Below are 60,948 nucleotides of genomic sequence, written 5' to 3' on the forward strand. Positions count from 1 at the left end.
GTGTGTGTGTGTGTGTGTGTGTGTGTGTGAGCATCATTTAAAGTGCACTACACCTCAATTTCCAGACCGTGTACCTTTTTTGTCAGCGACGAACAATTATTTTATGGTGATTGTTCCAAAGGTTTTGACCCCGTCGGATTTCGGTTCACACTTGATTTGAATGGGATCTGTATTCAGGTGAGAAAGGACACACACTTCACACACATATACACACACAAGCAGTCAAACACACAGCAGATGGTAAGTGCGATTCAGCGCTGAGCCCGGTTTCTGAAAAATAGCACAGAGGTTTGAATACATTCTTTGTGCACCCGAGACCTCAATAGCCTCGATACAATTGTGTAACGGACCTCCTTTCACTGAGATGGAGAGGCTGAACGAGGGAGGGTGGGAGGGAGAGGAGAGAGGAGAGAGAGATGTGGCACGGATGAGAAAACTGGAGAATAAGGGTGGGAGAGCGAGTTCGAGACGAATGAAAGGAAAAGTTTGGAAAAATTGGAAAAATGACAAAAAAAAGGGAAAGGACGGGATCAAAACTGAGGAAAAGAGAATAGAAGGTAGAGAAATTGGAGGGTCGTTTTTTGAACGAAAAGGAGTGACTGTTGGATGAAAGAAGCATGTTAAATACCTTATTCTTTCAACATAAACTTGGGTTCACATAAAAAAACTTTACTCTGGTCAGATTTTTGGCAACTCAACTACTTGGTATTGTTTGGGAAAATACTGTGGTTTTGGTTAAAATAAGTACTTTTTAGGGACCTTTTGTCGATAACACAAGTTAAGTATGTTAAGTAACTTAACTTAAATTAATTTGACTCAACGTTGACTTCTGGAGGCCAAGGGGCAGAGCAGGGGTCAGGTGGAGGAATAATATCTCCACGCTGGCTGGAGATATGGATGAAGAACAGCATCAAGTGAAAGCTGGTGGCAAGCTGCTGAAAACTGTTTGTATTCTGGACCATCAAAGTCAAAATCAACTTTAATTTCAATTGTTCTGTGTGTTTGTACAGACAGAGAGATTGAAATAACGTTTCCAACATGACCATGTTGTACAACTTGGCTCTATGTTAGACAAGCAGTACACCTCGGACTTGGAAGTGAGGAGAAGATTGGCCATTGCTACAGCTCATCTTGCGAAACTAATTAAGATATGCTGTAGCAAAAAAATTCCCCATGCCATACAAATAAAACTGATGCACTCTCTGATAACATCCATTGCTAAGATGCGAAATCTGGACAAGCGACCAAGACAAGAGACTAGATCCCTTTGAAATGTGTTGCTACCGGAGGATCCTCTGGGTTTTACGGAAAATGGACAGTAGAAACAACTCTGAAAATAGGGGAAACATGTACTGGTAGCAAAAGTTACAGTGGTTGGACACATGAGAACAAATGGGTAGCTAGCAATCACCAACATGCACGGTGCAGTCGAGGGAAGAAAAGGTGCAGGAAGGCCAGGGGGAGAATGGCTGATGGACATAAAGAGGTGGCCGGGGAAAGCAGTGGTGGAGTGCATGAGACTGGCAGGAGATCAGGATGTTTGGAGACAGAATGCTGTGGAAACAAAGATAGTTGATTAAGCAAGGGGAAAGGTAAGTATTGGACTCCTTTGTGGAACTGCTACCTTTAAACAAATCTGTGAGTGTTCAGGGAAACGTTAAGGCATTATGTGTTGCCAGGGCAAAGTACAGTGTTTGTTTCTCTTGATCAATCAAAAACAGACAGTACAATGTGACGTGTTGCCCCTTTAAGCAGCAGACAGTTTGTCTTGGCGCGTTGAACCGCACCCATCTGCTGCCCCGCCGAGGGTAGAACAAAACACTAAGAACATTATATAACATCAGTGCACCAGCACATTCTGAGAGTTGGCTCTAATGCAGGCTGCGCTGCAACAAACGCTCTTCAAACCCGCATTTTGAAGTAATACGTCTTTTTTTGCGTGATTTGTATGCAGATTCAAGAAGTTTCACTGATCAACAAACTCATAAAGGTCCATCATCATCATGAATATTCAAACAAAATGTCATGGCTATCTACATAATTGTTTTTACAACACAATTTAGATGAATACTCCGTTCTGATTGGTCAATTTGGGCATTCAGGGGTTGGCAGGCCACTGCCATTGAAAGGCTCTGATCAAGTGAACAGAAAGGACACAGACAGGAAGTAAACACTAAAGTGAACAGCAGAAGAAGACAGACAGGAAGTAAACACTAAAGTGAACAGCAGATACATTTATATGTTATATTCTATAATTCACTGCATTCTATTTCGCTGTAAATGACTGCTTTATTTTATTGCTATCTAACTATATTTTATTACAGTGTCCTTAAAGATTTTTTGTTTTATATTAGATTTTTGTTTTATATGGAGAGTTTTTGTTTTATATTTTATGTATGCACCATGACATGAAGTCAAATTCCTCGTATGTGTGAACCTACCTGGCAATAAACCCGTTTCTGATTCTGATTCAGAAGAAGACAGACAGAAGGGCTGCAGTCGAATAGTCAAAAAATCAGCCCCTATCGTCTATTCCTATCGTCTATTCCTTGACGTCTGTGTGAAACGTCACAGGGTTAAGGAATAGTGGATAGGAGAATTCAAAAGGATTTAGGAGAAGAGACTGCGGTGCTTTGAGAATCCGACTGCACTTTCACTATCCGACGTATTTATGATGCACCAGCGGACGTCATTAATGTGCGTCTGCTGTGGGAAACTACAGTTTTCTATACAGCGGAGTGAGTGGACTACATGGATGTTTAATAAGAACGGCGGACGCATATGGATACTTTGCACCGCGCTCTTATGGTGTTGTTTTATGCTTTATGAACTTGGACAACAGAGAAACATGAATTCTTCATGAACGAGGTTACAATTGAAATAAAAAAGGAAAGTGAAACTTATGCTCGTCACCCTCCGGTCCACATTAATACAAATGATCCCAATACGTATGATTGTATGAAAAGATCTTAAAATAAATACAAATGTATTTATTATAAACGTTAGTCCTTAACCTGTTAAGCCCGAGAGACCCCGGTACCGGGGCACTGCCGCAACATCTTGCAGGAAACAGTGTCTGAGGGCATGTTCATTTAATAAAACTATGAATGTTTTATATCCATGTAACGGGAAGAAACTCATCTAACTGATCATTTTTTTTTTTTTTTTTTAAGAAAACCCACAATGCTAACACTGAGCCTCTGAATTAGCAACGAGCGAAAAATGCTAACACCTTACTGCACCGAAAATCACTCACAAAACCTTATTATTTATCTTTTCACCACATCCAACACATCGATTCACATCGTGAGGTGACACAGAGTCTATTGACACCGACATTACCACTGAATTATACGTATTTGCGACGTTATAAGCAAAAACGGACATCAAAACAGGTGACGCTAGGTAGCTAAAAATGCTAACATTTTTACCTTGGCTCTGTAGTCTCTCCAAAGTGGTCTTCAATGGCATTAAAACGATAAAAACGCTGCTGAAGTTAATCCATAGGTTAATCTAATGTGTCTGTGTCCCTTTGAAATGATTTCTGATAATCCATAAGCATTAAAACTGCTTTTCCGTTTCCAGATGTCAAAGCTAGAGATAGGTTCACTCTGATTGAAAATTACATGCGCGAAGCCCCCACCTTTTCTCTTCACAACGTGTGTGTGTGGGGGACTCCCCCTTCGATTCTATTGGCTCTAACGGTCAGAAAGAGGTGTCAACCATCAAAATCGAGCAAGGGGGGCCAGAGATATGGAAAATCCACCCAAATGACCCCAGAAGTGGTTTCTTTTTGCTAAATCTCTCTAAAAAGGTAAAATGTCACTTGTTTTGCATCAATCTTGATACAGGGTACTTATATGTTGTACTTTGGATTCCTAAAGCTTTTAGTCTACTAACCCATCATCCAAGGGTGGTTTTCACTTTAAGTAAAAAAGAATCTTTGGACGGGCACTATAATTTACAGTTTTTTACTATGTAAAATCAGAATTTTCTTTAAAATAAAAAACATCTATATTGATTCTGACTTTTCTACATCCAACTCACAGGTTTATCATTACTTTGAGAACATTTTTAATTAATTTAACCCTTTTAGAAGGGAAGATAGGATTGGATGTAGAAAAGTCAGAATCAATATAGATGTTTTTTATTTTAAAGAAAATTCAGATTGAACATAGTAAAAAACTGTAAATTATAGTGTCCGTCCAAACATTATTTTTTACTTATAGTGAAAACTACCCTTGGATGATGGTAAGGTAGACTAAAAGCTTTAGGAATCCAAAGTACAACATATAATAAGTACCCTGTATCAAGATTGATGCAAAACAAGTGACATTTGACCTTTTTAGAGAGGTTTAGCAAAACAAACTCCACCTCTGAGGTGATTTGGGTGGAAATGGGGGTTTTACCGTTTCTCTGGAACCCATTGGTCGATTTTGGTGATTGACATTTCTTTCTGACCGTTAGAGCCAATAGATAGATAGATAGATAGATCGTACTTTATTGATCCCAAATTGGGAAATTGTTCTTGTTACAGCAGCATAAAAGGCATTTTACAATAAAACAAAATATACAAGAATAGAAATAAAATAAAATAAAATATAAAATATAAAATATACATGTCGAAATAGAAAATATACATGCAGATATTATATATATATATACAAATATATATATATTCAAAATATATGGAATTATGGAGTATTAAATATGAAACAGATTATGTATGAGTAAAATGTACAACGTGGTTTTATTTCTAGAGAAACTATGGAGCAGAGAGTTCTCTTCCAGCCAGAGGTGATTTATTGTACAGTGTTATTGCAGTGGGCAGGAATGTTTTCCAGTATCTGTCCTTGTGACAGGGGAGCTGCAGCAGTCTGTTGGAGAAGGAGCTCCGTTGACTGTCCAGCTGCAGGTGGAGAGGATGGGTGGGGTTATCCATGATGGACAACAGCCTGTTCAGTGTCCTCCTCTCCACCACAGCTTCAAAGGGGTCCAGCTTGATGCCGATGACTGACCCAGCTTTCCTGATCAGTTTATTGATCCTGCTGGTGTCACCGGCTCTGATGCTGCCCCCCCCCCAGCAGACCGCAGCAAAGAAGAGTGCACTAGCCACAACAGACTGATAGAAGATCTCCAGCATCTTACTGCATACGTTGAAGGATCTCAGCTTCCTCAGAAAATAGAGTCAGCTCATCCCCTTCTTGTACACAGCGTCAGTGTTGATCCTCCAGTTCAGCCCATTGTCTAAGTGCACTCCCAGGTACTTGTAGACCTCCACAACTGCCACATCCTCTCCCAGAATGCACAGGGGCAGAGGAGGAGATGTCCTCTTCCTCCTGAAATCAATGACCATCTCTCTGGTCTTGGCCACATTCAAAAGCAGATGATTTCTTCCAGTCCACTCAACAAAATCACCCACCAGCGCTCTGTACTCCTCCTCCCGTCCATCCCTTATACACCCTACCACTGCAGAGTCATCCGAAAACTTCTGCAGGTGGCATGACTCTGAGTTGTATAGAAAGTCAGAGGTGTATAAGGTGAACAGGAAAGGAGACAGCACAGTCCCCTGTGGGGCTCCAATACTACCAACCACCACATCAGACAGCACACTGCCCAGCCGGACGTACTGTGGTCTGTCCGTGAGGTAGCTGGTAATCCAGGAGATGGTGGACGAGTTTACCCTCATAGCCTGCAGCTTGTCACTCAGTAGCCGAGGCTGGATCGTGTTGAATGCACTGGAGAAATCAAAAAAGGTGATTCTCACAGTGCAACCCGATCCATTTAGGTATGAGTGAGCACGCTGCAGCAGGTAAATAATGGCATCGTCCACCCCCAGGTGAGGCTGGTAGGCAAATTGCAGAGGGTCAAGGAATGATCTCACCTGCGGTCTGAGATGGGCCAAGACCAGTCTCTCAAGCACCTTCATCACATGAGATGTGAGTGCTACAGGGCGATAGTCATTGAGCCCAGAAGGAGTTGTCTTTTTAGGGACCGGAACAACGCAGGATGTCTTCCACAGCACCGGGATGGTCTCCAGGTGCAGGCTCAGGTTGAAGAGATACTGGAGAACAGGAGCCAGCTGGCGGGCACAGAATCGAAGGGGAATCTCCCCACTCACACACATGATAAAAAAAAAAGGTCGGGGCTTCGTGCATGCAGTTTTGCATCAGAGCGAACCTATACTCTAGCTCTGACATCTGGAAACGGAAAAGCAGTTTTATTGCTTATGGATTACCAGAAATTATTTCAAAGGGACACAGACACATTGGATTAACCTATGGATTAACTTCAGCAGCGTTTTTATTGTTTTAATGCCATTGAAGACCACTTTTGACCAGACTACGACACAGGTAAGCCATGTTAGCGTTTTTAGCTACCTAGCATCATGTTTTGATGTCTGTTTTTGTTTATAAAGTCGCGAGTTCGTATCATTGAGTGATAATGTATGTACCCATCGATTCTGTGTCATCTCACGATGTGAAACGATGTGTTGGATGTGCAGAAAAGATAAATAATAAGGTTTTGTGAGTGAATTTTGGTGCAGTAATCTGTTAGCATTTTTCGCTCGTTGCTAATTCAGAGGCTCAGCGTTAGCATTGTGGTTTTTTTTTTTAAATAAAAATGATCAGTTAGATGAGTTTCTTCCCGTTACATGGATATCAAACATTCATAGTTTATTAAATGAACATGCCCTCAGTCACTGTTTCCTGCAAGATGTTGCGGGAGTGCCCCGGTACCGGGGTCTCTCGGGCTTAACAGGTTAACCAGTTGAGCCCCATGCCCCCGGTACCGGGGGCAAAATGCAATATCTTGCAAGAAACAGCGTCTGAGGGCTTCTTAACATTTAACAAACTATGAATGTGTCATACCCACTTAACGGGAAGAAACTCAGCTATCAGACAATATTAACCATTTTAGCTAAACGAAACACAAGGGTAATAAAAAAGGCTCTGAATTAGCCCTGAGCGAAAAAATGCTAACGCACTTAGCACAGAACTCACGGTAAAATACCCTTATTACTTATCGGATCTGCACAAACAAGATATCGATTAGCAAGCTGATATTCAACAGATTCCAGAAATATAAGTATCATCACTGAGCGATCAGAACCCGCAACAGGGGAATCAAACACAGACATCACACCTCGTAGCTTTACGGAGCAAACACGGGAGAAATGTCTTACCTTTTCCTGTTTCTGATCAAAAGTTATGTTCAATGGCATTAACACGATAAAAACGCTGCTGAAGGTTAATCCAATGGTTAATCCAATGTGTCTGTGTCACTTTGAAATGATTACTGATAATCCATCTTCATATTTATGTCAATAATGGAGTTTTCACTGCTATGATAGCTACCAGAGTGTATGACAGCTTCCGGTTTTGGGCATTCTGGCTATGCATCACTCATTCACCAATGGGTAATGTTTAGATGGATTTTAGGAACTTCCCCTCGATTATATTGGCTCTAACGGTTAAAAAGAGATGTCAATCATCAAAATCGACGAGGGGGGCCAGAGATATGGAAAATGTACCCAAATGACCCCAGAAGTGGGTTTTTTTTCTAAATCATTTCATTTAATCGTTTATTTGAACCGGGACAGTGCACATTGATGAACACTGTAAAACAAAATAATGCTTACAAGTGTAAATGAGCCGGATTTTAGCTTTGAGCTAATTTCCATCCGTAGTCCTGTCACATACAACATATAAGAACATGACATTTATATACATAGCAAAAATAAATACATGATATGCAGGAAGAGCATGAGCAGCATACAAGCATTTACCACATGGCAGTACAATGTAGCAGCTATGATATATAAAGTGCAAGATAAGATAAAAGAGCTACATAAAGTGCAAGAGGAGATACCCCTGTGATAAAGTGCATTTAGCGGTGATTACATGTCTGTTTGTTGCTCAACCATTCTTTAAGTTGTCCTTTGAAACTATTGAGAGTGGGACAATCCCGTATCTCAGTTGGGAGGCTATTCCATAATGAGCTGCCTTTAATGGAGAGGACATTTTGTCCAAAAGTTTTCCGTCTATGGTGGACTTCACAGTCTCCTCTGGTTTCTGACCTAGTGCAGCGTCCAGTGTGTTTTCTGTGGATGAATTCCCCTAAACATTTATAAAAAAAACACATACTTTTAAAAGACTTAAAATTGTCAAAACTCAAGAAATTGTGTTTTTCAAGGATGGTACAGTGGTGGTATGAATGTGGCTTTCTGTCAATCACCTTGATAGCTCTCTTGTACAGCTGTTCTATGGGTTTCAGGTTTGTGGCACAAGCAAACGACCAGTTTGTCAAACAGTATTCAATGTGGGATAGAATCATACAGTGGAGGTATGACTTTGCAGCATTGACAGTTAAGAAAGGTCTAATTTGTTTAACATTTTGCAAGTTGAATTTAATGGTATTGAATACTTTCTTAATATGTTTCTTAAAAGTAAAGTTCGAGTCCATTATGACTCCAAGATACTTGAAGTGGGGGACTAGTTCTATTTCTGCTCCGTTTAAAAACACATTGGATCCTTCGATTTTGACTGGTCGTTTACTGAACATCATGCATACAGTCTTTTTTGCATTTAACTGTAAGAAAATGTTGTTCAGCCAGTGTTGAACCTTGTCCAAAGCATTTGAGAGACAGGATGAGATAATTTCAGTGTTTTTCCCATGTACAAAGATGACCGCATCATCGGCATACATTTGCACATTCAACTCAGGACATACATTAGGCAAGTCATTAATGTACAGAGAAAACAGTAATGGTCCAAGAATGGAACCTTGGGGAACCCCAACAGGGTTCACAAGAGGCGCGTTCACACCAATACTTTTCCCACAATAGTTCATGAGAACTCAGTTCATGAGAACTCTTTTAGTTCTGATGAACTAAAGCAGATCGCGTTCACACCGAAATTAGTTCCTGGGGGTGGATTAGGCAAATGAAGCCGCTGACGTCACTTCTTCTTCTTCTGCTTTGGGTTTACTGGCAGGCCGCAAACAACTTCACGGCGAGTACAGTAGGTGGCGGTATGCACCTTAAAGTTGCAATCCGCCAAAAAACTGAGAAGAAGAAGAAGAAAAACCTCCCGCGTATACTGCCATGCCCACCTGCTGTATATGAGGCGTCTGTTTACCTTCCGACCTCAGACATGAGCTTCGTCTGAGTTATTTAAGCAAACACAAATACAGATCGTCGACCAGTCAAATGCAATAGCAATGCTGATTCGGAAGCGAAGGCGGTTAAGAAGGATTGGCAAAAGGATTGGACGACGACATGCACGCGCTATGGATTGCGAAACCTGTGTGAAATGAATAAACTGTGCCAGGTGTGTCGTATGCACAGTAAATAGGCTCAGCAGTTAACACACTTTTATTATATATCCTCCTGAGAGCAACTGCATCTGTCTGCCATGAACCCTACAGAAACCTACGTGTTAGTTTTGGCCCATAGTGGCCTCCATTTGTGTCGTGTAAAATGGGGGAAATAAAAAGTTAGCAAATCCCCATGTCCTCCTCAGAGGACATTCATAAAAACATTTAGTTTTAGGTCAAATAATTATTACACTGCTCTGAAACTCATACGCTAACTCCTAAGATGTTCCCTTACTATAATTAATTAAAATATTGAACTGACAACACTGGTAATTACAAACTTAACCATTTCTCTTTCTATAAATAAATAGTGCTTGTGTTGATGGACGCCATTTTGAAATACAATGAAATTATCTTTTTCAAAGCCACATATTTGGGGTGGGACACAATAAATAAAGCTTCGCCAGTTTATAACCGATGAAAAATGATGGTATCAGAGTAATCACTTACATGTGATGTATAGGATGCTACACAGGTCACTGTAAAGATAAAGTGTCAGAGGAGAAATAAGCAAGATACAGGATCTGTTTAATCGCCATGTAGGTTCTCTTTTATTGCACACTCAAGACAATATCAATAACGGCATCACGCTGTCCCAGGTGTGTCGTATGCATGTAAATACAAGTTAAAAAATGTAATGTAAATAGAAGTTAACATTTTCAATATAAAAGAAAGTGTCAGTAGTATCAAAACAATATATATATATAATAAGAATAATAGGTAGGCTCAGCAGCAGACACACCTTAGTGCAAAGTGAAGTGTCAGTATTAATAACAGTGGCATATATATATAATCACAATAATACAAAATTATTTCTCCCAGGTGTAGGCAATTTGGGGTGAAGTGTCTTGCCCAGGGACACAACGACATGCTGACTGCAGTGGGGTTTGAACCTGTGCTCCCCTGATCTGAACACCAACGCACCAGACCACTGCACCACACGCCTCCCAACAAGTAATTGTACAGTTTATCAATGACGACAAGTTTTTCTTAATTTTTTTATTGAAGGCCTGTTGGATTTAATCAGCTCGCTTAGCACTGCCAGAAGCCCAGTCTGAAAGGTATTTTGTTGCTCCACCTGGCGCGCCGACACCTCCACCTGGCGCGCCGCCGAGTCAGCATGGCGTGGCATCACCATGAGCAGCTGGTCGTCCGATTCCTGGGCCTTGTGTGAATGCAGCAGCCGTTCGTCCTGCATCTCCTTGGCACGCAGGTCCTCATTCTCCTTGCTGACCATGGCACGGCGGTCCTCCATCGCCATGATGGTGTCAAGGAAGCTGTCATCCCGTGCCCGCTTTCCTAAGAGGAGAAATAAGCAAGATACAAGATCAGTTTAATCGCCTAGTAGGTTGTCAACAGAGACAACATTGGACATGGTGCAGGCAGGGACAGTGTACAAAACGCAGGTGTAAAGTAGAAGATAAGATAGGATCAAATAATATCAAATAAAAAATAAATATCAAAGTGCCCTTATTTATTGTTTTGTGCTTAATGTATGCTTGAACTTTGTTTTATAGGGATTAGTGGACATCAGTTAGATGCGTAACCTTCTTTCAAGGCCAGAGTAGTTACAGTGTAAGTGGATTGACATCTAACATAACATGGCTGAGTAAAATTATAACAATCAATAAAAAAAAGGAAAAATAAATTGAATTTCAATTACATTTTTACTTAAATGTGCAAAATATTAGAACATCAGTCTTTGTGGCATGCAGGTAATCAACTATTTAAGCTTTTACCATTAACATGTAGAATGAATGTTGCAAATGACACATGAAATTATAGCAACTACAATGTATTGTTTACCTCTTAATTCAGTGTAGCCACAGAGGTAGCATTATGTCCAGCTAGCATGCTAATTGCTAACGTTATATTATCGTTTTATCCCGGAGGGGAAAGTGCACTAGTTTCCAATCCAGAGAGAAACACCTCGCCTGAAACACACGATTAGTGCCATGAGTTAGTGAAGCAAATTACAGAACATTGCACACTTATTCACAAGTCAAAACGTTTTCATAGCGGGCGCGGCTGAGAATAGCTAGCTAGCTAGATGTTGTTAGCCAGCTTGGAGCTATGATAGCCAGTTCAGCTAGCATGGCTAGCTCGATCTACTGAGCAAATAAAAGTACATCTGAGACCAGTATTGTGCAGATTAAAACAGTGCAGTGCATGTAGTTTATTTTACCTTTGTCGTCGTCCCGGCATGACTTTGCGCTGTGGACGGTTCCCAGGTCGGCTAACTTTGCTGAACAACACTCCTACATTTTGCAGTAGAAGCTTCTGGATCGCGTCCTCCGAGTAAATCGCCAGAAGCGCCGACACATCCTCATCACTCCACCGCTCCGATGATTTATTTAGTGTTGCTATAATAACTGCTTTCACAAGCATGAGTGAATTTCTGTCTGACATTTGTGATAACGGACATGTGGAGGGCATACATCACTGCAATCGCAGAAAGTGGCTTTGTCCATTTCTCTGTGAACCACAGCCGGTCATTTGTGAACCCAGACACAGGAGCCCACACCCAAAACATTGAGCGGGCTTAACATACAAGTCACAGGTCTGGAGACTGCGAGGAAACTGCATAGTGAAGACTCTGAAGAGTCATCTTGCTTTGATCGAGTGGACACATTGGCTGACAAATAAACACAAAGATGGTCCCTTAGGCAGATTGCTGCATGACATACGCCACTTTCACAAGTTCTGAAAGCAACCTCGTTTTCGTTATTAGTGTCCTTTGGATTGTTGTTTAAATAAAAATGTAAACTTGAGTGCACAGGGTTTGTTTGTTTGTTAAACTGCATAAATAATGGTAAGGTAAGCATTAGATAATGGGTAACTACTGTTTTAGTAACGGTAAGGTAATCATTAGGTAATGGGTAACTACTGTTTTAGTAACGGTAAGGTAATCATTAGGTAATGGGTAACTACTGTTTTTGATGCATTACTTTACTTGAGGGGACACACACTGCTTAACCTGTTAAGCACCAAGCCTGTTTTTCATGTTTCAGGCTCGAAAATGACATGCCCAAAACAAATGACTACAACTTAACTTCTAAAAGGGTTATATGAATAATTTATTTTATCAAAGCAAGGTTACATCAGTGAGTTGGATTTAGAAGTGTCAGAATCAATATAAATGTTTTTTATTTTAAAGAAAATTCAGATTTTACATAGTAAAAAACTGTAAATTATAGTGTCCGTCCAAAAATTATTTTTTACAGATAGTAAAAACTACCCTTGGATGATGGGTTAGTAGACTAAAAGCTTTAGGAATCCAAAGTACAACATATAATAAGTACCCTGTATCAAGATTGATGCAAAACAAGTGACATTTGACCTTTTTAGAGAGGTTTAGCCAAAACCACCCCACCTCTGAGGTGATTTGGGTGAAAATGTTTTTTTTTCCATATCTCTGGCCCCCCTTGGTCGATTTGGATGGTTGACACCTCTTTCTGACCGTTAGAGCCAATAGAATCGAAGGGGGAGTCCCCCACAGACACTCATTGTGAAGAGAAAAGGTGGGGGCTGCGCGCATGTAAATGTGGAGCAGAGTGAAGAGATCTCTCGCTCTGGCATTTCGAAACGAAAAAGCAGTTTTATTGCTTATGGATTATCAGAAATCATTTCAAAGACGACACAGATACATTGGATGAACCTATGGATTAACTGCAGCATCGTTTTTTTATCTTTTAATGCCATTGAAGACCAGTTTTGACCAAGGTAAGCCATGTTAGCGTTTCTAGCTACCTAGCTCCACATGTTATGATGTACGCTTTCGTTTATAGCGTCACTGAGTGTTGAGGTGGGCACCCCTAGATTCAGTGTCTCCAAGACACCAAAAACGAGTGGTTGGCTGTGCATCTAGGATAAGTAATAAGGGAGTTATTGTCAGTTTCAGTGCCGTTTTAGGTTAAATCTTTTAGCTCGTGGCTAATTCAGAGGCTGAGTGTTAGCATTGTGGGGTTTTTTTGGAGAAAAAAAATTAAAAAGATCAGTTAGCTGAGTTTCTTCCCGTTACATGGATATAAAACATTCATAGTTTATTAAATATTAAGATTCCTTAGACGTTGTTTCCTGCAAATGACGCGTTTATCCGCCCGGTACCGGTGCGTAACAGGTTACGGAATGGGATGGTAAGCATTAGGTAATGGGTAACTACTGTTTTTGATGCATTACTTTACTTGAGGGGACACACACTGCTTAAGGAATGGTAAGGTAAGCATTAGTTAATGGGTAACTACTGTTTTAGTAACGGTAAGGTAATCATTAGGTAATGGGTAACTACTGTTTTAGTAACGGTAAGGTAATCATTAGGTAATGGGTAACTACTGTTTTAGTAACGGTAAGATAATCATTAGGTAATGGGTAACTACTGTTTTTGATGCATTACTTTACTTGAGGGGACACACACTGCTTAAGGAATGGTAAGGTAAGCATTAGGTAATGGGTAACTACTGTTTTAGTAACGGTAAGGTAATCATTAGGTAATGGGTAACTACTGTTTTTGTTTGCGTTCCTTGAGTTTACCGTACCCAAACGGCCTAAGTAATGGTAAGGTAAATAATGATGACTTAAGCAGTAAAACGTGAGTCGGATCCACCTCCACCAGTTGATCCCAAGCCAGCCGAAGATGGCAGGTTTAAAAGTGCCCTGCTGCAGCGGACCATTGCTTCAATCAAAGTCTCCTAGGAACTCCTCATTAACTAACCATTAACGAATGATTCATTAATACAGTACCCCCCAGTCTGTTTACCAGTAACTAACCATCCATCGCAGTCACTGAGGAACTACTCATTAAAGGTGGGGTAGGTAAGTTTGAGAAACCGGCTCGAGATACACTTTTTGTTATATTCCATGGGATGCTCTTAACATCCCGATAGCAATGAATATCTTAAGTGCTTTGACAAAAAATCCATAAAAAAATGTCATCTGTGGAAGCTGTAGTACTGTATAAAGCACGACCAATCATTTTAGCCGGCCCGGCTAAAATGATTGGATGGCCTACCTGCCTGTCAGCCTTCCATCTGTGCACAAACTTATCTCGTGCCCTCATTGGTCATGTGCGTGTTCGTGTGTGTTGGAGGAGGGGCTCTATAAGGAAGTGGCAGATTTTCTCCGGTTGTGTATTTTCAAATTCTAGCGATCTCGAGCCGGTTTCTCAAACGTACCTACCCTACCTTTAAGTAACCATTAACGAATGATTCATTAATACAGCACCCCCCAGTCTGTTTACCAGTAACTAACCATCAGTTCTTCAATCGCAGTCATTGAGGAACTACTCATTAACTAACCATTAACTATCTAGTCGTTCCTCAGTAACTAAGCACATTTTGTGTACCTTATTGTAAAGTGTTACCAATTTGAGATATAAACAGATCACTGTTTTCACCAATATCTTCAGAGGACAGAATGTCCCCCCAATTAATTATTTTCACTGCCTCCATAAAATGTTGTTGCAGGTTTTTGGGGATGAAGCGTGAACCCAAGGCAGGGGTTTTAGGTGTGGCCATGAACCTTTTTCTGTGAGTTTCCTGGCAAAAAGAACAAGATTATGGTCAGAAAGACCAGTCAGGAAGTTGTAGGTTTGAACTATTCCGTCAGCTTTGTTAGTAAATACTAAATCTATCATAGTCTTGGAGGTTTTGGTTATTCTAGTCGGTTGATCCATTAGTTGTATTAAGTTGTGTTTATCCGTGATCCGTTTTAAATTCTTTCTATTTTGTTTGTCATTCCAGTTTATGTTAAAGTCTCCTAAAATAATTAGCTCTTTGTTGGAGTCACAGGAATTCAGCATGAGTTTTACCTGGTCATAGAAATCAGGTAAAACTCATTACCATTGGGTGGTCGATATAGGCAAATCATGGTGAGGGACATTTCCTCAGATAGTGTGATTTCCACACCAACACAATCAAAATCAACATTAGCTGGAACAGCAATCTCCCTACAAGTAATGGTATTCCTCACATAAAGCAACACACCCCCTCCTTTTCCCTTCAGTCTGTCCTTCCTAAACACATTATATCCTGACATAGATACAATAGAAGATGGTGACGACTGTTTTAGCCAAGATTCAGATATTCCCAAACAGTCAATATTGGGCTCAAGGAGGAGATGTTCTAACTGTTCATGTTTGTTGCAGATGCTGCGGAAATGTAAATGTCCACTGAATAGTCCCTTCGGCTTGCACCGAGGATCCCACACGGTTTTTGCTTGATTCACTGTTTGAAACATTTTTGTGTAACGGTGGAAGCGACGCCGGGACCCGGACACGGGTGGATATCTCCCGAGAGCAAGAGACACAGTAGAGCCAATAGCCCAATATTCCCCTTTTTTCGTTTGTGTCCCTTTTTTGTGTTGGAGAGTCTGCCAGGAGTGCCAGATGAATGTACTGTATATTACTTGCCGACCATGGCCGAAGTGCTTGATATTCAGCCATGTTGCTGGTGCAAATAATGATGTATCCCCCGCGTGTTGTTTTACCAAGAGGGCAAGATGAGTGGTGTAGCCAAACAGAGGCCCGAGATTCAGAGCAACCATGCATAAATAGATCGCTGCCACTGCGCCCAAAATGCCCGCCGCCATCTTGCCACGTCACGTCACGTATGCTGAAAAGCATCAACACTTGATGAGAGAGAGGGCAACATCTGAGACCAACACACTCTCACTCCCTAAGCGTCCAGGAGCGACGCTTGGTCAGGGTCCCGTGGCGTCCAGTTGTGACGCGCCGAGGCTCCTTCAGCTTCATAAACGGACGCAAAGAGCTTTCAACTGATTGCAATGTATTCCCATCGGCGGCGGTATTTGACGCTTAGGGAAGCACGGCATTCGTTTGTGTCGGAGGCTGTTAAAGGCAATGTGAGCGTCCATTCCCATTGGATAACGGAGAATTGTACACCCGGAAGTAAGTATTCCCCTTACTGTCGATTGATTTGACAGTGATATCTCCACTACTCATCAACTCAAAAATACCAGATTATCCTTGTTAATTAAACGACATTGATAGGTTTGAGTGTGTGTACAATGCTTTTGTCACGTTTTCCCCTTCAATTCTGAGAAACAAGTCGTTTTCTATGAGTTTTGGATGGCCGAAGACATGACATTACCCACAATCCTCTGTAGCAACCATAGACTGTTTAAAACAATTAAATAATACATTATTCCGAGTGTGCTTGCTTTTCTCTTTGAAAGTCATCACATAACGGCATTGTAATACACGTTTAGGCTGCATTAAATATGACATATCTGCCGTAGTTAACTCTATTTATAGAGCCCTGATGACAAGACTTCTAGACAAACAGGAACTGCCGCCAAAACTGAAAACTTGTGTGAAGAGACTTGTCTAGACCAGAGACTGCCTTTTCTCCGGCCAAACTGCCAATGGTGCTCACCTACACTATTTTGTGTATAAAAAGTATCCAGTCAATTTTTAATGGGAACTACTCCTCTAAAATATAATTTTGTGTTGTTAAATTATGATTTCCCTTTATTCGAAGTAAGAGGGTTTGTCTAAAAAATCAGATTTCTCCCCAAGAGTTTTGGAGTGTGGCATGTTGTTAGCGGATTCAGTCCCACCTGAAAAGGTGTTTGTGTGTAGCAACTTCACACATTCAAATCATCAACACGTTCTCTTTGAAACCAGTCAGGTTTCCCCCTGGATAATACACCTAAAACTTCATGTTAATAAAGTTATTCAAAAGTAAAATGCAATCTGAATTACTAACATACAGCCATACTTTGACGTTTTTCTTTATTGTTTTCTTTTTAATGCTAAACTGATCCTAAGATCTGAACGACTCAGTTCTACATGAGCAAAGATCAATCAATCAAAACTTTATTACAGACTGAGGGTCCAGATAAAAGACAAAACATTACATAGATAAAAGAAAATACATGACATATGTGACCTGCTCCATCGAAATCAGTCGCATTGATAGATTCCTAGCTTTCTAATGATATCAGGATTGTTGTTGTACTCCAAATATTAAGCAAAATATGTCACATTATATAATGACTGTCACAGAGAATCATCATTTTGAGAAAAAGGCCTTTAAAGTTTCCTCTTCTCTGGAATCCATCGATCTGATTGATTATTAGCGGAGCAAATGATCAAAATACTGCGGAGGGAAGATATTTTCGTTAGGATTACTGGTCTGGGGGAAGCTCGCGAGTGTTTGTGTGTATACGTGTGTGTGTGTTTGTGTAATTTTGCATTTGTGTGTATTGTGTTTGTTTCCCGGGGAAAACACTCACGAGAAACACCGGCTGTTGTTATGCCTGCTGTGACGTCAAGTTACTCCGTTCTCCGCTTGTAATTATGCCGTTACAAGCTTCAAAGTTGTATTTATCATCTGAATTTGCCGAAACAAGTTTAATATTCTGAAAGCTGTTACGCCCCACCCTTAAAATGGCCCTATGGGGCTAACAAAATTCCACCACTGACCCAAATAGAACACGAAAGACACCTTTAAAATCAAATCAAATCCATAGGATTTATTATAACCAACACATCAAATGTTTAACTATCCATCCTAGGATGAGAGGCAGAAACACAGCAGTCCCCAAACCAGAGGCCTCCCTCTTCTGCTGCTGCACTGGAGCTTTTAAGCACTTCTTTCTCCAGGTGCACCTCATCTGAACCTCGTTACAGCAATGCAGCACATCTGGGTAGAGGAACCAAAGGGAAAAAGAAACAGGGAATACATACAGCCGTAACAAAGCCAAGACTTTGTTTAATTGAAATCAGATGAAAACAAACTGTAACAGACCCTGCCGTGTTATCTATGATTACTATACGCCTTACATTCATAATTTCAGCCGGAGGGAGGGGAAGCTGCGCTACAGAACAGCAGAGTGGCGAGTGAGAGCTGCCTGTCATCTTCCCTTTACAAGTTTCAAACATGTATTTATCGTGTGATTTTGGAAATAAAAGTTTCATATTCTGAAAGCCAAGACTTTGTTTATTTAAAATCAAACAAAACACCCGAACCCCGAAAAACTATTTTTTTACGCAAATCCACGTTTATTTTGAAATGAGCCGTTGCGACTTCCGACTGATTTCGATAGCGCGGGTCACATATAATAAATTACATATAATAAATTACATACACAGCAGTTTAAATCAGTGTCCTACAAAGAGACAACTATACCAATGTCTCCACAGCTGCGATTGGTAGCGTGTAGTACTAAACCTTATGTTTGATAAGGCCAAGAGGATTTCATTATCAGAGTCATTAAGCCGGCAAATACATTTATAAATGAGATTTCTTAAAACAGCTTGTAGAGGATTGACTCCTGCAGCCACAAACATTTCACTTGCACTAGACCATCGAGGTCTCTTCAGCAATATTCTCATGGCATCATTATAAGCTACTTGAAGTTTCCGTAAACTTGCTTTTCTGTAGTTTGACCACAAATGTGCAGTATAGAGTGGTGTACAATATGCTCTGAACAGAGACATCTTCATTCCATCTGTACATGCATTAAACTTACGTAAGAGAATGTTTGCTTGTGCATACATCATGCGGCATTGCCTAGAAATATCTTCATCATCTGTCATTTGTTCCATAATAAAGTGTCCAAGATATTTTAACTTATTACAGACATTAAGATTAATATCAGACAATTTAAAATCAGGACATTTTAGACATTTATCCTCTTTGGTTCTAAAGATCATGACAGCACTCTTACTGGCGTTGTATTTGATGTCATGTTCCACACCATACACAGAACAAACAGTAAGGAGCTGCTGAAGACCAGCGCTAGATGGACTAAGCACAACAAGATCATCTGCATACATAATATGGTTCACTAGAGTACTACCAATCATGCATCCAGTATTACAGGCTTTAAGTCGCTTGGACAGATTATCAATATAAAGATGAAGAACTGGGGACAAAATTCCACCTTGTCTGACACCATTGCTAACCCCAAATGGGGCTGAGACCCTATTGCCCCATTTTACTTGCATAGTCTGGTGGCCATACCAGTAGACCAGAGTTTTCACAATGTATTTGGGCACCCCTCTTTGATTCAGTTTAACAAATAACTTCCTACAGTATGATTAACACGATCAAAGGCTTTAGAAGCATCAATGAAACACATAAGAACTGATGCGTTATTACCTCTATATTTGTTAACCATTTCCTTTAAGGCGTATATAAGTCAGTGCCATGTTTAGCCTTAAAGCCAAACTGGTTATCTGTTGAGTTAATAAAGTCATTTAATCTGTCCAGCAGAATTCTTTCTAGTATTTTTGACAGTATGCTGGCTAACGCTATGGGCCTATAGTTATCTAGGCTTCCCACTTTACCGGCTTTGTCCTTAATAACTGGCACTAACAGAACAGACAACATTGAGTCTGGTAAAAAGCCATGACTCATAAAGGCAGTAAAGCAAATAGAAAGGAGAGGAGCTATCTTCATACTGGCATATTTAAGATGTTCAGCAGAAATATGATCTACACTAGGGCTGTGCAATTAATCGTATTTTAATCTCGATTACGATTTTGGCTTGCAACGATTACGAAAACAACGTAATCGAAATAAAACGATTATTATTTTTATTAAAAAGAAAAAAAAAATTATTATTATTTTTTTTTTTTATTTTTTATTTTTTGGTTTTTCAGTTGAATTATACTTAATGTTCAGGGTAATCAACTGTTAAAAACATACTGTTCACATTTTTGTTTCAATAAATGGATGTTTTCAAAGTAAATGGATAATCGTTTTTAATAATCGTGATATCAATTATTGACCAAAATAATCGTGATTAGGATTTTTGCCATAATCGCACAGCCCTAATCTACACCACTTGCTTTGTTATCAGACAGCTTGTTTATAGCTTGGTACACCTCATGTGACATTATCACCATTGAATCATTGCTATCAATATCATCTACCTTATACAGTTCACTTTGGACACAGTTGAATAAGGTACTATAATGCTGTCGCCATAACTCCGCAATATTGTCTGTTCCGGATGTTCCAGTTAGGGTTAGGGTTAGGGGCTTTGCAGTTATAGAGATATTTTGGAGTTATTAATACCCCTCACTTCTTTCCAAAAATCAATAGCATTGTTACTTAGCAGCTTCTTAGCCATGGAATCGGCCCTCATAGCTTGCTCATTTTTACAGATGAAGCGAATAGCATACTTGTATCTTGCATTAGTAAGCTTCTTGTACTCAAATACAGACCCTTGTCTGGGTCTGCCTGCCATAGCCCATGATTTAGTGGCTTCACAGGCTTCAGCACGATACTCAGCTTCATACTTATTCCAGCCAGGCCTGATGTTATGTGTTTTATTGTTTGTAGTAAGGCTTACTGCCTTCATACAGAGCACTTACTATATCATTGTACATGGAGCAGATATCACTCCTATGCTTTGCATCCTTACAATTAACATCACTACACATAATTGCATCTCTAGGTAGATGAATATTAGTTAAGGATGTATCCGTCTGAGCATAATAGGATGTAATGTCTTCCTTTGTGAGGGTTGACCAGTCTAGTTTTTCTGTTTGAACACTATTTACATTTCTGGTTAGCCCAGATGTTCGACATTTATTGACACGAGTCGTTGCTGTCCCATACAGAATGCTCATACACTCAAGTGAAGCATGCGCATCAGCTGTACCAATACAATGGTCAAGCCATGACGTAGTATGCCAGGCCTCAATCAATCAATCAATCAATGTTTATTTATATAGCCCAATATCACAAATGTACAAATTTGTCTCAGTGGACTTCACAGTTTGTACAGAATATCAGTATGACAATACGACAGCCTCTGTCCTTACTCTGACTATTCCCATTCCAAAGTCAGTTGTAGACTCCCCAGCACCATGGAAATTATCATTGAGAGAGTTTAGTTTTTCCAAGTCTTGCTTCGCTAAAAATGTCTCTTGCATACAGTACATAGTATGTCACAGTTCTCCAGAAGGTTGTCAGCTACAATGCGGCGAGCTTCATCCCCTGCGCTCTGGCCCATACAAAGGCCACGACAGTTGTACGACAAAACCTGAATAGTCATTTAGCGAGACAAGTGAGTGCCCATAGCACCAGCAGGCACACTCATTCCCCCCGCAGTAGGTGCAGTGTTTGAGCCGATAACTCCCGCTCTGCGCGGCTCATAATATCGCCGGACAAATGCCCCTTCTGGCCAGATCTCCGGATTGTACATTTCGCTGACCTCATTGCATTCAGCAGATACTTTAAATCAGGGGTGGGGAACCTCCGGCCCCCGGGCCGTATACGGCCCGCGAGACCATTTGGTACGGCCCTCGAGGTAATTTATAAACACACGCAAAAAAGCAAAAAATTAAAGAAATCTAGACCGCAAAATAATTAAACAAGCGAGTGCCTGTTTTTCCTGGCCAAGGTCAGGGTCCATGAACACAACACGAGCCTAACGTGTCATCACGTGGTATATGTCTCGTCTGACAGGGGTGTAGTTCTGCCGGAGAGCACCGGAGAGCACCGGAACGCCCCTCCGGGCCGGGACTTCACAAATTGCAGTAGCCTACCCATAAGGAGCCGTACACATGCCGCAGTTTTTGCGTGGATGTGTCTTTAGTTGTAAGCCCAGTGGTGATCTGTTCATCTGTCATACTGATCATACAGTCAATAACTTTGTTGTTATTAGCATCTGGTTAGCTAGCTATGCTAACGAATATAAGAAGCTTTTTCTACAACCAGTGAGGTAAAGGCACATGATGATCATTATAGTTATAAAAAAATAAGAGAATAAAGAAAACACGTATAAAATACTATATGACAGTAAAAAAAAGTTGTTATTAATAAACAAGAATACAGTTTGAAAGGAGAGTGATTTGTAAAATATCCATAAAGAAAACTAAAATGTGTTTACAGTTCTGTTTCATATGGGTGTTGAGAGATGTATCCATAGATCTCTTCATGTTGCTCTCAAAGTGCACCAGATTGATGCTTTTAACTTCCACATTTAAAAAAAATCTTCCCAGGGGAGCATGGGACCCCCCTAGAGGAGGTTAGGTCCCCCCGGACTTAAATCATCTTCACATGGATAGGAAACTAAATCCATTTGCACACATCTTGTGTCCATATCTTTCTGTTTTGGTGGTCATGCCACAACCGTGCACGTGCATGCATGCGCGAGTCATGGTAAGATATCTGGATTAAGAGGTTGCTTTTTCTTTGCACAGCATGAAAGAAAGGCCAAATGAATGGGCTGTGATTTTAGTATTTTTAAGCAGAGGTCAATAATTTGTACGGCCCTCGGAGTATGTTGAAAAAATTGAAATGGCCCTTGAGAGGAAAAAGGTTCCCCACCCCTGCTTTAAATGAACCGTATCTACCGTGTATAGTGCCAATTTTTTTACCTCACAGCCAAGTTTTTCTTTAAAATACACAGACAAAGTTTCAACATCTAGGTCTGGTGAGAACTTGGAAGCAAAAACACTCACCAGCTTAGTCTTGACCATTTTGATGTTGAGGATGATGTTGATGATGTTGTAGCTCCGGTGCCAACAATAGGCACGTTACCGGATTTATTTTTCCGCTTGGGAGCAACAGTGCGTAATCTTGGTTTATCAGCAGCCATCTCTGAGTCATGACGTCGGCCTTTTTTCACAACATGACTCCACTTTGGAGAGCCTGGCAAAAACGTTAATCCACTGGGACTATCCTTTGTCGTAGCCCTCTCCACGTTCAGAGCAGAGGCCCCCGCCGCAGCCCTCACTCCGAAACCCAAGTTTGAGGCTCCCGCTTGTGCTGCCCCCAGCGCGGTGCCGTCCAAGCGGGCCCCGACCACCGCCGCCTCATCCGAGCCATCGAGGCCCCGTGTCAGGTCAGTGGAGCGCTCCAGTGCACACACGCGGTGATCGATCTCCACGCGGTGATCGATCAGCCTGTAGCTGCATTGCGTGCTTCATAGAGCAGACCTCAGCGCACAGCTGCTCCATTCTCCCAAGTAGGCTCGAGACATCCATGTTAGTAAATGTCACCAGCGGCAGTTCATCCAAGTAATGAGAAACAATCTGGGAGTGTTTTCCCCACACTCGTTCATTACTTTAAGGCAACTTTTTATATTGTTGGCGTCTTTGTGCGTCCCTTTATGGGAAACGTTCCGCTGTGTAGTGGGGCAAAGTTCAAACAATACTTTCTTCGAGGCCTCTATCCACTCAGAATCAAACGTGTTTGCAGCCAACAGGACGATCTCATCCTGGCTTAATGTCTTGATTTTTACAGCAAGGAAGTTAAGTAGCTCATCCTCAACAATAACTTTACCGTCAACAGTCGTGTAGATCTCAGGTTTTACTCAAGACCGGCTGAGAGTCCGACTAAAGACAGGAGCAACCAAGCTTCGTGGTGCAGTGCCCGCCATTTTTATATATAGAGAGAGATCAAGATATATATAACATTTTTCTTGGAATATTTTTGCCATTATGATGGCATTGGCTTTATACTTTCTTCTTTGGTAATTAAGCTAATTATTTTCAGATATAAAAAAAAAGGTTGTATTTATTTAAGTCCTTTTTGCGATATTTTGTAAACAATTTGGATATTTCACAAATCATTTACAAATGTTTCCCCATTTCTTTAAAATGTTTGGATTTGGATTATATTCATGTATTACTAATACAGTATTAGATATTTAACATTTGTTACGATAAGTCTAGTAGAGATTAATTCTAACATTTTAATTTAAAAAATGGTTCTGTCCAGGTTGCCTCTGGATAATACACCTGCAGAAAAAATTACTTTAGTTCATTAAAGTTAGTAAAAAGTGAAATGCCAAGTTTATCTTGAAAACGGAACGCTCGGTTCTACATGAACAAATAGGGGAAAGAAACCAACAAGACAGAACATTGATTTTTCTCCAATATATATAAAGATTACATTGATGTATTGATTTGATGAAGAGAAAAAAGCAAGGCAGAGAAACAGATTTTATCTCTTTTTGTTTTGGTAAAGTCTAGAAATCTGTGCCAGGAAAAAACGGAGCTGAGCTGAAGTGAAATGAAAGGTTTGAGAATGAGGGCACACTGAGAGAAAGAGCAGGTTATAGGAAGAATAGAAGAAGAGTGGAGGGTGTAGAGGAGAGAGTGAGGAAGAAGAGGAAGAGGGTAGACAGAGAAGAAGGAGAAAAAACACAGCGGAGGGAGAGACCATGAAGCGAGACGAGAAACTAAATAGATGAGAGATATGACTGAACACTCTCTGAGTTTGTGATTCACTTCACATCCTTTACATGCCTCTCGATATTGTTATATGTGTGTAACAGGCCATCATCATCATCATCATCATCATCATCATCCTCATCATCATCTTCCTCCTCAGCTGCAGTAATATCACAAACACTAACTCAGTTATCGCAGTATAACAAAGCACTGACCTGAGTGTTTAAACAGTCCACTGTCATAGTGGAAGTTCTTTGAGACTGTAAACAACTGTGCTTTGAGCTAAATGTTGACATGCTAATATGCTAAATTCCACAATGCTAACTTGTTGATGCTTAGTGAGTAAGTATTTACGATATTCATCAAAATATGTACATTTTATTCAATATTCTAAGAATACTTTTTTTTGCAAATTCAACAGATTTATTTATTTTCAAATCATATTTAGATATTTCACAGATATTTATTCAACACATATTCAACAATTTTTTCTTTGTTTTGTTTTGGATTCTTTTAAGGTATTCTTACAGTTTTTTCAGAAAATCTACTAATAATGGTAAAATAAAAAAAAGGAAATACAGTATAAAATCTCTTACATTCACATCTAACACCTAAGGCCTAAATGAGTAAATACCTATCCATTAACAAAAAATGTAACTTGATCCTAAAAGCAAAGCTGCATTTTTCAACAAAAACAACTAAATACATTTCCAAAACATGTAAAACCCAATTAAACCATCTTCCAGATATTTCCCAGTTCCTGAACGTTAACGCTCCCTCCTTGTGGCTCTCCATGTGCTTCCTGAATGACAGTCAGAAGGTGTCAGCCTGTAGGTGTGACTGCCGTTACATAAACACTCTTCTATTTAAAGCTGCGGTGTGGAGTGTGTGCGGGGTCACCTGAGGACAGCCGCTCTCTCACTCATGTTTCTCCTCAGCGGGGGATCAGAGTATGTTTGTGTGCTCATGCGTGCTCTCCGCCTGCATTCATGCATATGTGTTGGCGTGGGAGCAGAGTGTGTTTAGGTTTAGGGATGCACTGACCTGAAAGGTTTTAGAGCCTGTGAACAAACAGGAGGGACAGTATGTAAAAGTGTCTTCTTTTACCAGATGACGCACTAGCTGAGGACTTTATTTATTTAAAAAAAAAAATTTAGGAGGGTCATATAGGCTCAGGAGAGCACACGTGCATGTTTGCTGGCTCAAACGTGAGCGCAGTGGAGTGAAACAGTCGCTGTACATTCAGCTGACTGCCTGCTATCCTGGGAAGACCTGTCACACAGGCTGGGTTTCCACCACATTCCTCCATGTGACCTCACACACACACACACACACACACACACACACACACACACACACACACACACACACACACACACATACACACACACACACACACACGCACACACACACACACACACACACACACACACACACACACACACACACACACACACACACACACACACACACACACACACACACACACACACACACACACACTTCCTCCTGGGAAACAGACTATCCCTCCTTGTCATGTACAAGACGTCCTCACTTTGACCTCCCTTAAACAAAGCTCCCTTTTATGAACTACAAAAGATCCATGAAGTTGTAGTTTTTTTCTATTTGTTGTTACCAACGTTGTAAAATGAGGACACGTTTTTTAATTTGATGCACAAATAATGTGCAGATCTTCAAGAGGAATTAGCTGGGGAAAAGTTACAGAAAAGAGACTGCACACTACATGATGCTCCTATGAAAGGAATTCCTTGTCTTAAGAAGAACTTCTCTATTTTCCCGGGTTTAAATGACACCAATTTATCATCTGTATGTGCATGCATTTTTAAAGAGGCCCTATAACCCTTTTTAGGGTTGTCCCTTCCCTGTAGTGTGTTATATAGGTTTGTGTGCATGTAAATGGTCTACATGGCTAAAATCCCTGTGTTCCCTCCAGAGGGAGTTTCTCTCCCATTTTCTTTTAGAGAATAAAGGTACACTTTCTGATTTGACTAGTGCAATAGCCTCCTATGGCTCACCTTAACAAAATCATTATTAAACTCACCACGGTCCTTAACAACTGGCTCCTGGTTAAATAAAGAATCAACTAAAAATATTAATCACCTTCTAACCTGCGTCCCAGCGCTCGGACCTCTCGATTTATAATCCTTAATATAATCTATAATATTCTTAAATAGGTCATTGGTCACAAAATTGGTAAAGTTTGTACTATTACTTATAATTGTGCTTGTAACATGGTATTTCAACACTGCGGTATTACTATTAAACTGTAGTTTTGCGTCTTAACAATGTGAGAAGTTATTTTATAAATCTGTTTGTATGACCATTACTACTGTAGCTTCTGTCACACAAAGATTTTAAACAGTTTATACGTACAGAGATTAGATCAGGGTAGCGCAAACTGTCGGGGGTCCTGTGAGGACGCGGAGGTCCAGCCAGCAGATCTGTCAGAGCTGAGGCATCCGAGACAGGCGGCCATTACTTCATTTGGGGAGGGGGGGGGGGGGGGGGGGGGGACAGGCTGGATTGACACGGCAAATGTTCTCATGTTAAAGGGATTATCAGAGAACAGAGGAGAGGAAGCATCACGGACTGACATTTCATCTACTGACAGAGCAGCCTGCAGGGAATATATGTCACTGCAGCGGCACACACACCGAGAGAGTGTTCATCATCCTGAAATCACATAAAACTAGTTCAGTGATTGTACAAAACATACCTGTCCAGAAAGGGCCGAATATTGGCCATTGTTAATGCAGTTTGCAGGTTTCTCATTGTGAACTGCACCTCCCACTTTCCTCCAGAGGAAAACACCTGTCAGGAGTGAGGTCGATCAGATTTACAGTTGTCGAGAGAATTATTAACTAATCCACACACACTCTCAGCTTGGTCAGTGGCGCTGCTCGTCAAAGTACACTCAGTTTGGGACGTGTGGGGGATGGCTAGTTAATGTCTGCTTGTTAGATGCAAAGTGTATTTTCTAATTAACTTTCAACGTATGCAAAAAAACTACTCGTCAGATCAAGGCAACAAAAGTTCTGGGTAAGGATTAGGAATATGTAAATTGGGTTTTGTCAATAATAGAGGATTGTCACGTAAAATAATTTGAATTTGTAACATAATCGATCAATGAATAAAAAACCTGTATTAATCCCAGGGGGAAATTAGGTTTTGTGACCAATGGACCATATTAGAATCAATTAAATACATATACATTGAAGTAAAAATAGGTAATAATAGTCCTTGTAGCCACTGGGACACAGCTTCTTCTCAGACTCATGGTGAAGACATGATGAAGACTCAGACTCATGGTGAAGACATGATGAAGACTCAGGCTCATGGTGAAGACATGATGAAGACTCACACTCATGATGAAGACATGATGAAGACTCAGGCTCATGATGAAGACTCAGGCTCATGATGAAGACTCAGGCTCATGGTGAAGACATGATGAAGACTCAGACTCATGGTGAAGACATGATGAAGACTCAGACTCATGATGAAGACATGAAGAAGACTCAGGCTCATGGTGAAGACATGATGAAGACTCAGACTCATGGTGAAGACATGATGAAGACTCAGGCTCATGATGAAGACTCAGGCTCATGGTGAAGACATGATGAAGACTCAGACTCATGATGAAGATATGAAGAAGACTCAGGCTCATGATGAAGACTCAGGCTCATGATTAAGACATGAAGAAGACTCAGGCTCATGATGAAGACTCAGGCTCATGATTAAGACATGAAGAAGCTCTAGGTGCAATCCTTGTCAGCCCAAACAGCCCGGAGCCATCAAAGGAAACGTAAAATGGTGATAGACTGCATCTATAAAGCAAATGTTGAGTCTTTGCGACCTCAAAGCACTTTTAGTACAAGCCAGTATTCATTCATTCATACACATTCACACAGGGTGCCATCTGCTCAGCAGGGCTAACATTCACACACACTAACCGTTGGCTATGATATTGGGAGCAATATGGGGTTCGTTTTTTGGACACTAGTTGACTGCAGGGGCAGGGAATTGAACAGAGTTGGGTGTAATAATATTACATTTTTCGGTAACGGAGTAATGTAACGTGTTACTTTTATAAATTCAGTTATCACACTACAGTTAGCCTACTAACATAAATAATTACTAGATTCTCCCTTTGACAGACAAGAGGGATTTCCGCCGCAGGTTTATATTTACGTAACATTTGCGCGACTTGCGCGTCCACATGCAGTGCATAAACATGGCTGAGTCGTCATCATCATCAACAGCGATAACTTTCGAGGGGTGGAGGTATGCCCATTATTTTGAGTTCGTCCGAGGAAAGGACAGGAATGTGACGGTGAGGTGTAAACTGTGTCCAGGCCAGAAGCTTTTATCCACTGATGCAAACACAACGTCAAACCTCCACAAGCACCTGCAAAGACAACATGCTAACGTGAAGCTAATAGCTAAGGACCTCCGAATCCAGAGTGAGGATGGTAGGTTTTCACGGACTGTTAGCTTGTGGTAGCCTATTTTATTAAAGAGCATAAAAAGAAAGACTTGTGTTATGTCTTCCTTATTGCAATAGTAATTGTTATATGTGTGCACATGTAGGCCTAAGTTTTAAGTTTTGGCTATAGGCTGTTGCTGAGTAACGCAAAAGTAATGTAAAGAAACGAGTAAAGTAACGAGTTACTTTACTCGTTAGAAAGGCGTAAAATAAGTTGACTTTGTCTTATATTTCACACAGGACATAAACACCAGTTTCATTGGCTAAAGTGTTTTGATGTTTTACGCAGACATTCTCTACTCCCTACTCAACAAAATGTCTCACTCTTTATAAATGCCCACTGCTTTACCTGTCTGTCATGGCGTTGATTTAGATGGAATCCCGTTGCTTCAGCATTAGACGGCAGGACCAGTTTGAAGAGTTGGGAGTGAGCCTGATGTGAAAAAAACTGTTATCTCCGGTCAACAGGGTTGCCGGTTGGCGGTGTTACAGTTGATAGGGTTCCTCTCTAAATACAATACAAAGTGTGCACATAAAGAAATACTTATAAGTATTCCCAGTACATCTACAATACAGCTGCCAAGTGTAAAAACAATCGGATGAAAGGTTGACATTAAAAATCTAAAGACAGCCAAAAAGAGACACCCTCTATTTTAGTGAGAACTAATGAGGCTGCGGCCTTCAGACAGCACATAAATCGAGGATGTAAACTTTGAATCCAGGGAGGAGAAAACACAAAAAGCTGCAGTGACGTGGCAGTGAGCCGACAGCGGTGAATTATTCATTATCATGTTGGAGGGATTATCAGCAAATGGTGGAGGAGGAGGAGGAGGAGGAGGAGGAGGAGGAGGAGGAAGAGGAAGAGGAGGAGAACTGACAGTTAATAGAAGGCTGGAGAGTGGTATTGTGCAGGGACGTATGAGAGAAATTTCTAATTTGTACCATTTTATTCCCGATTGAATAGATATAATGAGAGGTGTGACGACCGTTAGCAGGATGGCAGTCAGTGTGTTCTCGAGAATAATGTTGCCTCCCATTCATTCTGGCTGACATCTCTCAGTGGATGTCACTTGAAACTCAATCTTAGCAAAGCCTGAACCACTTTTCCTTCAGGTAAGGACTCCATGATGTTTCTACAAAAATCCGCACCTCTGACTTGGACTGCAAGGAGTCTGGATGGGGCACTGGACGACCAATTGTCAATCACATTGATTTGAAAACTCCTGCAGATAACCTCTCTACAACATCAGTAGGATATGTCCAGTACTGACCCAGAAGCTGTTCTGGTCCAGACTCTAGACCTCTGCAGCTGATCCAGAATCCAGCATCCCGACTGGTCTTCAACCTCCCTAAATTCTCCCCCACTACACCACTCCTCCGCTCCCTCCACTGGTTACCCGTTGTCCGAATCAGCTTCAAGACACTGGTTCTGGCCTACCGTGTGTGAAGGGATCTGGTCCTTCCTACATTACATGTTTTAACCAAACACCCCAGCACGTGCACTTCACTCTGCATTGGCCAATTGGCTCCCTCACTGTGAGTGGGACCTAGGTACTCAGCTAGGTACACAACAACACGCCTGTTTGCTATCCTGGCTCCAGAATGGTTTAAGGAGCTCCCCACTGATATCCGGACAGCAGAAAGTCTACACATCTTCCGTCGCACACTGAAAACCCACCTGTTTCCACTGCAACAACCAAAACTCTTCTGACTTCTGTACATAGCACACAAAGGTCTAGCTTGTTTGAAGCCTATGCGGAAGCACTTTCAATTGCGTTCAAAAGCTGTCCGTCAACATACATTTGCATACATAACAAATGCTGGTCAGATCCATTACAATTACTGAGAAGTTGATCTTGATATCCTATTACTTGTCTCTGCGGTTTGTAGCACCGCCTACTTCTCTTGATGTGTTCAGAGATTCACTGACAGGGCAGGTGTTGTGTTTACTGACCGCTGTGCAAACACCACAGAGCCAACCGTGGCTGAATGACATCTACAGGACGGGTGTTTCACTTTTATTTTCCCCTGTCACAATAGCTTTACACTACATGCCAGAGCTCTAAGCAAATTCGTATTAGAACTAAGTGCATTTGGTCCTAAATGGAAAGGTTTTTTTTTCTTGATTTAACCTTTTTTTATAATCTATAAATATATTCTTCTCGTATATACTTGTGAGGTCCTATAGTGTGTCAGTTTGCAGCAACCTTTAATCACATTTGAATTATTCTCTAATATTCCTTTGCAGAGTGATGGTTTTGCTGTGACAGTTGCTGAGTTTTGATGCACCTCTCTCCTGAGTGAATGGATGCAGGAATAATGTCCAGAACAGATGCATGCTGGGAGTTGTGCGTTGGTGCATTTGTGTGCAGCCAGTCGTCCAGGCGTCTGCAGATATGTAGGCCGACGCAGTGAGCAGAGAGACCACGGGCACGGGCTGCAGACACATGAGAGGGGGGGGGGGTGTTTGGCGAGGGGTATAGGAAGAGAGAGAGAAAGGGGGAGGGTATAGGAAGAAAAGGAGGAGGGAGGAATGGAAGGGAGGGATGCTGGGGTGAAGAGAGGAGAGTTGTCCTCAGAATGACCCACAGCAGCACCACACCCCCCCCCCCCCCCCCTTTTGCTGCGTAACGCACTGAAACAGGAGGGAAAAAGGAAAGCATGGCCATGCGCCTGCACCACTCATTAAATCCTCACATGAAAAAGGTTCAGTAACAAACCTCACATTAGATTTGACCAGAGAAATACCTTTTTTATTTGACGTGTAGAATTCTTTACACAAGCGGAGGTGTAGATCCGAGCCACCAAAGAAACGGGGGGCGGGGTTTCCCCTCCATTACTGGCCTTATTCGATTTCAATTTGTCAATCATCAAAGTCATCAGTTACTTAAAAAAACTACTATTAGAATGTTATGCCAAATTACTAGCATAAACCAAGGATAGTATTGTAACATATTCTTTTTTTGTATATTGGCTTGGGTCCCGTACCAAGTCGTCTTTTGGCGCAGCTGCTCCGGGCCTCAGATTCAGCCGGAGAAAACCCAGCATCGAGAGTCACGGCGGGGGGGGGGGGGAGGAGATCCAGCAAGAAGATGGCTGATAATCTGTTTTATTTTTCAACAACAGATCATGGCTGTGATATAGAGTTGTGCAGTGATGACGTGTTTTGGTAGGCTGACCCATAAGTTCTCATCGTAAGGGCTCCCTCCACAAAAACAATGGGATTTTTCCATTGGATTTTGGAATATTGCAGAAAACAAGATCTGTGGCAAACAAACATTTCTGATATGTACACGTTTTGTTCAGCAGGATAATCTCCACATATTGGAACCACTTTATGATTTTTGAATCAAAGTGCCATCGGCAGAAGTAAAAAGCTAACATTAGGCCATAAAGGGACTACATGATGGTCAAATGACTTTGCATCACCACCGCTAAGCTAAAGGCAGCTAATGTTTGGCGGGATGACATTATAGCCTAATTCCAAACCACACCACTCCCGCTCCGTGATGGAGTGAACTCCGTCTGTAGTCTCACTCTCAGCTAAACACACACAGGTATATGATCCTAAGATTTTAATAAATACGAGGTAACCATGAAGCTGCTTACATCTGTATGACGATATTAAATGTCTAAATTGTTGTGTAGTTAATCATTAAATATTTGCAGGAACTATTTGCGTAGTGTGTAGAGCAGGGGTAGCCAACGCGGTGCCCGTGGGCACTTAGTCGCCCGCAGGGGGAAATTGGTCGCCCGCATGCATGTTCTAAAAATAGCCATGGAGCTCCGTCTAAAAAAAATATTGAGGTGGCTGCGGGTTTTACCCTAAACATGGCAGAGAAACGAAAGAAAAAGTACTGTTTTCAAGACGTTTGGGAGGAAGAATTCTTTTTTACTACAGTGAAAGAAAAGTGTGTATGTCTCATTTGCGGGGCGATCGCAAAGCGGCACAATGTGGAGAGACACTTTGATAGGTGTCAAAAAAAGCTACAATGCTAACTACCCACCTGGCAGCGCACTACGGGCAGAAAAAGCCTGTGAGTTAAAGGCAGCTTTGGGGAAGCAGCAGTCTTTTTTCACGAGGCCGGTGAAAAAGTCACAAAAAGCAACGGAAGCCTCATTTAGAGCTGCTCATTTTTTGGTAAAGAACAAGAAAGCCTTTTCGGACGGAGAGGTCTTGAAAGGTGCAATGATGGTTATTGCAAACACTGTGATCAGTGACGAGAAGAATGGTTCATCTCCACTCTCTCCGATGTCCAGCTGGGGGCAAGTACGATCGTTAGAAGAGTGTCGGCTATGTGCGGGAACTTGACAGAGCAGCTGGACCGGGATCTGGCTACGTGCCGGTGGTTTAGCATCCAGTGCGACGAGTCCGTGGACAGAAGCAGTACAGCACAGCTGATGATGTTTATCCGAATGGTGTTTGATGATTTCTCCACAAAAGAAGAACTCTTGACACTACTGCCCCTGAAGACAACAACGAGGGGAGTTGACGTTTACACCGCGGTCAAGAGCTTCTTCGTGGAGAAGAAGGTACCATTAGAAAAGCTGGTGTCGGTGACTACAGACGGGGCTCCCGCAATGACGGGCCGACATGCAGGCTTCATTGCGCAATGCAAAGGTGAGTCAGACTTCCCATCATTTCTACATTACCACTGCATCATTCACCAGCAGGCATTATGTGCAAAAATGACCGGCTTTAATCATGTGATGACCCCTGTCTTGAAAATCATAAACAGCATCCGCTCCAAAGCCAAACAACACAGGACATTCAAAGTGCTGTTGGAGGAGCTGTCAGCTGAATATGGTGACCTGTTATTACACACAGAAATCCGATGGCTCAGCAGGGGAAAAGTATTGCAGCGTTTTTTGTCACTTTTGGGTGAAATCAAAGTATTCTTGCAATCCAAAGGGGAAGACGCCTCACTGCTTGAGGACACTGAGTGGATACTTGACCTTGCATTTTTAACAGACATCACTGGGAAACTGAACAATTTGAACTGTGAACTGCAAGACAAAGGCAAGACTGTTGCTGACATGATAAGTGCTGTAAATGCATTGAAAGCTATGATGAGCATATTCTCTGTGCATTTACAGGGAAAGAAAGTGTTGCACTTTCCCTCTGTGCAGTCAGTGCTGCATGACAATGCTTCTGCATCTGGGGCTTTCGACAAAGCTGCAGAAAAGTACTCTCAAGTCATAAACAGACTTGGTCAAGAGTTTGAAAACAGGTTTTGTGACTTTGGTCAACTTGAGCCATGTGTGTCATTCATTTCAAATCCTTTCATGCAAGTGGACCTGACATGCATTGCTGAGCAACTAAGTGCAACCTTCAACGTGGATGCTGGACAGGTGGAGATTGAAATCCTAACGTTGCAAAATGACCTCCACCTCAAAGCCCATCAGGATGCACCAAACTTTTGGTGCCTTGTGAACACAGAAAAGTACAAAGGTGTATGCACAGCAGCTATGAAAGTTGCCTGCCTTTTTGGTTCAACCTATCTTTGTGAGTCAGCCTTTTCAGACATGAACTTCATCAAGAACAAACACAGAACACGCCTTACTGATGCAAATCTACAAGATTTACTCAGAGTTGCAGTGTCAAATTATACCCCAGATTACAGTACACTAGTGGACAGCATGCAATGCCAGACTTCCCACTAATAGAAGGCAAAGAAAGAGATAACAGATGTTTTCAGTGAAACACCATGGCAACGGTAAACTCAAACATTGTCCAAAAATGTGAAAAATAATTTGATCAAAAAGTGTAAAAAATGTGCTGTTTTGTCAAAGATTCTACAGATTTAGTGATTAATAAAAATATGATCTGATTGAGTTGATGTTCTTTTTTAAACTTTACATAATAATATTATATATGATATGATTATAATAAATAAATAATATTGTATGTTTAAATATATCTGTGTTTCCTACCATGGTAAATCATTGTTAATAATTATTGTGAGGAATAATTAACATTAACATGTGATCAGACAGTCCTTCACATACAGTAAATTAATATTTATTCTGATCATTATTAATAATAATATCATTAAAGGTGAACCGTGCAATTATGTTATTCAGGAAGTTTGTATCAAACAAGTAGCCCTTTGTATTACTCAGTACCCTTGAAGTAGCCCTCGGTGACAAAAAGGTTGGTGACCCCTGGTGTAGAGGTAGTGCGTAGGGGTAGTGTGTAGGGGGTAGTGTGTAGGGTGTAGGGGTAGGGTGTGTAGGGGTAGGGTGTGTAGGGGTAGGGGTAGTGTGTAGGGGGGGTAGTGTGTAGGGTGTAGGGGTTGGGTGTGTAGGGGTAGGGGTAGTGTGTAGGTAGGGGTAGTGTGTAGGGGGGGTAGTGTGAAGGGGTAGGGTGTAGGGGGCGGTTTTGAATTGGGCCTTAGTCGTCTCATTTAGCCACTTCTTAGCAATCAGTTTCAGACGTTCACTGCATACTTTATGCAAAAGTATTCTGTAATCTACTTAAAAATGCAATTGTAATTCTTTATAAAAAGAAAAAAATATATAAATGCAATGGTACATTTTCTTATTTCAAGTATAAGTTTATGTACTTACTTAACTTAGGCCCAATTCCAAACCACATACCCACTCCCCCTCCGTGATGGAGAGGACTCCGTCTGTAGTGACACTCGCAGCTTAACGAGGCTCCCTTCTTTCAGGTGGAGGGTGTATAAACAGCAGCGAGCTTTGGGACGAACTCCCCTCTCTCCGGCAGAAACAGGAAATGCCATAATTTTCGTAACAACGCTTTCAAATCAGCATCTCTTGGATTAAAAATAACAAAAATAAAACTCTAAAAATCTTTTATGGCATATATTTGTTGTCAACATATTTTTGTTTTAAAATCTGATGTTGAGAAGCTGCTTAGTTTTAGCAAAAGTCCTGTTATTAAACAGCGTGTTTCCTGACGGACACAAACAGCGTTGAGTCCGGTCAGGTAGGGCAGCAGGTGAAGTCAGGACTGATGCAGACTCGCTGTTTGAGGGCTTGATAACCCACTACCCCTCCACACTCATTGGTTTGGAACAGCACTTAATGTGGCGGACCCTCCGCGTGAACGGAGGGGTAGTGTGTAGGGGTAGGGTGTAGGGGACGGTTTGGAAATGAGCCTTCAAGTATTTCCATCTTCTACTTTACTCGGCTACATAGAGGACATTAGAGGCAAGACTTGTTCTTTTCTACATTTGTTTGTTTGTTACTTTACAGATTCAGATTATTAATGTTCATTTATATCAACAAGTACCATATGTTTTATATATTATTACAAATGATTGACTAACATGGGACATTGACACGCTATCCAGCTGTATATAAGTTATTTAGATACCAGCTTCATCAACGAACTGATGAACACATTGATGCATCAGTCACTAAAGTCCAGTAACGGCCTATTACTCTGCATAATGAGTACTTTCTAAACAGGTTTTAGGTTTTGATGCAGGACTTTTACTTGGAGTGAAGTATTTCTACACTCTGGTATTACTACTTCATCTCGAGTAAGTACTTCTTGCACTCCTGTGTGAATGCACCTAAAATGGTTCAACATGTAGAACTGCTTGCTTTTCAGAGTGTGTGTTTCTGAGTGTGTGTAGCATTTAACACAAGATGTAGTCCTCCTGCCTTATAAACTCACACAAACACAGTTGTGCACACGTGTATGTATGTGCTGGAGGAAGTAGGTCAGTAGTGAAAGGGTTCTCGGCTGTCCTCACTCGGCCTCTGTTCGGCCCGTCACACCACTCGTGTCGACTCTAATTTCCTCCTCTCTCTGTCATCCCCCTCCTCTTCCTCCTCCCTCCCTCCCTCTCTCTATCTCTGCTGGGCTTATGAAGGAGCAGGTCCCACCCCTGGTTCAGACGGGTCTTGTGGAGGTTAACTCTTCATCTGCCACCTTTCTTCTTCTTTACTGTATCTCCCCCTTAAAACTACTTGTACTTCGTCCTCGTGCTGTCTGTGTTTTCTCTGCCAGACCATGTGTGGCGTGTCCTTGGTGTTTTTGAGGGAGACCCGACGCCACAAAATGGGGCAGAACTCGGTGTGGTGAAGGACGTGAATTAACCTTGCCCTCCCTGTGAGTTTTGTTCACAAACAGAAGGAGAAAAGAGTGGCAGTGGTTCCGGCCGGTGAACTCAGGATAATGCCCAGATCTGTGAACAAATGTTGTATTACCTAACCCCCCCAAGCAGCTTTACATGATTTACAGTAGAGGGAGCAGAGGCGGTGTCTGAGCTCACACTGCCATCTGCTGGAAGAAGAACCTCCATTTTCACCACACAGACACCAAAACGCCCCAACATGGCTCCCAAACATTTTTCTCAGGCACAGACAAATTCACCCTAAAATCTGTTGATTTCATTTTGTAAAAACAACAACAAAATAGTCCCTGAAATGTAAAGCGGAGTGAGAAAGCAGCAGGTGGAGCGGTGGAGGTGGGTAAGCAGAGGCAGCGGTTTGATGTGCAGGAGAACAGTATGTTCCTGGAATGGTTAGGCTGGTTTCTATGGTGCCGCTGGTTTCTATGGTGCCGCTGGTTTCTATGGCATTTCACCAGGCTCACTGGGCGACGGTGAATACCTCTGTAGACTGAGGCGGGTCACAGAGGATTAAAACACAGACTCGCTGTGGGAAGCTCCAGAGGAATGAAGCTGCTGGAACAAACAGCAGGAGTGGAATCACACATGGTTACATTTAGAATATTATTCAGGTTTCTGTGGAAAGATATGAAGAGGAAGGTGGACATTTCTCTTTCAAAAAATCCTGTGAACAAGACATGCAGGTGTTTTACAACAGGAAAGATATGCTTTACGTGAAATATTCAGCAGGTGCAATGCAGAATTTGTTTCTTTAAATGAGCATTTACTAACGATGACTATAGTTTAAAAATGAAATGATTTGTAAATGTGTAGACATAAAATGAATCAGCAACAACAAATGTGATGGTTGTTATCATTGTTTAAAATGTGTCTCGTTTTAATATCTTTCAGTTTTATGGTCTTTAGGTCCGACAAAGCAATAAGACATAATACGCCATTTAAGATATTATTTCTTTGATTGAATGTTTTGTGCATAAAATGTCAGAAAAGAGTGAAACATTTAAATAAAACCCCCAAAATCGTAAACATTGAAATTAGCAAGTAGAAAAAATTGTATGGTTAGAACTCAAAACTGCACTTAATCAGAGATTATAGTGAGTCTCAATACAAATCAAAAACCAGCATCTGAATCAAACTTGTTTTTCACTTTTTATTTTTCGCTTGCAGACAAAAAAAGATATCCATGAAAGTCCAGATATAATAAATAAATTAACTACTAAAAAGTTGGCTATTAAAGCGATGTAAAATGGCAGAAAGGCGTAACGTACAGAGCTGGAAAAGGATCAATAAAACCCAGAAACCTCCGCTGATTGTTTTCTCATTGCATATCCTAACAGTCCTACACATGGAGAGCAGAGAAAAGACAAATATTATAATAGCATTTCCTTTTTTTTTACCCCACGTATGAAAAGTTAAAAAGTTCCCGTGGGAACCTAGCCAAGTGCTTGTGGTTTCTCATCCCTAAAATATTATTTCTCGTGGAAAAACCTGAAGGATATTGTTTTGTTAGTTCACCCGTATTTGAGCAATAAACAATAACTATGTCTTCTTTTATTTTCTTTTTAAAGTGATTTAAACTTAGGTGGCACAGACAAAAAAAGACAGAAACGCCATCTCAGGAGACATAATTATTATCGTGTACTCGTATATTCATGCATACAGTATTCTATAGAAAAAGAGAAGTGTAAATGTCACAATCTTGCCGAGTTATTAGCTTCACTGACTGAGGTAAAGTTGCCGGTTTCCTGAAGAAGAGCACACGTGCCTTTTTCTGTTTTTCTTTTTGGACAAGACACAAACAGTGTATCTCCGTTTCGAGTCGATCACAAAATCAGCTTGTTGGAAAAATAATTTATTTGGCAAGTGTCCAAAGAATGACGAAAAAGTGACTGAAGTTTAATCTGTATCATCCTCCTCCATCTTTCTTTTGAATCGTGTTATCAGAGCTTTAATGTAGAGCTCAAAGAAAAATCCACCTTAAAACATTTTGTTTATTTCTTTCATTTCATTTTGTAGTCATGATTTTTCATTATTTTGGTCTATGTCTAACTGGCTATTGTATTGTGACTTTTGTTCCTACATTTCCCACAATGCCTCTGAAAACCCTTGAACTTGTCAAAAGGTGGCAGATAAGATATGTGTATAGAGAAAGCAGTTAGTAAAAATGTACATATTTAATATAATTCATTTAATTATAAGTCTGAGATGTTAAAAGTACGGATCATTTTTAGTTCTGTATATGTTTAATGAACTTATTTGCCTAGAGTCATAATTATTTTTAATGTCAGAAGTTAGTGATACATAATCATTTCCACAGAGTCTAAGGTTCGTAGTTTCCTTTATTATTCATCATTGTAACCTTGTGACTGTCGGACCAACAAAAAGACATTTAAACAGACGATTGACCTCCCCTATTGTTCTCTGATTAATGAAGGTCCATCAGAAAGTTTAACAAACATAATCATTAGTCCGAGCCTGAGGGAAATCTTTAAAGAACATGGACCAACAGTCAAAAACATAACATGTTTTTATTTATTCATTCACATTTTTGAAAGTGACCTTTTTGTTATTTGATTTGTGTAAGATGAATATCGTATTCTAAGCAGTATAGTAAACACCATGATGGTTATTCAAATTAAAGGATTTCTTTCTTATTTTTTTATCCCAATATAAGATTAAGATTATTTTAAAATCATTTAAACTCTTTAATTTTGATACATTGATATTGGGTTAAAAATCTAAATAGTTTGTGTATTTATGAAGGTAAATAACTTGAGCCTACCTTATAGTTGCATTTTGGGAGTCCGCTATGTAGAGAATAATAAATCTGATAAAAAAATCTAATCTAATAATTGCCAAACAATAGTTTTAAGGTGGATTTTTTAAGGTGTTGGTGCCTTTTGCGTGTTTGGAGGTTAATCCAGAAGCTGATTTGACGTCATTGAAACCGAATGGACCCAAACACCTGCTCACATGGAAATCATCACCGTATTCAAAAGAACTCAGGATAGCGTAATAATAGTATCATGGATTTAGTTTCCATTATATGTATATGTCGTTAAGACTTAAAAAAAATACAAAAAAGTTCACACGCAGACTCGCACTGATTTCTTTTGATTCAGAAAAAGAAATTATAAACAGAATGGCACTAATTTGTCTATTCACATAAAAAAACAGTATGGTTTCAAAAACCTCTTTTCATCAGAACAGTAAAACGTTTTTGGGGCCTTGAGAAAATGGTCCATCATTCAGAGAAAAGTGTTTTGATAATTATGAAAAAACCATGCAAGGTCTCACCTCTCACTTTAAAAACATTGATTCCTTCTTTTGTAAGAAAAAGGACAAAGGGCAAAAATAAAAGCCTTGATATTTGTACAGGAGCAGGGGACTTACTCTGCTGTTGGTCCCCTCAGCCCCTCAAACACTTCCTGTCTGTAGATCAGCGTCCTCTCAGTGTTTCTCAGCTGCTGCAGAACCCAAAGCTCCAATCCAAGACACAGATTCTAGATCAGTTAGTCCTCCTGTGACCATGTTTAGGTCCCGAGCCACCAGCTGAGAAACACTGACACCTTCTCCCTCCATGTCCACTCCACAGTGTGAGGAAGCAGCACTGATTCTGCAGATTAAATGAAGAAACACAGACATAATGTCAAATATTATTTCATTTCCAAATGTGAAATGCCTAAAGAAATGTGTTTATTCTAGTCTCAGATAATAAGATGTAGGGCTGCCCTCGACTGAAGATTTTTCTAGTCGACCAATAGTCGTCAATTCAGGCGATTAGTCGACTTATCGTTGCATGTCTATGATATATTAGGATTATTAATATACATTTGTCTTTAAATATCATGACCTGTTTAGTATAGTCGACATATTGTCGATGCTGAGCAAAGTCAAGTGTAGTAATGCGTTTAAGTAAATATATATATAAATGATACTATGCCGTGGAATAGTCACAGTATAATAAGTTGTAGATGATACACAGTAAAGTATGTAATGAAAAAGTCTAGTATGTTCAAGTCGGGCTGTAATCAAACTATTTTAATTTTCTTCAAGATGTAAATGTTCAAGTGTTTAATACTCTCATCATAGAGGTGAACACATATGTTTGCTTGATTGTCATTTTATTTAAACATTTTATTTGAGTGAAAAAAGATCTTGGTTTTATTTACGCATTATTAGTCTTACAGCTGGTGTATTTTTATTTTGAAGTTTGAAAAGTCATAATGTAGAATAAAAAAAAAGTCAAACTATGTCTTATAAATGTTTGAAAAAAGTCATACAACAGCATTCCATAAAGGTCATTATGTCAAATAGGTAAAAACCCAGTGATATTATAGTCAGTTTTATAGAAATACTTTTCTTTTAACTAATTGTGTTCTGATTATTGTTACATGTAAGGTTTGTTTACAATCCTTAGTCAGAGTCTGAATAAAACAAAAGCAAACTTTTTTTCATAAAGAAGTGAGGGTAACTTATCACCAGTGTGAGACAGAAATCAAACGCACCTCTCTGCTCATGTCTGCTCTTCTGCCTGAGGCTGTGATTGGCTGACCCCTTCAGATTTCTCCTCAACTGCTTCCTCCTCTTCCTCCTCTTCCTCCTCTTCCTCCTCCTTCACCTCCTTCACCTCCTCCTCCTCCTCTTCGCAGTCGTCATCAGTCCCCTCCTCTCCTTGCTCCTTCACCTCCATCTCTTCTTCGCTGTCTGCATGCTCTGCTGCCGCCTCCTCGTCTTCCTCCTCGTCCTCCTCCTCGTCCTCCTCGTCCTCCTCGTCCTCCTCCTCCTCCTCCTCCCTCTCTGCCTCCTCGTCACTGAACAGCTCCTTGCCCTCCTCCCCCCTCCTGGTGGTGGAGGAGAACCAGTCCCTCACCTGCTCGTAGCTCATGCTGGACTTGGTCACCAGGTCGTCCAGGTCCTTCTCGCTCAGGGCTCTGTGTTTCAGGTAGTAGTCCTTCAGGAACGACTTCCCCGACTTCACCTGCAGGAAACACCACAGACATTATTCATTGGGAACTACATGAGACGATTGGTTATAATCTCTGTCTTTTGATACAATATTAACCGTGGTTGCTTTTATTACACAGCTTGAATACTCCGTTGTGATAGGTCAATTTTGACATTCAGAGGTCTGCTCTTATTCTGATAACGGGCTGTGTCCAAATGTTTTGTGTTTCAGTTTATTAGTTTCTCAGGTGTTTCTGATATTTTCTCCACACACCTGTATGAAACAGATTCAACAAACCCTTAACATTTAACCATTCATATAGACAGCTCTATTGTACACTTAATAAAGCGTGAACAAAAGATTCACTGTGCAGACAGACCTTGATGGTGGTGGCGCCCTCTTGTGGGGAGCGCTTGCAGGGGTACGGCCTCCGTGTCCTCCTGGACCAACCTCTGAAACGCTTCCTGGACTTCTTCTGGGTCTTGGCCTCACCGTTCAGCGCCTCGTCCACCTGAACACATCACATAGTCTCATTTATACAGGACTGTAACTGCAGGGCAAAGAGCTCTAAAGAAGTACAAATATTACTAGGGCAACTCTAGGGATACACAATAAATATGCTGATTATGGGAACTATTATATAATAACAATTATGTTACAATCCAAAAATGAAATAATAGCCCAAAATAATCAAGCAAAAATGCTTTAACTGACTTAACAGTCAGTAGGGCGATTTAGCACCTTAACGTTGCTTTGGTTAAAGAAAAAACAAAGATAAACAGGAAGGAGAAGAAGACTCTAGACCAGGGGTGGGGAACCTCCGGCCTCCGGGCCGTATAGAGAGGCGAAGTCCCTCCCCTTCCGGTGGACCTCCATGGGACCTTATTTCGGAAAAGTTATGCATTGAAGTCAATGGAGAGAGAAAGATTATCTTTTGATCCCGTTTGAATTGAGCCACGAATTACACATATGATGTTTGTCAATTTAAAAGATAATTTTGCAAGTCAAAAAAATTAAAATGTGTCGTAAAACTGTGAAGTAACACTTTTTTTGTGTGAAACCGCTCAATGAACTACATCTCCCGTCTCGCACCACACACCAAGACGGCCGTCACGTTGGCAAATTTCACTTCTTTCTTTCAGAATGAGGCGAAAAGTATTAAAAGAGGTGAAAATCACGTCTGGGCATGTTGAGAGCTGTACATACACACAAGGGGAGTTAGTCGGTTCCGTAAGAGCCAGCATGCGGGACCGGGATTCTGGGATTTGTAGTCTTTCTAGTTGCGTATTTTTCATAGTCTTATATTTCAACAGTTTTACGACAAGCTGTGACTTTTTAGACATGGAAATTATTATTTAAGATTGACAAACATCATATGTGTAATTCATGGCACAATTCAAACGGGAACGAAAGATAATCTTTCTCTCCTCATTGACTTCAATACAAACCTTTTCCGAAATAAGGTCCCATGAGTCCCACCGGAAGGGGAGGGACTTCGCCTCTCTATACGGACCGCGAGACCATTTGGTACGGCCCTCGAGGTAATTTATAAACACACGCAAAAAAGAAAAAAATGGAAAAGTGCCGGTCAAAGGTCTTCTTTGTTATTTATTGAGCTTTAAAACAAATGAATAACGACTCTATATAATAAAACACGGAGGACGGAGATCTCTTTTTCTCCCCCTCTTCTGACAGCCCAGCAGCTGATCAGAGCACGGCTCCCCTCTCCTGCAGGGGGGCGTGGTCAGCAGAATCAGACCCGTAGACAGCAAACAGCACATAGAGCGAAATGAGGCATGGCTAAAATGCATGATCTGTTTGGTATTTTGAAAACAGAAACGTATAAATATACCTTATATAGGTATGGCCCTACAATATATCATTTAAATATAGCATGATAGGTCCACTTTAAATCAGGGGTGGGGAACGTATACGGCCCGCGAGACCATTTGGTACGGCCCTCGAGGTAATTTATAAACACACGCAAAAAAGAAAAAAATTAAAGAAATCTAGACCGCAAAAGAATTAAACAAGCGAGTGCCTGTTTTTCCTGGCCAAGGTCAGGGTCCTTGAACACAACACGAGCCTAACGTGTCATCACGTGGTATATGTCTCGTCTGACAGGGGTGCAGTTCTGCCGGAGGGCACCGGAGAGCACCAGAACGCCCCTCCGGGCCGGGACTTCACAAATGGCAGTACCCATAAGGAGCCGTACACATGCCGCAGTTTTTGCGTGGCTGTGTCTTTAGTTGTAAGCCCAGTGGTGATCTGCTCATCTGTCATACTGATCATACAGTCAATAACTTTGTTGTTATTAGCATCTGGTTAGCTAGCTATGCTAACGAATATAAGAAGCTTTTTCTACAACCAGTGAGGTAAAGGCACATCTTTATATGATCATTATAGTTATACAATATTAAGAGAATAAAGTAAACAGGTATAAAATACTATATGACAGTAAAAAAAAGTTGTTTTTAATAAACAAGAATACAGTTTGAAAGGAGAGTGATTTGTAAAATATCCATAAAGAAAAAGAAAAATCTGCTTCCAGTTCTGTTTCATATGGGTGTTGAGAGATGTATCCATAGATCTCCTAATGTTGCTCTCAAAGTGCACCAGATTGATGCTTTTAACTTCAACATTTTAAAACAATTCTTCCCGGGGGAGCATGCCCCCCGGACCCCCCTAGAGGAGGTTAGGTCCCCCCCGCACTTAAATCATGTTCACATGGATAGGAAACTAAATATATTTGCACACATCTTGTGTCCATATCTTTCTGTTTTGGTGGTCATGCCACAACCGTGCACGTGCATGCATGCGCGAGTCATGGTAAGATATCTGGATTAAGAGGTTGCTTTTTCTTTGCACAGCATGAAAGCAGACGTTGAGTTCAATAATTTGTGCGGCCCTCGGAGGATGTTGTCAAAATTGAAATGGCCCTTGAGAGGAAAAAGGTTCCCCACCCCTGCTCTAGACCTTTGTTTTTTTTACAGTTAAGAGGTAGACAGCACAATTGTAATTTGCTATAAAAGTTTTTAACTTTTACTTTACCAGAAAATATATTTTATTTTATTATTTACTTTTTGAAATGTGTTTTAACATTAATAATGTCCTTAAGTTGGGTATAGTCAGGCATTTAGAATATTGTATGATCGCTCTTTGCTCAATATGTATCAGCTTTTCTTACTGTGTGAAGTGCATAAACTACACATGAGCTTCTTATGAAAAAAACTAAATGTGAAATAATTCCTATCTTCACGGGTTCTGCCATGAGAAGCAGGTTATTACCAATTTTGGGAGAAAAGAGTCCCTTTTGTGCAGCTTCTGACAGAAGTTTTACTTTACTTGTATCCCAAATATGAAAAAGGTTAACTTCATTCTGACCCTTTACCTTCCCGCTCTGGTAGAGGTAGTACCACTTCAGGTTGCTGTTCTTGCAGGCGTAGCGCGTGTCTCCGAACCAGTTGACAATGTAGGTCCTGGGCAGGCCGCTGTCCTCCGCCATCTGGTCGTACTCCTCGGGGATGGGCCACTGTGTGCGGACGAAGGCCTTCTTCAGGATGTGGAGCTGCTCTGGCGTCTTCTTCATGGTCTTCCTTGCGGCGGGGGGCGTGGTCTGCCGCTCATGAGCCGAGGACGAAGGAGCAGCGGCTTTCTCGCTGTCCTCCTCGTCCTCGTCCTCTTTCGAAGGCATTTTTCGTCTCTCCGTGAACCAAGCGTCCACCTCGCGCCGCGTCAGCTTCGTCTCTGCTCGCAGCCGGCTCAGCTCCTCGTCCGAGGGCGTGTCTGATTTCTGGAAGCTGGCCTCCAGGACTTGCAGCTGCTCCTGAGTCTTTTCCTTAAACTTCTGTGGCGTGAAATCGGGGAAGGCGTGGCGGAACTTGACCCGCGGGTCTCTGGTGGACCCCGACAGGGCGGTGGCTGACGTCGGCGAGCAGTCGCTGGCGTCGTCGCTGGAGTCGATGACGATGGTGGGGTTGTGGTCGCTGGCGTTGCTGTCGTTTTGGCTCCCGCTGTTGTTCCTTCCTGTTCGTCCTCCTGGCGCTGGCGCTCTGGTGGGCGGGGCTTCAGTAGGCAGGACGCCTTGGTGATCCTTGGAGTTCCTCTGGTTGTAGCGTGTGTCGCTGAACCACTTTTTTATGGCTCGTTTGGACAGTTTGGTGACCGCCATGAGTCGGGATATCTCTGCCTCCGTGGCGAATTGCCTCCGGCCGTAGCTGGCCTTCAGCTCCGCCAGCTGCTCCTTGGACTTCTTGGGTTTGGCGGTCGATGCGTCTGAACTGTACGCACCGCCTGCCGCCATCTCAGTCTTTGATTCCGACGTGGAGGGTTCGGCTGCTTTGGGCTGGTTGCCGGGGACGCCTGCGACGGTCAGGGTGATGGGAGATGTGACCGGCAAGGTGCTGCCGTTACCGGACACCTGAGTGAGGATGAGGCCCGTCTGGCCCACGATCTGGCAGGTCTGGAAGATGGACTGCAGGCCGTTGGTGGCTGCAGCCAGGTTGGCCGGGATGACGGTGATGGTCTGAGGAACGTTCTGCACCGTGCCGTTAAACTTCTTCCTCCTCGCCTCCTCCACCTGTGGAGAGATGGGGACCAAGAGGAAGAGATGTTACCGTTTTGTCTTTACTGGGAAGGAAGACGAGCTGGACTGGCCTGTACAGAATTAGAAAAATCTAATATACGTCTAAATTAGAATCAGGATTAATTTATTTTTGAAATAAAGTGCCTGTACATTTATTTTACAATCTCAAAAAATGCATTCAGAATGAAGACGGGCCCCCACCTCCTCCGGCGTCCAGCTGACTCCGTGCTTCAGCCTCTGAGCAGAGAACCACACCTTGATCTGCTCCTCACTGAACTTGGTCTGTGAAGACAAGCCCATGATCTCCGACACCGAGGGATATGGAAACCTACCACACAAATCAGAGTGGGATCAGTATTGTTGGAGCTATATATGTTTTCTACAAACTGAGCTGTGGAAGAAGGTAAGGAAACTACGAGAACGTTACAACCATAAGCTGAATTAATCACATCGTCTTGGTGTTTTTATTTATTCTTATAACCCAACTGAAAACTCTTGCTCTAGATATTTATGGGTCTAGAAATTCAAATAAAATCATTTTAGTTAGACAGACAATTTGAATGATGTTTCCCCTATCTATTATATACTGTGACATTTTTAAAGAAATACTATACAATTACTTATTTATAACAAACAATATTCTGACTTTTTTTTAACTTTTTTCATGACTGTCAATACTTTATTTTATTTTATTGAAACTTCTTTTAAATAAAGTCTTTATGAAATATTATACTGTATATATACTTTATTTAAGACATATCATTTAATATGGAGGCATTTTTATTTAAATTATAATAGGACATTTTCTAAGAGATACTATGACTTTTGATTATTATTAGTATTTATCATACTATTAGTATTCTACAAATAATACATTGACTTTTTTATGATTTACCATTAAAGTTTTACTAGACTAGATACCCTTTCTCTTTTTATTACGAAATACTTTAATGGTCTTGCAATCGTTTTTTACTTTAAAAAACCATGTGCATGCCTTTTTATATAATAGTGTTCCATTTTCTTGGTCTCTATATATACACTTTGCTGTAACAACGTGGTTTCCCCCTTGTGGGACGAATAAAGGAATTCTGATTTAATAACATTATTTATGAAATACCAGGACTTCTATATGGCATACTATGACTTTTTTTAATTACTTTATTGACGACATATTATTTCATGACTTTTTTTTTTTCTTACATACAATGCTGTGACTCTTTTATGACAATTGTGAATGACACACTGTCATGACTTCTAAAGCGTCACCTGTTGTAGGCGCTGACCAGCAGGACGTTGTTGTCCATGGCGGAGTTGTAGGTGGGGATGCTGCTGATGGGGATGAGCAGCTGGGTCTGGGTCTGGCTGCAGTTCTGCTGGTTCTGCAGGGCCGACAGAACCTGGGCCAGCGTCCCGGGGGGAAGCACGCCCCCCGAGCCCCCTTTGATCTGCAGCACGTTGGAGCTGTTGACCAAGATGTTTTGTGGGACGGTGTGGACCTGCACCGGCGCGGAGACGGGGAAGAGGCGTGGGGCGATGGTCATGGGGGCGGGGGACTGCGTGGGGGGCTCCTTGTTCTCGTCGTCCTCGTCGTCGCTCTCCACCTTGATGACGTCCTCGTAGGCCACTTTGTGCGCGGTGCTGAACTTCTTGGGCTCCGGCCGGCTCCTGATCCTCATGATGGGCGTCTTGCTGAGGGCGATGCTGCTGCGGGAAGTCTCCTCCGCCTCGCCATCCTCCACCTTCACGAAGCTGCCGTCGAAGGTGAGGTCGTTGACCGTCTGCTGGATCACCGTTTCGTTGTTTCGCTTCACCATCGTCCTGGTGAAGTTTTCCTCGCCCGGGTGGAGGCGAGTGTTGTGGGCCAGCAGGGTGTCGTAACTGGAGGGGAGAGATGTGGGTCAGTACCTCGTGAAGAGACACAGGAGTACTTGCTCACCGGACAAGTGATCACATATCTGCAAGACTAATGGCGCATTTCCACCATGGCGCGGAGCGCGGTTTAAGCGTGCCGTGTCGTGCCGTGCCCGTTTTTGGTTGCGCTTCCACTAGGCCTAGTTACGGCCCGGGCACTTTTTCACCTCTTTTCTGGCCCGACAAAATTGTGGTTCTATCGGGGCCAACAAACAGGGCTGAGTCGGGCTGAGTATGCTAAACTAGAGAGAGCATCGCTGGCAAGGGGGCTACAACTACAACAAGATGGACATATTTGACCGTGATTTAATTGTAATACACGTTTCAAAATGATGCCGAAGTAACAACATACTGATACCGGTTAGTAAAAACCATGAATTAATGCTTTGACAAGTCTGCAGACAGACGGCAGGCGAAAAACCTTTTAAAATGCGTGTTTTCTAAATGGAGATTGGCTAAGCTAACGCAGTATATGCTCCGACCGTCCACACTCACAACAACGGCCTATACAGACATAAATAAAGCAGCGACTGTATTCACCATGACACAGGCAGTCTGTGGTTTGTACTTGTTTAACTTTTGTCTAGTTTCTGAACATATATAAGGAGCTGTGAGCTCTGAGTGCTAACAGCTAACGGCAGTGTTGTTTTTCTGGGGTTCTCATTGAAGATGACGTCACGGCTCCGCCTACACTGCGTTACTATAGTAACTACCCCAGTTCCTAAACTGTAATGGAAGTGCAGCATGAAGTGAGCCGGCCCTGTTAAGGCCCAACGCGGCCAAGCAGTACCGAGCGAGGCCGAGGCCGACCGTGTGGTGGAAATGCGCCATTATAGAAACTGGTCACTATAAAGTGGTCCAATGAACATTCAACATGCAGTTGATATTATTCTGTTAACATTTTTTGAACTTTCATTAATTTTGAGACCAAAGACAAAATAAAGTGTATACAATTTAAAGAAATTATAATCTCAAGTGTAGAAATGACCTAGAGCCTTGGAAACTCAGTTTAATGAGAGATGGAGAATTACTGAAATGACAGATGTCCTTGTGATAAAGACTATGTAAACTCAACTCAGTCAAGTGTTTTCATCTTATTTTATCTAAAGTATTTTGGCTTTGTCATTTTGTCAAGGAATTACTACTTTAAGAACATATTATTCTCATTTTGGGGGTCATATCAGTATTCTGTGTCTCTACTGTGACATGTCTCCATGCTTTAATGTTCAAAAAGCTCTTTATTTTTCTCATACTGCCTGTGCTGCAGCACCTCTTTTCACCCTCTGTCTGAAACCAGAGCCCAGTCTGCTCTGATTGGTAAACTGGACGGATCTAGTTTGATTGGTCAACCAGATGTCCGCCCCTTAGCCTATCACGTACAATGTGTTTGAGCACCAGCCAATAGAAGCACGAGTTGTACATAGTGATGTCACTGTGGACTATAGGAAAGGCAAAACCCAGAAAAAGCATAAAAGGGCCTCTTAAAGCTGCTGCCATCAGGCATTCACATATTGGAATGTAAATGAATTGTCTTTGTGTACATCTGTTTGTATGCTTCCACGCCTTTAAAGTGACCAATTAAGTATCTGAAATCCAATCCAATGCCTTTTTAGTATTCTACCTCTTGGTGTGGTAGTCACACTCCATGCAGACGTAAGAGGTGTTGATGATGACATCGGGATGCTCCGTGTCCACGTGCATGGTGAACAGGTTGAGCTCCGACGTCTGGAAGCTGCAGTATTTGCACTCGTAGCCCCCTTCCGCCATGTTCAGGTCCTGGTAGTGGTCCGAGGCTGCGTCCTCTGCCCACTCCTCTTGCAGAGCGGGGGGCTCCGAGGAGAGGGGGGGAACGCCGTTACTGTACTCTGCGTCAGCTGCTTCTGGGACATCCTCCATGTCCTGGTCTGAGTCAACGGCTTCTCGAGGGGGCACCATGCAAGGGGTGGTGGATTTCCTCCTGCTCGCCATCCTGCCGATCGGAGAGCACTGTGGGGGGCCACGCGGTGAAAATCAGTTTGAGGCCGTCTGCTGTGGCTCCATAAAGTAGGATGATGACAGTCGAAACGTTTTTCCTTTATCTTCAATTCCTGAACAGAAGAAATTAAAGTGTGAGAAACAGAAAACAGAACACATACATTTCTATTTAGTGTTTGGATCAGTTATGTCAAATTCTGCCAAAGTTTATTTTAACTTATGTGTGTTCAGGCGCAAAATGGTGTAGAAATAGACATTGTTGTTGCATAACTAGCGACGTAAGTGACACACCTGAACTAAAATCACATACAAAAATATAAAATAGAAGACAATATGAGTTGAAAGTTCATTAAAATAGTGGATTTAAGGTATCAGAGTTTAGCAATCTGGTAAAAAATACATTTGCAAATATTTCTATTTCTATTTTGTACTTGTTGGTTGAAATGTCTTAAAATGACTTTTTAGTGTATTGTTATAGATTATCTCAGGTATTTTGAACCACGTTTCTGAGTGTAGTCTAATTTCCTAGTAATGGGTAAATAATAGTCATGTTATCACTTTAAACAAACCTCTTGCTACTCGTATAATCTGGCTGGACTAATGATTAGTATAATTGTTAGAAATCACACACACACACACACACACACACACACACACACACACACACACACACACACACACACACACACACACACACACACACACACACACACACACACACACACACACACACACACACACACCACACACACACACACACACACACACACACACACACACAACACACACACACACACACACACACACACACACACACACACACACACACACACACACACACACACACACACACACACCACACACACACACACACACACACACACACACACACACACACACACACACACACACACACACACACACACACACACACACACACACACACACCTTGCTGTGTATATATATATAAACAGGAGGAAGTCAGCAGCACTAGCAGCAGGGTAGCTAACGGTAGCTAGCTAGTTATGTTTACCGGGACTCTCCACAAGTGGCAGCGGATGTGAGGCGTGTGTACCCGTTAACGGATAACAGTCTGCTGTCAGCTCAGTGTGTGTTTACCTGTTGAAACGACAGCCGTTTACCCGCATCTTGCAACAAACGTGTAGCTGGCTAGCGGCTGTAGCTCTGTAGCATCTCTGGTTCGGTGTGTTGATGCGCAGTCTTCCGCCTTTTACCCAAATACACCGAGGAGCCCATCTGCTTTAGCCCGAGACACGGAGCCACTCAAACGGCTAGTTAACAAGCTAAACTACCGCCTGTTAGCTCCAGTTCCAGCTAGCAGGCTAGTGCTGCTGCAGCTCGCATTGTGTACCTGTTGCTTCGTTAATAAAAAAGACAGTTTAATAAAAAAAGGCACCGATAATTCACCGAATCTGACGATGGGCATTTTTCATACCGCCGCTACAAGCGAGCAACGGTAAAGAAATATATCCGGATTGAACTTTTCAAAATAAAAGCTCCCACTAAATTAAAGCCCAAATATAAAGAAGAAAAACATAATATTGATGCATTAAAGTGTTCATGTGGAGTTTTTTGCAACTTGAAACACAAATTGGGTAAAGAGAAGAAAGAAAATGAGAGAAAACATTGATAAGTTGATTTATAATTTGAGTTATTATAAAGTGAATTTGCGAAATAACTAGTGACATTAATGATTATTATAAAACACCTCACAAACAACAACATGCCTTTAATTATACGGTATAATTAAAGCCGTTTTAAAATATCTTCATATTTAAACTTCAAATTAAATATATTATATTTATTGAAAAAATACGCGATTTAAATATTGTTTTACTAAAATACCCTGCTGTGTCTGTACGTTGACATTCTGTGTGGATTATTTGTATGTTATATCTATGTTATTACTGAAACAGTTCGCAAATCATTTACTTTGAAGGGCTCCATGTAAAGCGGAAACGGCCTCTGGTATAGCGACGTTAGTCTGACGGATGTATCTGTACGTGATTGCGTCATAGACAGACGTCAGGAGTTCCAGCCCTGTTCTTTCCTATCACTGGAGCAGCAGACTCATGTACTGAACAAGTTATGCAAGATGTTACAGTCACACACTGTACCAAACACACCGGAGCCCTCTTTAATACTTACACTGGCGGAAAGGGTACTCAGATATTTTACTTAATTAAAGTTACCTGTAGGCCTACTACAATTTCCAAATACTTTGTTACTTTGTTACATATACTTTGTTAATGCAAAGAAAAATGTATTAGTGTTATTCAGATCATTAAACTAATATGTTGCATTCTTGTAAGCAGACGGTACAGTATGTCACAGTAGAGCAAAATTACAATAATAATTAAAAAATGATTACAGCGTTTTTAATGTTTCGGGTCAGAGAGGTGGAAAGACGTAACTAAGTAGGAGACCAGGGACAGTTGTAACACGGGACAGTTGTAACACGGGACAGTTGTAACGCCTTCAATATTTCCAATCACAAACAAGCTAGAGTGATGAAACTCACTCTGCACATGCTCAGTTAGATCGAAAGATCGCTGTGAAAAAAAGGAGCCACGTTTAAATCTCTCGCGAAAGATATCAGCAAAAGTTTCTGAGGTAAAAAATGTTAAAAAATGATATGATGTATTTTTTGGATAGCCAAATGTCTAGGAATCCAAACTAATCTTATTAGAATCACTCTTTTGTAAGCAAAAAATATAACTAGCTAAATATGGGTCAAGCTAGCAATCAGGCAGGTTCACAGGGGGTGAAAACATGACTGGTGGTCCTGGGACGGTTGTAACACGGACCACAAAGGGGAGAAAAAGAAGAGAAACCGCTGTCCTCACAGACACTCCTATAAAAAATCAACTCGAGGCTGAGAAAAAAAAGTCTAACGCAAACAAGTCTAAAGCGAAGAGAAAAATGAATTTCTGCAAAAACCCCAAACCCAACAAGAAGCAGAAGATTCAGGACTCATCTCATGAAGATGAAGCTCAATACTGCATTGTGTGCCTGGAGAGCTACTCCAGGTCCAAGGAGATCTGGCTGCACTGTTGGCCAAAGCCTGGGCACACAAGGACTGCACAGATGGAAGTGACTTCCTGAGAGCAATAGTATGAAGCTGCAGCGTCGGAGGCTGCACTCTCAGGACCGAACTCACAGGACCGCACTCCCAGGACCCTAGTTGTTTTGCAACATCGCCACCTAGCGGATTGGATGACCGCAAAAGTACAACCAGCGAGTATTGAGTCTCATACACAGCGAGTCTCTTTAGACATTGTAATGCTTGTTATTAACCATCTAAAAATGCATGAAAATATGTTTTTCTTACTGAAATTAAATTATTATTATTAACAACAAGTTGTTGTTAATATGTTTTTGTTTTTTAATAACAAATGTATTTTGTATGTCAGATGTAAAAAGATAGTCTTTTATATTTGTCTTATCAAATTTGACATACAACCTAAATATATATATATATATTGTAGTAATAATGATATAATCTATTTATAATTGTAAATGTATATTGTATGTAGACATACATTTAGATGTATATTTTGTTAAAACAAAACAAAACTGTTAATTTAGTTTTTGGGAGAAGGGGTGGGGTTAAATATGTGTAAACTCCTTTGAATCAATTTGATACTCCTTATGTTTCTACAGTATCATAATTCTCTTGTTTCATTTTATTATTATTATATATATTTTTTTTATTGTATTACACGTTCGAAATAAATCAAATCAAATGTGTCTTTGAAGAGGTGCTAGATTACTCAAAAACAACTGTTAGTGTGTTTATGCACCAGGCTGCAAAAGATAAACATGCAATTTGACGAGAGGCATTTCAGTGCAGAATACATTTGTATTTATTGGGCACAATTTCCACACTGTGGATTCTTCACTGGGGTGAGGCGGGGTCTGCTGTTCACTCAACCACTAGAAAACAGCTCCAGCTGCAGTACCCCGGGAAGCGTCAGCATTGATTGGCAGTAGAAGCAGTGGAAATGAAATCCTGGTCTGCAATTTAATGCACATCTGTGAATGGTATACCCTTAAACATAAGAACATAGAATTGTAGTATTATTATTTTGTGATCATATTATTTTAAAGTGTAAATTATGAATACCAAACATCTGAATCAAGTAACTGGTCACCACAAACAAATCATAGAAGGACTTGTTTTGATTTATTGCTCAAATGGAACTGATCATAACATTCAGGCTGCTTTTAATGCAGACACATTGCAACTTCATTTGCATTTCACAAGAGAATGTTTGCAAACTTTACCTTCATGGAGAACTGCACGGTTAAAGTGGCTCTCTAAATGGGTTTGGACCTTGCTCAGTTTGGCTGGGTGGAACACATTTGAGGCACAGAACGGGCAGTGAAAGACTTCGCAACATGTAGTGCATCGTTGTAAGTCGGGCAAGGATCTCCCCTCTTGGATTGAAATATGCATCTTGAAAAAGAGAGAGCCTAATTGGTCAAACTGAACATTTTGAAATACTTTCACAGACAGACATAAATTAGGCCTAATTGTTAGATTCTGACACGACAGATTCTAACCTACAGAATAGGCCGACATAATAACTGACAAAAACACCTCATGCAATATTACAAAACATGTCAAAATGATGAGACTGTCTGATAAACAGTAAACAGGCAGTCAGCACAGTTACGATTATTTACAATGAATTCAAATAGTAATACAATGACTATTAAAGAAGCATTTACACTGAAGACAGAACTTATATTAGGCTACTGCTGATTTAATGTAGCGGACAGACAGATCATATTGACATGCTTTTGTCATCCTTTGAAGTTTAATTAATTAGCTGACTATAATTAATGATCAGGGTTGGGAAGTTTACTTTTTTTAAATGTAGTAGGTTACAGATGACTAATTACCCTGTTAAAAATGTAATACGTAATGTAACTGACTATGTAACTATTCGTATTGATAATCTAATGTTAATTATGGTTCTTTTATGTTTTTTGTGAGTCACTTTGGATAAAAGCCTCTGCTAAATAACATAACCATAACATACGGTTTCATTGACATTTAGCACGTGTTGCTTGTATTGCTGTCCAATTGAATACACCAGAATAGTTGTTAACTTTAAACAAACAACATGATTCACATTACTCACACTCTTACTGTAATTAGTGATTAAATCAACAATTAATGTAGGACACCTAGTTGGGCTTGCCAAAATCACGCTACAGTTTCATTAAACAAATAATGAAATATGCTAACGAAGCTAATGCTTTTGCTAACAATGCTTTTGCCGAAAGCTATAGCTAACAAATAATTGTTTTTAGTGCCTTTAATACTGTTAGAAGCTATCATAAGCTAACAGATGTTTGTTTGTATTGCCTTAAGACTATCATAGTTAATGTTAGCTAATCATACTTCATTTCAAGACACCGGAATTGTTATTAATGTTAACCTCCCGCGTATACTGCCACGCCCACCTGCTGTATATGAGGCGTCTGTTTACCTTCCGACCTCAGACATGAGCTTCGTCTGAGTTATTTAAGCAAACACAAATACAGATCGTCGACCAGTCAAATGCAATAGCAATGCTGATTCGGAAGCGAAGGCGGTTAAGAAGGATTGACAAAAGGATTGCACGACGACATGCACGCGCTATGGATTGCGTAACCTGTGTGAAATGAATAAACTGTGCCAGGTGTGTCGTATGCACAGTAAATAGGCTCAGCAGTTAACACACCTTTATTATATATCCTGCTGAGAGCAACTGCATCCGTCTGCCATGAACCCTACAGAAACCTACGTGTTAGTTTTGGCCCATAGTGGCCTCCATTTGTGTCGTGTAAAATGGGGGAAATCAAAAGTTAGCAAATCCCCATGTCATGTTCATAAAAACATTTAGTTTTAGGTCAAATAATTATTACACTGCTCTGAAACTCACTACACTAACTCCTAAGATGTTCCCTTACTATAATTAATTAAAAATATTGAACTCACAACACTGGTAATAACAAACTTAACCATTTCTCTTTCTATAAATAAATAGTGGTGGTGTTGATGGACGCCATTTTGAAATACAATGAAATTATCTTTTTGAAAGCCACAATAAATAAAGCTTCGCCAGTTTATAACCAATGAAACATGATGGTATCAGAATAATCACTTACATGTGATGTATAGGATGCTACACAGGTCACTGTAAAGATAAAGTGTCAGAGGAGAAATAAGCAAGCTTAGTTACATGAAATGTAATGAAAAATGTAAGATACAGGCTCTGTTTAATCGCCATGTAGGTTCTCTTTTATTGCACACTCAAGACAATATCAATAACAGCATCACGCTGTCCCAGGTGTGTCATATGCATGTAAATAGAAGTTAACATTTTCAATATAAAACAAAGTGTCAGTAGTATCAAAACATATATATATTAGGGCTGTCAGTCGATTAAAATATTTAATCGCGATTAATCGCATGATTGTCCATAGTTAATCGCGATTAATCGCAAATTAATCGCACATTTTTTATCTGTTCTCAATGTACCTTAGAGGGATATTTTTCAAGTTTTTAATACTCTTATCAACATATGAGTGGACAAATATGCTTTATATGTTTGTTTATTATCATTTGAACAATGACAAATATTCTCATGAATATTAAATAGTTATTAGCGTTATTAACGCGTTAACTTGACAGCCCTAATATATATATATAATAACAATAGGTAGGCTCAGCAGCAGACACACCTTAGTGCAAAGTGAAGTGTCAGTATTAATAACAGTGGCATATATATAATCACAATAATACAAAATGAACTGTCCCAGGTGTAGGCAATTTGGGGTGAAGTGTCTTGCCCAGGGACACAACGACATGCTGACTGCAGTGGGGTTTGAACCTGTGCTCCCCTGATCCGAACACCAACGCACCAGATCACTGCACAACACGCCTCCCAACAAGTCTTTGTACAGTTTATCAACGACGACAAGTTTTTCTTTATTTTTTTATTGAAGGCCTGTTGGATTTAATCAGCTCACTTAGCACTGCCAGAAGCCCAGTCTGAAAGGTATTTTGTTGCTCCACCTGGCGCGCCGACACCTCCACCTGGCGCGCCGCCGAGTCAGCATGGCGCGGCATCATCATGAGCAGCTGGTTGTCCGATTCCTGGGCCTTGTGTGAATGCAGCAGCAACTAGCTTAATGTATGCTTGAACTTTGTTTTATAGGGATTAGTGGACATCAGTTAGATGTGTAACCTTCTTTCAAGGCCAGAGTAGTTACAGTGTAAGTGGATTGACATCTAACATAACATGGCTGAGTACAATTATAACAATCAATAAAAAAAAAAAAAGGAAAAATAAATTGAATTTCAATTACATTTTTACTTAAATGTGCAAAATATTAGAATATCAGTCTTTGTGGCATGCAGGTAATCAACTGTTTAAGCTTTTACCATTAACATGTAGAATGAATGTTGCAAATGACTCATGAAATTATAGCAACTACAATGTATTGTTAGAGGTAGCATTATGTCCAGCTAGCATGCTAATTGCTAACGTTATATTATCATTTTATCCCAGAGGGGAAAGCTAACTAGTTTCCAATCCAGAGAGAAACACCTCGCCTGAAACACACGATTAGTGCCATGAGTTAGTGAAGCAAATTACAGAACATTGCACACAATTCACAAGTCAAAACGTTTTTATAGCGGCCGAGAATAGCTAGCGAGCTAGCTAGATGTTATTAGCTAGCTCGGTTCCGGCCTGCTAACAGTGTTACCCAATTCAACCTAGCATTGCTAACTCGATCTACCGAGCAAATAAAAGTACATCTGAGACCAGTATTGTGCAGATTAAAACAATGCATTGCATGTAGTTTATTTTACCTTCCCGGCATGACTGCACTGTGGACGGTTTTCCAGGTCTGCTAATTTTACTGAACCACGGACATTGCCTTCAGTAGAAGCTTCTGGATCGCGTCCTCCGAGTAAATCGCCAGAAGCGCCGACACATCCTCATCACTCCACCGCTCCGATGATTTATTTAGTGTTGCTATAATAACTGCTTTCACAAAAGTAATCTCTTCGGGTGCGCTGCCCGAAGCGAGCAAATACAATGGCCGCTTAAAAAAAAAAATTCAGTCAAACGGGCGTGGTTTACATTCCGCACAGCCAATCAGACGTATGAACTTTTTTCCGTTTTCAATCCCTGCTCTCGAGCAGGGACTGAAAACGGCATAAAAATTGTTCTGATTAACTCATTTAGTTCCTGGGGCTTTTTGGTGTGAATGCAAATATATCGTAGTTCTGATGAACTATTGTGGGAAAAGTACTCCGGTGTGAACGCGCTATATAAGTATCTGAAATAAATATGTGTACTGAAACAAATACCAATAACTGTATTGCATTGTTTTCTTATGCGCAATTACTTCATACTGTCTTTGTCTTTTTCGTCCTGCATTTATTGTGCCCCCCTCAGAAAATAACTGGCCCCAGCCTGGCCCCCCCAGTCAAATTGGTCTAGAACCGCCACTGTACATGAGAGAGAAAAAGAGATCCTGTATCATGTCTCTGCAGCTGCTCACCTCTGGGTCCAGCTGTTGAGGTGAGGAGGAGGATGGGGAGAGGAAGGGTTAGTGGGCCCAAGGTCTCCCCCCACTGCTGGAGGTGGGGCATGTAGAGGATGCTGGGAGATGTCTTCATGGCCTCCCAGACCACCTGAGGGGGGCACAGAGAGGTCTGATACGTAGACTTTCGTTTCTTCTTCTAAAACATTTCGTTTGTGTTTTCTGCGGTTCATAGAGATACGAGTTCACACGCTGGATATACTGTAGCAGTCAGTCATCTTAAATCTCCTGCAGCTGCCCCCTGTCACCACCAGAGGGCGCTCGAGGACCGCTGAGCTCTGTGATCTCCTGAAGCACATATTTACATTTTATTTTTTTATATTTTTGTCAGCAGCATTTTTACAAGGCATTGCACATGAGAGAACATTTTAATCAAATATAATAGAATTTAAAATTAAAATGAGCAGATCCGAAAACAAATATATCATCTGTATAAATATAAATATTTTAAATAAATATCTGTCTGGCTCCAGACTGCAGAGCCCGGGCAGTGGACAGGGCAGGGGAACTCTCCTGAGCAGGAGCCAAGTGAGAGGTCTGACCAGGAAGGACAGGATTAACTCATTTATAGGTCATTCCTATCTAATAGTAAATATATATAAAGATATGCAAGCATTTGATTAGATTTGATATATTTACAGTAAAAAGTGCTTTTTGTTAACTATTTTACTTCCAAAAAAGTCCAACAACTAGAGGAGCACATTTGACATAACTTAAATCTTTTTTTAATTTTGTATAACATAATGGCCAGTGAACAATCTTTGGCTGCACTAGTTAGCTGTTGGGGGCATATTCTGCTCTTATTCCGGTTCATATTTGTATTTAGAGTCTCTACTGTGACATGTCTCCATGCTTTAATGTTCAAAAAGCTCTTTATTTTTCTTATACTGCCTGTGCTGCAGCATTTCTTTTCACCCTCTGTCTGAAACCAGAGCCCAGTCTGCTCTGATTGGTTAGCTGGCCGGCTCTCTTGTGATTGGTCAACCACTATCACGTACAATGTGTTGGAGCGCTAGCCAATGGTGTGAGTATCACATAGTGATGTCGCTATATGTTACAGAAGTAAACAAAGGAGTCCAATGGGGGGGGGGGGAGTGTGTGGGAGAGAAACTCCCTGGAGGGAACACAGGGATTTTAGCCTTTGCAGACCATTTACATGCACAAAAACCTATAGAACACACTACAGGAAAGGGAAAACCCCAAAAAGCATAACAGGTATAATGGATTTGAATATGATACTTAATTACTGCTTAACATGTGTGTAAAGTGTTTATATTTAGCGTCTTTGAGTTTCCTGAAAAGCGGTATACAAGTCTCATGTATTATTATTATTATTATATTTCAAAGCTGGAATGTAGTCGTTTGCTAACCTGGCTCCTAAATGGTGGAATGAGCTCCCCATTGACATCAGGACAGCAGAATCTCGGCATATCTTACGTCGCAAACTGAAAACGCATCTATGTCAACTGTACCGTGGCAAATAAAAGTAATTTTTTAGTGAATTTAGGCCTTGTAGCTGATTCACCAGCACTTACTTAGGGCCTTATTGTGCTCAGGCGCTGCTTCAAACACTTCTCTGAGCAGGCTTTCCTACACGATCTGGCGGAGGTTAAATGGCACTTCACAGCGTTAATTCCATCTGTTGATGTTGCCGTCCAATTTTTTATTGATCACTTTTTATCGAATATTAATAGACATGCCCCCCTTAGAAAATTCAGAGTTAAGAATAGGAACACTCCATGGTTTACT

The 60,948-nt window shown here is 41.0% G+C and overlaps 1 protein-coding gene across 1 annotated transcript; it reads right to left on the minus strand.

The window, feature by feature from the left end:
- Positions 1 to 38,279: 38,279 nt before the first annotated feature.
- LOC117478005 (zinc fingers and homeoboxes protein 1-like) lies at positions 38,280 to 52,039 on the minus strand. Its single transcript, XM_034124858.1, has 8 exons — positions 51,685 to 52,039; positions 50,213 to 50,678; positions 47,947 to 48,558; positions 46,882 to 47,008; positions 45,487 to 46,674; positions 42,475 to 42,606; positions 41,656 to 42,128; positions 38,280 to 40,763 (listed from the first exon to the last, which is right to left on the minus strand). The coding sequence occupies exons 2-7, from the start codon at positions 50,557 to 50,559 to the stop codon at positions 41,664 to 41,666; spliced, it is 2,871 nt and encodes a 956-aa protein (XP_033980749.1). The 5' UTR covers positions 50,560 to 50,678; positions 51,685 to 52,039; the 3' UTR covers positions 38,280 to 40,763; positions 41,656 to 41,663.
- Positions 52,040 to 60,948: the final 8,909 nt, after the last annotated feature.

This window comes from Trematomus bernacchii, unplaced genomic scaffold (assembly GCF_902827165.1).
Source record: "Trematomus bernacchii unplaced genomic scaffold, fTreBer1.1, whole genome shotgun sequence".
Classification (NCBI taxonomy): Eukaryota; Metazoa; Chordata; class Actinopteri; order Perciformes; family Nototheniidae; genus Trematomus; species Trematomus bernacchii.

Bases quoted from the DNA above. Each gene is read 5' to 3' on its own strand.
- LOC117478005 (XM_034124858.1), bottom strand. From the start codon at position 50,559: ATGGCGAGCAGGAGGAAATCCACCACCCCTTGCATGGTGCCCCCTCGA. The intron at 47,009-47,946 runs GTGACGCTTTAG...TTTGTGTGGTAG, and splicing joins CTGGTCAGCGCCTACAACAG to GTTTCCATATCCCTCGGTGT. The intron at 46,675-46,881 runs GTGGGGGCCCGT...ATCTCTCCACAG, and splicing joins TCAGCTGGACGCCGGAGGAG to GTGGAGGAGGCGAGGAGGAA.